A 71,859-nucleotide genomic window follows, 5' to 3' on the forward strand; every position below is an offset into this window, starting at 1 on the left:
AGCTAGGACCTAAGAGGGACTTGCCCATGAGCCTGTAGAGGCCCAAAAAAGCCTCAAGCTCCGTGGGCTGGGTGGGGACCTGCGTCCCTTGCTCCTTGCTCCTGGGGGCAGGGGGCGGGGAGAGGTCTCCTTCCTTTGTTCCCTCTTCTGATACCAGAACTGTTAAAAGATAAACTGAAGCATATTAAATAAATAGGTTAAGAGTTTATTTGAGGAAAAATCTATTCAAATCAGGTAGTGTCAGGTCAGAAGGATTTAGCAGCACTCCATCGACCGAGCTCAGGGAGAGGCTTTCACAGAGAAAAAGGTGGAAGCAAAGCAAGGAAGTTTTTGGTGTTTGTTTGTTTTAAGATAGTTTATTTATTGATTTTTGGTAGGCCCTATGCCTGCCATGGGGCTGGAACTCGGGACTCTGATATCAAGAGTCACATGCTCTCCTTACTGAGGCAGCCAGGCGCCCCAGCAAGGAAGTTGTTGATATAGTTTAAAGCCTAGTTCCTTGTGATGAGTTGTCCTTACCATTTTAATTTGGTATCTTTGTGGCATTGACGGGGCTTAGATTTGGGTTTGCTTGCAGAAACCACCCTGGGCCTTAAAGCCACCTCTGTGTAAGGGCTTCCTTGTTGAATTAACTTAACCATAGTTCCCAAAAGGATTTTCTACTTGGTTTACTCCGATGCTTGCTTCTGAGCCTATGGTGAAAAATTCTACTTTCTGAGTCTGGATGGGTGGAGGGAGGGCCTGTGATGATGTCAAATCACAGCGTTTCCTCCACCCCTCAGGAAGTTAAAGTCCACTGGCAGGAGTGACCACATTGGCTCCAACCACACCGACTTAGAATGTTCGCTTGTGTTCACAGTGCAGCTGAATGAAATGCCTTAAAAAGAAGAGTAACTTTGTCGAAAATCCTATACTTTTTCTTCCCAGATTGCCTCATCCGTGGATTCCTTTACTGAAGACCACATCAAAGGTAAAATAAAGACGGGATGGTGTGTTGGGGTTGGTTTTCTGCAATGTTTTGAATGACCGGCATCTTCCCCCAGCCCCCCACCCCCCTCCCCTGGCCTGCTCACCTGACAGCCTGCCCTGTCCAGGAAGCAACAGCCTGCCTGCCAACCTGACGGAGGGAAATAAAGAATGCTGCATGCTTTCCTCCGGACATTTACATTTCTCTTTGCTATTTCTCTATTTTTTTTTTTTTTTTTTTTTTTTGCTGAACCACTTGTGAGAAAACAGCAGGTTCTATGATATCTCGCTCCTGAGTGCTTGCTAGCATGCAGCTCCCGAGACCAAGAACATGGTCCTAGCAGAACAAGACTACGACCACATGGTCTACTAGAAAGTCCAGAATTCAGATTTCCCCAAGTGATCTCCTAAAGTCCTTTACGACTTGTTTCCTGGTCCAGGATTCATTCGAGGAGCGGTCATGACATTTTTGTTGTCACATCTATTTAGTTAGTCCCTTAGAATATTTTCATTTTAGCAATTGCTTTGTAAAGGGAATTCCTAAACCCGAGGCTTCTCCTCCCTTCCTTGTTTCTCTAAAGTCAAGAGCTCACCCAGAGAACCAGAGGGTGATGCACAACTTCCCCTGGGATGTGGCTTGCAGACCAAGGCCACGGAGGCCAGTGCTAAGAGCGGCCACCTTACAGTGAGATCAGGCTTTGTAGTTAATTCCTTTGCAATTCCTGCCTGAAATAAACGGAATGGTCATCTTTCAGATGCCATTCAGATCTCTGTAATGGCTTTGACGTCCATCGAATCATGGCTTTTCATTAACTTTTTCTCACCTCTCCCATGGTTCTGCCTGGATTGTGATTATGGAATAAACAGGGATAGGGAGACATAGTCAGGCTGACTTTATATGTAACTATGGACATGCCCCAGGATAACTGTCAAAGCCATCTGGACTTGCCAGGGGAAGCTAGGCAGCAGGCCTCCAGAAAAATCCCCAAAGATGGTACAAAACCCTGCTTGCATTTTTGAGGTTGAGATCAGAGCCTGTAAACAATTTAGAAATGAGGAAATCATCCATTTTTAAAGGGGTGGGCTAAAAAAAATTACAAAGGGTTTTATAGCACAGAGAAAAATAAAGTTTAAAAGTTTAGATGAGTTTCTTGTCAACTGAATCAACTGTCTTGGTATTGTCACAGAGACCAACCATCATGATGCAGAGGGCAGGGAAGGCCCGACCTTACACTAAAGCCCTGGACGGAGGTTGGGGATGGATTATTGTATTTCATTTCTTCCTGGTAAGAATTTACTTTCCCCTTTTCTACTGCCCAAAAGAGGGCTCCTCTGGAGAAAGGCTCGGAGCAAAGCCAGGAACTGCCAATAGTTCCCAAAGTCAGTGGCCCACTCTGAACTCAGAAGTTGAAAATGTCCTCCTTGAGTGAAAGACAGTGTTTCCCGACAGTCCCCTCCTCGCTGCCGTCCCAAAACCTACAGAATGTTCCAGCCACCAGCAGCAGCTCCACCCTGGCTGCATGGCAATTAGGATGCATAGATAATCATACATTTAAGCACCCCAGAAGTAGCAGTGGGAGGTGCTAAAAAGTGCTGTTGGGTGGGTTCCCAGCTCAGCCCAGCATACACATGGCAGCAACCTCCCTCTCTCCTAGGGGATGGGGACATTTTCTCTCTGTCCTGCCTACTGTCCACTTCCCAACCCATCCTCACAACCGTAACTTATGCTAGAATTAGGCCCAGTGTGAATTTCTGATATGTCTGGAAAGGGAGAGAAGTATGTGGATTCTGAAACTGGAGACTGATTTTTCTCCTTCATCTGTAAGCAACTGGACTGGGCACTCCATTTCCTAATTAACTTTTCCCTCATCCTCCCAGAGGCTCTTAAGGTGGTTGTGAGACAGTGGTGAACTGAAATGTCAGCATGGCCATTCTAGAATACTGGTGAGTCCCATCCCAGCTGTGCCCCAAACAAGCCTGTAACAGTGGCACCGGCTCCCACATTCCGCATAAGTGTTCCCAGATCAGTTAACTTTGAGACGGACTCATGAAGACACCCTATCCCTCCTGTCTTCCTCCCCTGCTCCGCCCTACAGTAAGAAGCTCACAAAGACAGGACTGCGGGTATTGGTGACTACTAATAATCCTGCAGTCCACAATGTGATACAAGAGCTCCATAAACAGGACAATGGGAAAACATCATACCTCCTCCTCCCTAGTGACAGAGGACGGGAAAGTAGCGTCCCAGGTCCTCAGGCAGGATTTATGTAATACAAATCTCCTAACCGGAGGACTATTTGTTAAACATTAGCTTCCTGACCAAAGAATGTATACTCACTTTTTTTTCTCCCAGAAATGTTACTAATAAGGAAGCTAAGGATGTCCTAAGTCTGAAAGCCCTCCCCAAATCACAGGCTTTGCAGAACTAGCATCACTGGTGAGGGTCTCCAGATCTCCCACCTTTCTCCCCCGTAACGAGCCTTACTTTTTTGACATTCTCCTCTGGGGAGAGAAGTTATTTGCCAACATAGTTGCTGGTAAGAAAGACGCCTAATAACCAGATTATTAAACAATGTTCAGTGTTCCACTTTTCTGGGTTCAACAGTGCTGATGAAAGCACAAAAGAATATACTGAGTCCTCAAGTGTTAATAATTAACTCCAGCTAAGTGACTGCAGTGGTATGTGGATACTTATAGGACTATGGTTTTCTGTCTGCATGAGTTACAAGTATATTTTTCTACAATAGATGAGTTTCTAAAAAGATGAGTGAAAAATCCTGGAGCATGTGGCTAGTGCAACTGAGAAACTACATTATGGGGGGAGTGCTGAAACACTGTAATTTAGTGAAACAACTAAACAAAACAAGGTGCTGGAGTGTGCAATATATTCATACAAACACCCTCAGGGGCACATTCAAGTCAGGTGTGAACTCCGTACCCCTTTCCCTAATCCTGACCTCACACCCTGGGACCCCCGTGTCCCTCCATACACAACCATGCACACTTAATTTGAAAGGTTACTTAAAAATAAAATCTTCAAAAAGAGTAAAAGTTTATTTTTTTTTAAAAGATTTTATTTATTTGACAGAAAGAGAGAGCATAAGCAGGGGAGAGGGAGAAGGAGGCTATGGGGCTTGATCCCAGGGGCTCAATGCCAGGACCCTGGGATCATGACCTGAGCCAAAGGCAGACACTTAACTGACTGAGCCACCCAGGTGTCTCAAAAGAGTAAGTTTTTTAAAAAGGACTCATTCCAACTTACCACACTTTGTAACTATATATTTGCATGAGTTTTGTTTTTTTGTTTTTTTTTTTCCTGTATTCAGTCTCTCACTGGCGTGAGTGTCCCATGATGGCGGGTACCATGTCTCACCACCATTTGCTCACCATTGTAAGACCAGCCCCTCAGAGTAAACAGCCTGGCACATCGTAGGCACTCAATAAATACCTGTTGGTGGATGGGTAGGATGGATGGAGGGATGGATGAACTGACTGATGGACACACTTATGAATAAAGCAAGTGATTATGATGAGATTGGAGATGGGTAGGGGCCTGTTTAAAACACTGGTTCTTATCCTGAGGCTGAGGAGCTAATGAAAAAAAGCAAGCAAGGGAAAGGATGGGATCAGATGTGTATTTCAGGAAAATAGCTCTGCCTGCAGGGTGGATGATGATTGGCAGGGGATAGGCCTGGAAGCATGGAGATCCACTGGATGGGTGTTGTGATCATCCAGGTGAGCAAAAAAGGCCCTAAATTAAAGCAATAGCAGTGAGGATGGAGAAAATACAGGTCCGTGCAATAGGGAGGAGACAGACCTATAAAATTTAGACAGGAACAGAGTATCAGGATGAAAGGGAGTCAAGGAGTCCTGGGTTGTTGGCTTGGGCAACTTGGAGGATAATGCATCACTCACTGAGTTGGAGGACACAAGAAGGGAAGAACATCTGAAGATGCTTGGATGGCTTAATCCTGGGCAGGGACCGTGGGTCCTGTGATGTAAGCAGTAATGTGTTCAGCAGCCCACGCGCAGGTGGAACACGGGATCTCGTACTGAAATCTGTGCGTCATCGGCATACACTGGTTGGCTGGAACCAACAGGCTGGATGGGGAAAATCGCCAGGGAGGGGGAGAAGAGAGCAACTCAGCAGAAGCCTGGGGAAAACTGATGTTAGGGGTCGGGTGGCGAGTAGCCCACGGAGGAAACTAAGAAGCAGTGGGAGATGCGGGGATGCAGCATCACAGAAGCAAAGGCAGAAATGTCCAGGAGTTAAGGGCAATGAACAGATGCTGCCTTGAGGTGAAATGCCACAGAACTGATGACGGGGTTTGTTCAGCAACAAGGAAGCTTCTGGTAGCTTTGCTGAGCATCCCTACAGTCAATGGTGGGATGTGAGGAAGCAGAGATAACCTAACAGTCTGTTCTCTAGTTTGTGTAGTCCAGGAAGGAAGAGCTGCGGTGATAAGAGAGAGAGACCCCGAGTAGAAAGAAGTTGTTGTTAAACAATTACCCCATCATTTCTGACTAAGCCTGATGCTATCAAAAGGGGCCCCTTTGGCTGATCCAGCCCCCTTTCCCAAGACAATATTCTAATGAGTGACCTGGTGAGGGAGCTCTTACTGTGTATGAGTGTTTGTGTGTGTGTGTGTGTGTGTGTGTGTGTGTGTGTGTGTGTGTGTGTGTGTGTGTGTGTGTGTGTGTGTGTGTGTCTGGGGTGCTCTTAAAGATACTTTATACTTAGGGGTGCCTGGGTGGCTCAGTTGTTAAGCATCTGCCTTTGGCTCAGGTCATGATCCCAGGGCCCTGGGATTGAGCCCCGTATTGGGCTCCCTGCTCTGCGAGAAGCCTGCTTCTCCCTCTTCCACTCACCCTGCTTGTGTTTCTTCTCTTGCTGTCTCTGTCAAATAAATAAATAAAATCTTAAAAAAAAAAAAGTTGTCTTTAAAAAAATATATACTTAAAGATATTTAAGAAAATAAGGGGGCTGGGTCAGCCACAGGAGAACTTCTAGGGGCTTTTATTTTGGGGTGAGCCCATTTACAATGTCTGAGGTAGACTCTGGAACAGGACTGAAACCCGCCTACCTTAGTCGAAAGCCAGGATGAAGTAATGAAGTAGCAGAATGTAGATGTACCTAGTCTGCTTGGATAACTAAGGGAAAATTCAGATCTTGGGAAAAAGAGTTTTGATATCGGAGTCAAAATAGAAACAAAGTTGGAAGGTTACAAGTTAAGGGAGGGAGGCAGAGCTGATGCAAACGCTGTGTCCTTGGCTTTCTTGACACACAGTGGAAAGCACAGACCCACTTATCACAGACAAGTCCTATCCACTCACTGCTGCTATGCCCAGACATCAAGGACAGACCAAAGAGGAGAGGTCCTAAACGGGGGAGGGGGGGTGGGGAAGGACACAAGAAAGGAGAGGTCAGTCAGCACTATCTAGACACCAGCATGGAACCATGTTCACAGAAAAAAGGGAATGAAATTTTACAGAATGATGATGCCTCATTGTGGTGTCCCTTGCTCATGAGAGGCTGCAATCACCACTCTGCATTCCGAACTGAGAAAAACAAGTGGGGGCCGCCTGTGGTTTGCTATGCTCTCTAGCTTCATTTCCTGATAGAAGCAACTCTGAGGAACAGGAGGATTATAAATTGCCTGAACAAGGGCCTGATAAAATGTCTTTTTCACTTGTGAATGTAGAGCCCAGGTGTCCGTGGCATTGTTCACTCTGAATAAGGACAATTTTGTTGCTACTATCAAATCAAAATGGGAAAAGTACATTAAGGGACCCCCTTCTCACCACGCCCAACGTTTGCAACCTCGGAGCACCACTGGTTCTTAGTCCCTTACTCCAGACAAGAAATACTACTAGTTTGAAACAAGAGTCAAATGAAGGGGATTGAGGAGGAAGCTGTTGGTTACGTAGCACGCGGGGGCGGAGGGAAAGGGAGGCCTAAGGGGCAGTAGGTCTCCGACGTGCGTGAGCAAGTGGATGGTCCCAACGAACGGAGAAATGAAAAGACTAGGTGAGGGGTAAGGGAAGAAGGGTCTAATTTCGGATGGGTTGACCTGAGTTAGATACGGTGGTCACACAAACGAGTCTGAAGCTCTTGAGAAAGCAGAATGGTTACGCAAGGTAACAAAATCAGTTAACAGTTTGAGTCTTAAGGGCTATCCTTTACCTGAACTTTCTCAATCTTCAGTTCTATGAGTGTAACATTTCCTTTATCTTCACTTTACAAAAAAGAAAGCTTAACTTCTGTGAAGTGTTTGCCCAAAGTCACACCTCATAGGATGTGGAGCCAGGATTCAGGCCAAGGCAGGCTGACCGCAGAACAGCACTTGTAACCATGACATTATGAATACGTGGGTGGTAACTTAAACCTCAAGTGAATGATTGTCTACAGACCAGTTATCGAGTGAGATGAGTGAACGACAGGGGGTAATACTTACCAGGCAGACAGAGAAAGTGGAATTGGTGAAAGGAAGCCCCAGGTCTGTGGCTGGTCAGTGAAGGGTGGCCAGGTTGAAAGCAGAGAAAGTGGCCTTGGAAAGCTAAGGCCACCGAAAAAAAGAAAGGGGAAGCTTGAAAGCACCTGGAGACAGAGAGTGCACGCGGCTCCCGTGCTAAGTGCCTACAGACCCTGGCCCGGTGGCCTCCCTTCAGGTTCCCCCTGCTGACCCCTGCTCTTCACTGACCCAGGGTAATGGGAATTCTAGGAAACAAATGTTAATAGGCCACAGAAAGAAACGTGACCTCAAAAGGGATATTCCTCCTGGTGGAAGGGAGAAGGGTGGTGCTGGCAAGGAGGGTTAGTTGGGACAAAAGAAACGGATGGGGCATATAACCAACCATAAGCTGACCCTCCAGCCTGTTTACCCTTGCTGTTCTGGCATAAATTAATAGTGTTCCTTTCCGCCCTCAAGTATTTCCATTTGGACGATATATGGCCTCCCTATTCATATATCAAGTGAGGAAGGGCACTCAGTTTAAAAGCAAAGTTAAAGCAAAGCTAATCTATGATCCGATGGGAACAATTCATCTTTTGGACCAACGTGCTTCTCTCACAAGAGTTAAATGCAATTAGCTGTCTTTAAGGGATGCGATTCCAACAGAACAGTACAGTGACTGGTCTGGAGTCAGTCTATCTGGGTTCAGATCTCACCTCTGGCACCCCCATCTTGAGCGACTTTTAATCTCTCTAAACCTCACTTTCCAAAAAAAAAAAAAAAAAATTGATTCCATAGTCTTGGAATGAGGATTAAAGGAAATGCTTTTGTGTCAAGTACCTAGACACTCCAAGAGGATGGCCGCCCCACAAAATACAAAATGTATAACATGGAACCAACAAACTGGTAAATAGCGGTGACCTGGGGCCAGGGGGGTAGGGTCATAAGAACGAGCGGCTGTAACCTTCTCTGTAATGGCTCACTCACCACCCGACTTGGACTCTTTGGTCTGCTTTGATTTAGGTAAACATGTTTGTGATGGGGATGATCAAGACGTTTGCAATTTTCTTTGTGGTTTTCCAAGAAGAACTTGGAAGCACCTCAGAGCAAACTGGTTGGATTGGATCCATCATGTCATCACTTCGTTTTTCTGCAGGTATAAAGCTGGCAATAAGCTTGCTGTCCAAGGAAAAGCACCACAAAGGGCAATCCCGAGAAGATTCATCTGTCAGTCATTTAAGACTGAAGCGTTGCTAAAACTCAGATTCATTAATAGGTAAAGCTTAGAAAAGTTAGACTTGAAGTGTTTAGCCTCTACTTGATTTGACAAAATCAGAAGAAATAGGGTTCAAAAAGAGCTTAAGAATCCAACTATTTAAGTCCATGATTCAATTTCTCACGCTTTGTTTCTTTCACAGTGCCTGAACACAGGTTCAGTGAGCCAGTCTCTCTGGGAAATCAGACCACAGGGTTCTTAAGCCCAACATCTAAGCATATTCAAAACAACACAGAGAACCAATTCCTCTTCCTTTGCTTCTGTTTGGGGCTAAAACATGATAGGGTAGATTAATGATCGAAACTTGTTCTAGTCAATCTCATTTTGTGTGTGTTTTTTTTTTAAAGATTTTATTTATTTATCTGACACAGAGTGCGAGAGCAGGAACAAAAGCAGGGGGAATGGGAGAGGGAGAAGCAGGCTTCCCGCGGAGCAGAGAGCCCAATGCGGGGCTCAATCCCAGGACGCTGGAATCATGACCTGAGCCGAAGGCAGGCGCTTAACGACTGAGCCACCCAGGCGCCCCTCTGGGTTTTTTTTTTTTTTTTTTTAAGGTTTTACTTATTTAAGTAATCTGTACACCAACGTGGAGCTCGAACTCATGACCCCGAGATCGAGTCACATGTTCTTCTGACTGAGCCAGCCAGGTGCCCCTTGTTTTGTGGTTTTATCAAACCTGCTTATTTACAATTCTCTTTAAAACAAACTCTTTTTCCAAAAAGCACAATAGTGTGGGCCTGGGAATATTATGAAACCCAATACAGACACCTTTCTAAAGGATATACAATACTCCAAAGTCAAGTCCTCTTGTTTTCCTTCAGTTGCTCATTTAAATTGCACATCAGAAGATAAGAAATGCCAGAGCGTATTTACCTGTACTTGCCTTTCTTCCTTTTTCTGAGGTCCCCTGGTTGCCATTACTTGTGACATAATTGGAGAGAAGGCTGCCTCCATTCTTGGGGTTTTCCTTGTTACTGGTGGATATCTGATCAGCAGCTGGGCTACTAACATTCCCTTTCTTTGTGTGACTATGGGACTTTTACCTGGTGAGTTCATGGTAAAAATAAGACTGTAAAAGATGGAACTAGCAACCTTCCCTTTTACTGTCTTATCCATGGGCCCAAAAGGCCTACTTAAATTATCTCAGTTCCAGGAGAGTATCTCATCTGGTACCAAGTCACTTCATGTGATTCCAAGCTACTGTTTTTCTTTTTAGGTTTGGGTTCTGCTTTCTTGTACCAAACAGCTGCTGTGGTAACTACCAAATACTTCAATAAACGATTAGCTCTTTCTACAGCCATTGCCCGTTCTGGGATGGGACTGACGTTTCTGATAGCACCTTTAACAAAAGTCCTGATAGATCTATATGACTGGAAAGGTAAGTCATTCTGTGTCTGAACCATCAACTCCACAAGGTATGTTCAGCTCTTTCCCTCTAATGAGTGTTAAGTGAAGACTTTTTGAGCCAAGGAAAAGATAAGCAGGATTTCTAAAGTAGAGTAAACCTGTGCCTCCCCTTCCTTGGAGAACACACAGCAGAAGACATGTTGAACTACTTGCAGGCTTCGCCACAGACCACCCAAGCAACTCAGACTTCACATGGTTCAGGTCTGAGGGGATGGAGGCCATTCTGTGAAGCTGGCAAAACACCTTGCAGGGAAAGTGATACTCCTGAGGACACATGGATTCCCTCCTCCTCTTCTACCACTAAAGCACTCACTTTTCAAATACTCTCTTAAGAAAAAATTCCACATTAAAAAATACCTCATCCAGGGGCGCCTGGGTGGCTCAGTTGGTTAAAAAATACCTCATCCATCTGACTAAAATAGACCGAGAAAAAGAAGGGCATAAACAGAGCATTATGTTCCTTAATCTTTTATATACCATCATCTATAAATTTTTCACAAACAAATGAAAACCATTCACTCCACAATTTTCTTTGTGCCTGACCTAAAACATTCGGATTAAAATAATCTTAAATTACTGGGAAAATATACATATATGTACATGTACATATATAGGAATATATACAAACCTATTTCTACCTACAGAGCCTTTCTGTTGACGCTTTCCTTTCCCAAGTGAAAAACTACCAGTGGTTTCATGGTAAACAGAACCAGCTGGCAAATCTGTAAGACAGGACAGCAGAATCTACAGCCAATTCCATCTCTGAAAGCACCACACACAACCCACAGCTTTGGTCAGACCACGCTGAAACCAAGCAACTACTCAGCTTCCAAGGCAAGACTGGCGTCTGTCTTCTTTCAAGGAAATTAAAAATGGCATGAGATGAAAGGCTGGCCCCTCTCCTAAGGCAGTTTGCAAATGACTCTCATCATCTAACTCTAGAATTCTGTATTTTCTATCCTTAAATCTATATCCCCACTTCAGGATATCTTAAATCCCTATTTAAAACACACCGTAATTTTCTAACATTTCAAATATCCACCCCCCATGCCCCCCCCCCCAAAATTTTTTTTCCTCTCGCACAAATAACATTCTCTCCTTCCACGTCATCTCCTGGTGCAGCTTTCTGGTTTTCTATTTTCAAAGGACGCCCTGTTTTCACAAGGATCCAGTGGTGTGTAGGGCTAAAAATGAAGTCAGCAGATTTAGATACTTCAGTTAAATTTAGGGGACAAAGTAGTGTTTTCAGGAATCACTGCATTGTGACTGAATATATTTGTGGTGGGGCCCCTTCTGAGCCTAAGAACACAGAGTATTGTGAAATGAGAGGGGTCATTTTTAACCTAACTTCTCACTTTCTCTCCACCATTTAGGTGCCCTTATACTACTTGCAGGGATCACACTGAATTTGGTGCCTACTAGTATGCTCCTAAGACCCATCCATATCAAAAGTGAGAACAATTCTGATATTAAAAGTAAAGGCAGCGGCTTATCTGCAAGTAATCCAGGGGCAGTGGGTGCGACAGAAACGTCATCCTGCAATGAGACACAAGAAGCCACCATCAGGGACAGTGCTATGCAAAAGGCCGGACAACCTGGTACAAGTTTAACAGTCTCACAAAACAGAGAGTTCAACAACGAGCCTAACAGGGACAGTTATGAGAAAGAGGCTATTTCACGGAGCTGTAAACAAAAACTCTGTGACCCCTTCCTTTTAAAAAATCCTTTCTTCTACATATTTACCTGGTCTTTTCTCCTCAGTCAGTTGGCATATTTCATCCCTACTTTTCACCTGGTGGCCAGAGCCAGAACACTGGGGATTGACATCCTGGATGCCTCCTTCCTCGTTTCTGTAGCTGGTAAGAAAGCATACTTCAAACTCAAAAGGAAAGATAAATTTTACAAAAATTTATTCGATTTTATAAAAAACTAAAGAAAAACAATTTTTTAAAAAAAGGAGTTATGGGAGGGCCAGGAAAAAGGAAGTCTTTTGAGGCTGGTGGGAGCACCAGGCATGTCCCTTCACAGACCTCTGTCACTGCACCTTGCACACAGGAGCTCTGTACCAGACAGCGGCCCCTAAGCAAGTCTTGTTCATTTTCATGTCAGTGTCTGTCTGACACAGTACACATTACTTATTGCATAAATACTTGATTTTAAAAAGTTGGCAACAGCCACCTCCAGGAAGCAGGAAAATCATAGGCAGATATCGGTTCTAGAGCTTAGACTTCCTGGGTTCATGTTTTGTTCTGTATTTCCTAGCTGTAGGACCTTGGGCAAGTTACTCATGTTCTCTGTGCCTCAATTTCCTCATCTGTAATACAGGGATAATACTACCTATCCTCAAAAGGTTATCAGGATTAAATGAGCAATGCATGTGGAGTTTAGAATAGTGCCTGGCCCATCATAAGCATTCAGTAATGTTCTATTAGTATGGGTAGCTAAGTATTTTTCCCCTTGCACTCATAGTAAGACAGATAAATATGCCTGTTAAGGTCATGCACTAATGGACTGGGCATCATTTTTTTTTTAAATTAGAATATTAAGTTAAAAATGGAAACTATCATTTTAGTTGAGTATTTATAAAAATGTAAGGAAGCAAAATGCTTAATTCAAAAGAGGTGGATTCTCTCAATGGACAAAATAGCCTAAAAAAATGACATGGAATGGGACTATTCTAAATATGTGGAAATTCTATGTAGCTTGATGTTAACTTTTCTCTCCCTAATTTCTTGAAAAGACTGCTTACACAGTCCTTACAAAACTGACTATACGCCATTCCAACTGCAAAGACACCGCACTTCAGTCAACTAAAGCTTGTGTACACAAGAAAAAGATACACAGCTGAACTGCTTTTTTTATTAAAATGTCCAGTAGTCATCAATTAGATCAGATTAGGCTATGCAATGGGACCAAAGAACATAACAAAAAGTTTCCATATGTATCCTAGGAAGTAACTGTAAAAATAGAAATAGTATGCATTTTCTGCCCCCCACCCTTTTTTGTGAAGCAATTTAGGAAGAATTTACAGTACAAAGCAACTGTAGCTCATGCTACTCTTGGTGAAAATGTTCTATTATTTAACAGCTACAGTAGTTTATAATCAATAAAAAATAAGAATATTCTGTTCTCATGAAAGAAAAATATGATTCTCAAATTTTATTCAAGTTTACACCATAGCTCCAATGTTCAAAACGAGCACACATTTCCAGATTTCCTACTTATTTCCAAAAAAGGCAAAACAAAACAACAAACAAAACAGATTTCCTACCTATTTCCAAGCATAATAACCTTTAGAGGAGCACTTAATTACCAAAACCTCATGTACAACCATAAGAAAGAGTCCCAACATCTATTTTTTTTTTCAACGTAAGACTTTATTATTTATAATGTCCAGTCTTCCACCATCTTACTCCCCAGCACACTGCCCAGAGGGTCTACCAGTCTTTTACAACGCTCACTCCCTCACCTGCAGGACCTCTTTGAGGAAGGCCTCCTGAGCGCTGGGGTCTCTGTAACCAGGGATTCCGTTAGGTGGTACAAGCTTTCCAAACCCGATGAGGAAAAGAAAAACAAAACACCTGAGGGGTCTTCTACCCAACTCTGGAGGAGTCTTTTTTGACATTGTATTAGATGTATTTGGAGTCATTAAATAAATGATTGAATCTAATGACAGACAGATGAGACCATTTTTTGCTCCTATGTCCTCACCTCAGGAAGAAGTCGTATTACTCAGGAAAAGAGGTCTTATGCAGTTACACTTTCCAAAGGGGCTAGGGAAACGGAATTCGGATTTCATAAGGTCTTCTCAATCTTGTTCCAGGTATCACTGAGGCAGTTAGTCAGATAATCTCTGGATGGGTTGCTGATCAAAACTGGATCAAGAAGTATCACTACCACAAGTCTTACCTCATCCTCTGCGGCATCACTAACCTCCTTGCTCCTCTGGCGACCACATTTCCATTACTTATGACCTATACCATCTTCTTTGCCATTTTCTCTGGTGGTTACCTGGCAATGGTACTTCCTGTACTGGTGAGTAGACATACTCATTAACACTGTTAGACCATTTAGAAAAAAGCACGTATTAATAATAACCTCCCCAAAGAGATTACCTATTTTGTGTTAATTTTTATAATTAAAAAAAATCGTATGCAAGGCCTCCAAAACCCTGTAGCTGTATCCTGTCCAGTTTTCATCTTACCTTTGGGGGAGGAATGGTGAGAGAACATATATGAGACAAAAAAGAAATGAAAGCAAAAAAGGGGATCAGCAGGATTTCACTTTGTTTCTCAGTCCCCCAAAAGGTTAGGTTTGTGTTTACTTGTTTCCTTCAGCTCCAGAAATTTCTTTGGCTCCTTCTAAGACACCACCTTGAGGAGTTCCTTGAGAGAAAAAGGGACTTCCTGACCAGCGTGGCTTCTCTCTTAAGACTAGTTCTATGTACTTTTTTTTTTTTTTAAGATTTTATTTTATTATTTATTTTAGAGAGAGAGAATGAGAGATAGAGAGCACAAGAGGGAAGAGGGTCAGAGGGAGAAGCAGACTCCCCGCAGAGCAGGGAGCCTGATGTGGGACTCGATCCCGGGACTCCAGGATCATGACCTGAGCTGAAGGCAGTTGCCCAACCAACTGAGCCACCCAGGCGCCCAGTTCTATGTACTTTAATAGGGACATCGTTCATTTCCTCTCTACTTTTACCCTAAATTGACTTAAAGTCCTGGGCCCAAAGGAATGGAAATACACAAATACTTCATGGATTCTTCTGGCCTGATATCAATATTCGCGTAAGGGCTGTAGGATATTATATGCTTATGTAAAAACCAAACTTTCTAAAGCTGAAATCAACCTGGAAAAATTGACTTCTTACAACCAATGGCTGGTATTTAGCCATAGGTGGATTTGAGAATACCACTGTCAGTTCAGAATGTAAATACCATTTCCTAATAGAGAAGAGTCGTGAGGATCAGGGAAGAAAGGTACCCCTGAGTTGTCTCAAAGATTTAAAATAAGAAGCCTCATGTTCCTTACTAATAAAATGAAAACACTGCCTGCCTGGCACAATAACTCTTCCTTGTTTGCCTCAGCGCTTGTAGAATATCAAGGCAAAAGGCCAACCAAATCACCTCAGAAGTCAATCGTTCATAATATTTATCTCCTGGTAGGCACAGGTCTCTACAGAGTTTCACCTTCAATATGGCTAACACTGGATTCTAATCCCTACAGGTTGATCTGTCTGGGAATTCTAGAGTACACGGGTTCTTGGGACTTGCCGGTTTCTTTGCTGGGATGGCTGTCCTTTCTGGACCACCTATAGCAGGTAACAGCTTAGCTATATTTTGAGCAAACTTCAATAGCTAAAAGAAAATGCTGATCCTTTATGAATGGTAATATGCAATGACAGTATCAGGTTAAAAGCCTGATGAGATCTCTGCTGTTCTACGCTCACTTTGACATCCCATCACCAATGCAGGAGAATCTGAGGATTCACTGAACAGATAGTAAGAGGTTAATTAAGCAGCTTCTTAGAGTATCTTGGGAGTCTCAGAGCAGGGACTGTGTGTATATCTACTTGCCTAGGGAGACAATCCAGAGTTTTAGAAGATTCTCAAAGACTGATGATGCCTTAAACAAACCAACCACTAGCATCTTTTAGTTGAGCAGGAGTCATTACAGAGCTTGAAGGCTGCCTGACCCCTCTGCTTTTCAGATGTGCTACTACACAGCTTGTCCAGGCTTCCCAGCATCTCTGATTTTCCAAGAGGGATGATGGAGGCCCTTCATACTCTATCTGGTCCGAAGGTGGAAGGATACTTGGCCTACAGGCCAGAATCTCTGTGGAGAGGATGTGTGGGGCCCGCCACTGGTGAATATTAAATACAAGCACAGGAAAAATTGGGGGAGTTCTGATATTTAAGCTAGCTTTAAGACTAAAGCATTGTTTTGCATGCAGGTTTAACTTAAATGGACATTCCGTGCTTGCTGAACATTTAATCCAAGACTCTCAAAAGACTCTCAAAAGAAATATTTCGAGGGAACAGACTTAAACTTTAGTATTTTACACACTACAGGTTCTCAATGTTTAAATGTCTAAATTACTACAGCATTTCCAATCATCCACAAAAATGTATTCAGCCTAAAACTTCCTTTTACTTCCTTCAGTCCTGAAGTGAAACAGAAAAAATTACAATCTTGCCTATCTTTGTTTAAAAACTAAGTACTATTTAGGTTTGCACCTAAATATAAGACCTAGAAAAGGCAAACAGCAAAAGGGAAAGTATAAAATTCATAACAAAAATTATTATTGGATGGAAAAAAAACACACCATTATCTGAGGTTCAATTTAGGTGTATCACTTCTAAAGGAAAAGTTTATACAAATATACAACCAACTCCTACTTGTGTTTATGAGCCCACCTCTGCCCATGTGGTCTAGCTCAGCCTACACCTCACACCTGGAAAAGCAGGCTCAAATTTTAAAGTCAGGCCCAGACTGTGACGTAGGGGCTGGTAACAGGAGACTAACACCAGATGTGCTTAGCAGAGCAGCTCTACGGCTGGTGCCCAGGTCTGCGAGCTAGAAAAAACAGAACTCAAATATAGCTTGCCGATGCATTTTCTCAGTCTTGACCCTTCTTCAATGGCCATCCCCGTGATGCCTTGAAACTTTCCAAGCCTATTAGGCCCAAAATATAGGGAGGTAACAAATACCAGGGCACAGGGTATCTTATTCAAAAGATAAAAACGTGTAACGTTTAGAGATTTCAAGTTTTGTATGTTTTTATATATATCTTAAAATGTTATTTTAAAAATTATTTCAGAGAGAGAGAGAGAGAGAGAGCGCACGTGTGCACGAGTGAGGGCAGGAGGGGCAGAGGGAGAGGGAGAAGCAGGCTCCCCGCTGAGTGTGGAGCACTAAGCGGGGCTCAAACCCAGGACCCTGGGATCATGACCAGAGCTGAAGGCAGACCCTTAAACAGACTGAGCCATCCAGGCGCCCCTACATCTTAAAATGTTTAAAGAGTTCAATACATGAGAAGACAAGGCAAGTTTTGTGAGGACTATTACTCTAAAGGGAAGAACTACAGATGGGTGTGTGGGTATTGAATCAATTTGTTGGGTCATGATCTTTTAAATTTTTTTAATGAAAAAGAACAGATGAGGGGTGCCTGGGTAGCTCAGTCGGCTGAGTGTCCAACTCTTGGTTTCAGCTCAGGTCATGATCTCAGGGTCCTGGGATCAAGCCCCGTGTCAGGCTCCGTGCTCAGCATGGAGTCTGCTTAAGTTTCTTTTTCCTTCTGTCCCTCCCCGCTGTGCTCGATCTCTCTCTCTCTCTCTCTCTCTCAAAAATAAATAAATAAATCTTATTAGGAAAAGAAAAATAGACTACAACAGAACAGATTAAAAAACACTGTGCATCGCTTTATTTTAAATGTTTAGTTCATACATACACACACACACCCCTATGTCACATAAAATATATGTGATGTAAAACACATTTCTTATGGTCAGTGAGTCAAAAAAATTTACAAGCCTTTTATTACCCAACATCCACAATACCCTAGCACTATATGTGAGGATAAGGAGAGCTCATGAAAGAATTTTTACCTACCAATTCTGAGAATATTATCTAGGCGATCATTATTTTATAAATTCTACAAAATAGTCAAAGGAAGTGATAAGGCTGTTGCTGATAGCCTATATATAGATTTTTAGTCTAGGAGTTGCTCACGGTATCTTAAACAAGATTAAAATAATACAAAATTCAGTTAAATTTCCTTCTCTATACCTTGATCTCTCATTGACTGCAACGCTGTGCTAAGCATCTTATTAAAGGGAGAAACTTCAGTAAAGTCCTTACTCATGTAAGCCATTCCTCTGTGAAACAACAAAGAGAATTTTACAAAGGCCATTAGACTTGTTCCTAACTTTTGACTCCAGCAGCAAGGACCAAAGAAACATCAAAGATGTTGATTTACAGATTCACTCAGCTCTCAACAGGTATGGGCAGTCACTTTATCATCTTCAGTTTTAACTAAATCAAAAGGCTTACTGGTTATAAAGTATTACATTCTCAACCAAACTTAAGATTTTCCGAATGTAGGAGATGCTCATTTTGTACTTACCTAGATCTGTTATTATCAAATCGCAGAAGTTGAAATTCCTACAAAACATTACAGGCATTTTAAAATTAGGAATCTAGCAAACAGTAAAATTTTTCACAATAACCCTCAGTTAACACTAAAAAGTGTAACATCAATTACATTAACAGTATTTTTCTCCTTCCTGCATAGAAATGAAAAAGAAAAACAAGTTAGTCCTATATACAGCATGTTTTTTTAAAGACTTTCTTTATTTGACAGAGAGAGACACAGCGAGAGGGAACACAAGCAGGGGAGAGGGAGAAGCAGGCTTCCCGCCGAGCAGGGAGCCCGATGTGGGGCTCAATTCCAGGACCCTGGGACCGTAACAGGAGCCAAAGGTAGACACTTAACGATTCAGCCACCCAGGTGCTCCCCTATACAGCATATTTTAATAATTCAAGGAAAGAAAAGAAAAAAAAAAGGCATAAGAAACCCAAAGGAATCATATGATTGAGTTTTTAAAAAATAATTTTTCTTTTAAAAATTATAAATAGAGGGGCACCTGGGTGGCTCAGTCATTAGGTGTCTGCCTTCGGCTCGGGTCATGGTCCCAGGGTCCTGGGATCGAGCCCCACATCGGGCTCCCTGCTCAGCGGGGAGCCTGCTTCTCCCTCTCCCACTCCCCCCCTGCTTGTGTTCCCTCTCTCACTGTGTCTCTGTCAAAAAGATAAATAAAATCTTAAAAAAAAAAAAGGTCAATAGAGCACATGGGCAAGAAAATTATTTATACACCTTCATTAACTCTGAATATGATAAGAAACATAGTAGCAACAAAATGTATCAGATCTCGAATGAAAATGACAGGGACTGAAATGGAAAAAAGTGAAAAATTATTCCCCATACACACAGAGCTTCTTCCACCCCACAGCCCCTGCTATTCCTTTCTAACACTCCATGACAAATTCAGTGTTAGTTAATAACAGGATCTGCTTTAGATTCGGACAGTTTTTTAGGATTGTTCTAGGTTTCCTGACCTAGGGTGGTCAACAGACCTAAGTGCAGGCCAAATGTCACTGCTCATCCAAACCCAAGTGCTATTTTTTGCTGGTGGATGGCATCCAGCGCTACAAATTGGCCCAGATGGAAGCCTTAGAAGGTTGTAGAAAAATAAAAAGTACTGATATTTTAAAACCTTATATTTCTAATTAATCTCTGTTAACAAAAATGAACCTGCAAAAAGCAATATAAATACAAAATTCATGCCTTAAGCAAACAAAGCATATAATCATACTCACCAACATATAAGTAGGAATGTGAAATTTCTAATCTTGTATCCAAGGCATTTGATATGTGAGCCCAAAAATGCTAAAGGCTCAGTTTCACTTAAAAATAAAACCACCAAGGTTTTATCAGCTGCCTATAAAATAAAACTGAATATGCAGTTCCCCTCTTTTCCACATACCCTACCCATTGCCAACTGATGAATGCCTATATTATGTGAATACATATATTTTATACATATTTAAACCAATTACAAGTATAATCTGAAAACTCTCTTAAACCACCCTCAATAATTATTTGATAACTCGGAATTCATTCAATAATTATCAAGCAACTTATTAGCATAGCACTCACCCAGCTGCTATGGGGAACACAGAAAAGACAAGTTATTCTCTCATATTCTCTTAGAGTTCTTCCATAGAACCTTGGGTCATGGCACAGCACTGTCATACACTGCCGGAAATTAATACCAAGGACAATAGTCTAGAACCTGTAAATTTAGAATTATTAGAATGTACATTCTTTCTCTACTTCATTAATTGAAAATTTGGTTAAGTCACTATAACTTGGTTATTGTGAAAACTGGTTAACTCTGTTTTACCTTTTTTTTTTAGTTTAATTTAAATTCAATTAATTAACATATAGTATGTTATTAGTTTCAGAGATAGAGTTCAGTGATTTATCACCCAATGCTCATTACATCACATGCCCTTCTTAATGCCCATCACCCCTTTACCCCACCCCCCATCACCCCTTCCCCTCCAGCAACTCTCAGTTTGCTCCCTATGGTTAAGAGTCTCTTATGGTTTGTCTCCTTCTCTGATTTCATCTTATTTTATTTTTCCCTCCCCTCTTCCCCTATGCTCCACTGTTTTATTTCTTAAATCCCACATATGAGTGAAATCATATAACTGTCTTTCTCTGATTGACTTATTTCGCTAAGCATAATACCCTCTAGTTCCATCTACGCGGTCACAAATGATAAGATTTCATTTTTTCGATGGCTAAGTAATATTCTGTTACACACACACACACACACACACACACACACACACACACACATATTCTGCTTTACCTTTAAATGAAGACATCCTGAGCTGTGGTATAGTAAAAATGACCTTAAAAAATACTGAAGCTTCACTCAATCAAGTAGTTATTTCACAAAAGTGGTTTTTTCAACAAACTCAAGGAAAGCCATTTCTAACAGTGAACAACTATAAGCTAGTTCTACTCCAGAGTAAGTTAAATAGTTCCTAAAGGAGAAGTACGTCTCTCTCTTGCTATTATTTGTCAACTTCACACCTCATCAGAAATACCATGGAAGGAAACTGGTAATTTTACACTAACTCTTCATCTGTGTTTTACAAGAGCAGACAATGGCTAAAATGGAAATTCATCCATCTAAGCTTGTATCTTTCCCATTAATCCAGATAAAGTCATCTCCTCATGAAATGGTCACTCCCTCTCTCTATTCTATCCTCATTTCAGATACAACATGAAACAGATACTCCACCTGTTCCTCACTCCATCTTTTAGCAACCATGCCCTCTACAGTTTTATCATCTTGGCCAATCGGCTGAAAACTTCTCTATGACCTGAAATTTTATTTGGAAAACAAATCAAACAACTCAACCTTTTGATTTGCGATAAACCCACTTTGGAGGCTGGGGTGGGCAGAGATAAGTCAGAAGGCAGAGTAGAGTTCTCTGTCCTCTAAATCCTGAGGAATATATTATACCCTAAAGAATCAAAGGAAAATAATGCAGATCATTAATTACTCCGTGATTATTTTCCCCATAAACAATAAAGCCCCCAAGAACTGTAATTTATTCAGTATTCCTAAGACTGATGAATCCCTATAAAAACATCAAAAATAAAATCCAAATAGCTCTCGACTGTGGTTAAAAAGAGGGCAGGGGTGGAATAGTCTTTTCTTCACAAAGCCAAAAAAAAATCAAGCTTCAAAATCCTAATACACAGCACAATACTTTTTTTTTTTTTTTTTAAGATTTTATTTATTTTTTCACAGAGAGAGAGAGACAGTGAGAGAGGGAACACAAGCAGGGGGAGTGGGAGAGGGAGAAGCACGCTTCCCCGCGGAGCAGGGAGCCCGATGCGGGGCTTGATCCCAGGACCCTGGGATGACCTGAGCCAAAGGCAGATGCTTAATGACTGAGCCACCCAGGCGCCCCCAGAGCACAATCCTTTTAATGAAACTCATAGCATAAAGCAAATACTTAAAGCCCTCATGGTAAATCTTACTTACATAGTGACTTGAGAGAGCACCTGTCTTAAAAGGCAATGAGGCTTGGGGCGCCTGGGTGGCTCAGTCGTTTGAGCAGCTGACTCCTGGTTTTGGCTCGGGTAGTGGTCTCGGGATGGTGGGATCAAGCTCCGCATGGGGTTCTGCGCTCAGAATCTGCTTGTCCCTCTCCCTGCTCCTCCCCCTGCTCTCTAATAAATTTTTTAAAAAACCTAAGAAAAAAAAGGCAATGAAGTTTAAATTTGCTAAACCATGTTTCCCAAGATTTTTCCCACCATAGCACATATAAAAAAAGTTTATAGAGCACACCAGAAGTAAAATGAAAAGGCTGCTAATAGCCAGCCGGTGGTTCCAGTGACTCCAGGGATGACAAAAGATCATTGTCTCTGCATACCTTGGAAGTCTGCCCAACAGCTGGAAGTTCTGGTTCAACACCCGCTAGTCAATTACAGAATTTTCAACCACTAATTTGAATTAGCATCAAGGAACTTGGGAATTAAGGGCCTTATGGGTATATTTCAAGTTTTAACAGGATGACCAATAATATACTTACAGTAGTAATCCTAATAAAAAGGATTCCTGGGACAGCTGGGTGGCTCAGTCAGTTAAGCATCCGACTCTTGATTTCGGCTCAGGTGATTATCTTGGGGTCATGGGATCAAACCCTGCGTCAGGCTTCATATTCAGCATGGAGTCTGCTTGAGTTTCTCTCCCTCTGGCCCTCCCCCTGCTCAAGTGTCCTCTCTCTTAAAATAAATAAATTAATGAAAAAAGAAAAAGGATTCATAACTCAGCTCAACAATCTAGTTCTGAGATATCAGGGGTACTATTTAATTATTTATTAAGGATTTTTATTTATTTATTTGACACACAGAGAGAGAGTGAACACGAGCAGGGGGAGCAGCAGGTAGATGGAGAGGGAGAAGCAGGCTCCCCACTGAGCAGGGAGCCCGATGTGGGGCTGGATCCCAGGACCGTGGGATCATCACCTGAGCCGATGGCAGATGCTTAACCAACTGAGCCACCCAGGTGCCCCAGAGGTACTTTTCAGACAGGATGTTACACTCATTTTTAAATATATATGCCTTTGCCCAAAAAATGATGCAGAAGAGTTTAAAAGTGTTGACATCTAAAAAAATTTAGAACCCTATATTAAATATCGAGTTTGACAGACTATAAAAAAAACTCATTTGCAAAACTGTTTATGGAAGCTGAGCCCTACCTTCTTAGTTGTTTTAAATTATCAAAGGAAATATTATTAGACATTCCTGCTTAAAATAAGGGTTACAGCCATAGACACAGGAAAATAATTTGGACTGCAATTTTATTGTAAGACTTGATTGGGTCACGCTATGATGAGTTATGCTTAAGGGAAGCCAATGAATCTGCACGATGAACATGCATCTCAGATGAATCTGGGGTAGGTAGTCTGTAAGCACTGAGGAAATGCTTACAGGGCACTTGAGCTTAGGCAGTCTGTACCAGCTGCCAGTGTACTACTCCTCAGACTGTGGGCTACATACAGTAACACTCAGCATGGAGTGGACACTTAGATGGATGCACACGCTTCTGGATTATGGCTGGTATATTATCTTGTCTTTCTCTGTCATTCACAACGCTTTTGCTATGACCACAAAGGAACACTGTCTTTTGAATGTCAACTTAGCTGTTTACATTTAAAGTCGTTAGAATATGATAGGTTCTCAACTACCAACCATCATTTCTTTTAAAAATATACATGCAGGAGCCTTAAACTGTTTAGGGTTGAAAGTGCATTTGTAAACAGATTTTCCATACTGTTACCAAAAAAGCACAGAGATCTAATAAAATCAGACCAAATATACAGTCTTTTACGGTGGTGGAAAAAGGCTGATTATTCTAACCAAATACAGTAGATGTTTCAATACTAATGAAGCTCTGAATTTAACTTACTTAGTAGCCACGTAAATTTAAAGCTTATGACAGCTAATACTTTCACAAAACAGTCAATAATATGAAATAGCCCTACATCCTACATTTCACTCACATTTGCGAATTTTATAAATATAAAACTAAATACTCAACTACACATGATTAACCTACTGAATGGCAACTGGATCTTAGAAATAGAATTTTTAAAATTTACTAATATCTCAGTTATCAAGTATGAATAAGAGGAACAAATGTTTTATTTAAACAAAATTTTTTTTTTATTTTTATTTACTTGAGAGAGAAGCATGAGCAGGGAGCCCGATGCGGGGCTTGATCCCAGGACCTAGAGATCATGACCTGAGCTGGAAGCAGATGCCCAAGTGACTGAGCCACCTACATGCCCCAAGAGAAACAGATTTAAAACTAATTATTTCATTAAATGTTGTATGGAAATACATGGAGAGTTCTAAAATATGCTAGATAATTACCTGCCCTGGCAAGAAAATATATTAAATATATTTTAATCTTTCAGAAACATTTTGACTTTAAAATGTGTATGTGATGGGGCGCCTGGGTGGCTCAGAAGGTTAAACGTATGCCTTCGGCTCAGGTCATGATCTCAGGGTCCTGGGATTGAGCCCCGCATCGGGCTCCCTGCTTGGCAGAGAGCCTGCTTCCCCCTCTCCCTCTACTGTTCCCCCTGCTTGTGCTCTCTCGCTCTGTCAAATAAATACATAAAATCTTAAAAAAAAAATGTGTATGTGAAATCAAAGGCTTATTACCAGTTTTCTAGGATTTATAGAGATCACCACCACCCATTTCCACTATTTTTACCTACACCCTCCTGGGTTTTTGGCAGCACAATCTACTTCCTTATCTAAAAATTACTAGTCTTTTCCTGAGCATTACTTCTAATATCTCTATCTTACAATTCGATACATCTCCTGTACTGGTGGGACTAAAGCAAGAATGACAAGGGACAGGAAAGGGTGCTGGTGCTTTCTATACTTCCTCCTTTCTAGAAATTTGAGACTGTCACCTACCTACCTCTTTGATATCTAAAGGGCAATCACAATCAACATAATACAAAGACTTGTCCTGGTCAGTTTCTCTCCACTTTTTTGCTTAACTCCAAGAAACATTTGAGGTCATTGATCCAACAAGGAGTTAACAGGTAAAAAGCAAGTTAAAGTCAGCTGAATTTAAGAGGCTATATTCATTCATTCCATCAAGAACAGGAAACATAAAGCTAATGAAGCAAACAAAAAAACTGAATGTCTATATCAGAACCAAATAAAAAAAAAACAAAGGACAGGAGATAAAGACATACACAATCAGACCAAAAAGAGAAGAGGGTATATGCTACCCATTCATTCAGTGAGAAATCATGTTCCAAAATATAAATGAAAAGATACAACATAAGCTCCATGAGGGCAAATATTTCCATCTGTTTCATTCACAGATATACCCCCAGTACCTAGAAGTGTGTTGGCAGATAGGACCAAAACTTCTTTGAATAAACGATCAGAAGAACAGCTTTAACTTTTTAAGGTATTTTAGGATTAAAAACCAATTTGCATCTACAAACATAATATGCATATAATACTTTAGAAAAGAGGTTCTTAAGAGTGTGGTCAGTGGATGCCTGGAAGTCCTAAGACCTTTTTACAAAGCCTCAGAGGTCAAAACTATCACAATAATACTAAGACGTTATTTGCCATTTCACAAGGCTAACTTGTACAACTACGTTTAAGCCAATTCCTTGCACAAATATTCTTTGCCACCATACACTCACAGGTTTTTAAGAAAAGTGTTTCATTTAAAAAGTTCTGGTATGTGCCAGTAGCCAAATGATTCTGTGGACCCACTCATTCTTGCTTTAAAAGTTTAAAATTTTTTTAAAATTTTAAAATTTTTTAAAACTTTAAAATTTTCATTTCAGGGGGACTTATAATCATCATTTAACCGATCTAAGTAGTCACTTTTTTTTTTCCTTAAAGATTTCATGTATTCATTTGTCCAAGAGAGAGGGAGAGGGAGAGAACATAAGCAGGGAGAGTGGCAGGCAGAGGGAGAAGCAGGCTCCCTGCTGAACAAGGAGCCCCACGTGGGACTTGATCCCAGGACCCTGGGATCATGACCTGAGCCGAAGGCAGACACAACCGACTGAGCCACCCAGGCATCCCAAGTAGTCACTTCCTTTTCACATGCTCTCACAGCCTCCTGAAACTTCCCTTCATAGCCCTTATGACATATGTAAGTCATGTAGTTAATACCCAACTCCCCATGAAACTGCACAGTCTGTGAGGGCAGGGAGCACATCTGTTTTGGCTCATTACCATTCTCTCCTCCAACAACTAGCACACTGTTGGGAACGTAATAAGTACCGAAACTGTTCAGTGAGGGGGAAAAAAGATAATCAATACTCTTTTTTCTTTGGAAAATAGTAGTAATTCACAATTATTTTTTTTGTAAGAACAGTGGCTTTCTAATAAGATTCATCGTAAAATCAGGGGCACTGATTATACGTCCCTAATTTTCCCCAATTTCCACTGTAAGACTGCAGATGAGTTCTGAGTCTATGATGACTTTTTCCCCCCACAGGGTCAAGTCCTTAACTCAGGTGCAAGAGATTTAACTTCATCAATAGAAAATAAGGCAAGCAGCTAGACTAACTTCCTAATGGGTCACAATACATACTAGTAAGTACAGGAGGCTCCTCCCCTCGATGCAGTTGATGGCTGAGAATTACTACCTGAAAGGTCTGCTTCACTAACACAGACCACTCCTTCCTTCCAGGCTGGTTATATGATCACACCCGGACATACACCGGCTCCTTCTACTTCTCTGGCATATGCTTTCTCCTCTCTTCAGTTTCCCTGTTCTTTGTACCGCTGGCTGAGAGATGGAAAAACAGAGCCTGACCAGAAAGGAAAAGGACTGCAATCAAGCAAGAGCTTAACAAAACACAATCTAAACTAAGAAGTCACTGGAAACAAAAGCTTGGAAGAAACCAGTTTCCTCATTTGTAAAATGAGAAGGCAAACCAGATAATTTTTAAGGTTCTTTTTTGCTTTTGCGTTCTGAGGAATGTCTAATTAATAGTGAGAGAAGAGTAATAGCCACTTAAACTAAGCCATTTGTTAGTATTTAATCAGAGGCTAAAATCTTCTTCAGTCAAAACAACTACCTTAAGTATTAAGTAAAAATCCGAGTAATAAATTATTACTTAATAATAAATTGACCAAACTCTCAACTGTGCCTTGGTAATTCAGCCACTAAAATATGTGGAGATGAAAAACCATTCTCATTAGCTTAAAGAAGTATTAAACGTAGCCACTGGCTGAGTAGGACTCTGAAATCTGAGTGAGTATTAAAGGCTTGTTGAGTGACTAGAATGGTATACATCCTCCAGAAAGTTATCTTTCCTTATTAGAAGTAATTAGAAGTAATCTGTTTTCATTATTTTGTTTCCTAAATTTTCTATGCTAAATGTGTATTGCTATGTAATAAAAAACAAGAATTGCCCACAAAAGGGGGGGGCACCTGGGTGGCACAGTTGGTTAAGTGCCCGACTCTTGGTTTCAGCTCAGGTCATGAGCTCAGGGTCATGAGACTGAGCCCTGTGTAGGGGTCCACGCTCAGTACAGAGTCTGCTTGACTTTCTCTGTCCCTCTCCCACTCCCGCTTGTGTGTGTGCTCTAAAATAAATAAATAAATCTTTTAAAAAAATTAGAAAAGGGGACATCTGGGTGGCTCAGTTGGTTGGGTGTCTGCCTTCGGCTCAGGTCATGCCTGGGATCGAGTCCCACCTCAGGCTCACTGCTTGGAGGGAGCCTGCCTCTCCCTCTGCCTGCCGCTCCCCCTGCGTATGTACTCACTCACTCACTCTCTCTCTGACAAATAAATAAATATTAAAAAAAAAAAAACTGCTAAAAAAAACACCTTTATTTCAAGATCATTTGAATAGTATTCCTGCCCATCCAAACAATATTATATTACTTTTCACTACATCTAATTATCTAAAATAGTGAAGCTAGGGGCGCCTGGGTGGCTCAGTCAGTTAAGCAACTGCCTTTGGCTCGGGTTGTTATCTCAGGGTCCTGGGATCGAGCCCCGCGGCAGGCTCTCTGCTCAGCGGGGAACCTGTTTCTCCCTCTCCCTCTGCCTGCCGCTCTCCCTGCTTGTTCTCTGTCAAATAAATAAATAAAATCTTAAAAAAAAAAAAAAGAGAGAGAGAAAATATATAAAATATTCAAGCTAAATGATCTAGATGTTTAGAACTACAAGTTTTAGGGGCGCCTGGGTGACTCGGTTGGGTGTCTGACTCTTGGTTTTGGCTCAGGTCATGATCTTGGGGTCGTGGGATTAAGCCCCCTGTTGGGCTCCATGCTTGGCAGGGAATCTGCTTGGGGTTCTCTTCCTCCCCCTCTGCCCCTCACCTACGTGCTCATGCTCTGTCTCAAATGGATAATAAATCTTAAAAAAAAAAAAAAACTACAAGTTTTATATGAAGGTTGAAAAAGTAGCTTTTAATGGAAGATAACACTTAAACTGTTTTGGTTTTTCTTGAAGATTTTATTTATTTATTTGACAAAGAGAGCACAAGCAGGGGGAGGCAAGCAGAGGGAGAGGGAGAAGCAGGCTCCCCGCTGAGCAGGAGCCCAACACGGGGCCAATCCCAGGACCCCTAGATCATGACCTGAGCCTAGGCGAGACGCTCAACCAAATGAGCCACCCAGGCAGCCCTAAACTATGTTTTTTAAATATAGAACAATCAGGTTAACTAGTTAATAATGTCACTCAGGCTAAGCAACTACATGTGACTAAAGAGCCCTTCATTTCATTATTTGGTGATTTTAAGAGGAAAGAAAATACCTAGAGTTCTCTGTAACACCAAGCTTCCTTACAATCTCTTTCAGAAGACTCTTTCAAACCACTGTTATTAAAATTAAATAATTAAAATAAATCATTTAAAATTAAACTAATCAAAAAATTAAAATTTATTATCATTATTCTATCCTTCCATTCCTCTCTGCTTTAAAATATCGACTGATTCACTACAGAGAATAAGACTAAACTGAAAGCCTGGCTTTGGCTCCAAAATACCATACCCGCTCACTCCCTGTGTATGTCTCTGTGCAAGGTTTGCCACCACTTACAGTCCCAAAGCTTGCCTTTCTCCCCTGGGCAGTCTCACCCTTCACAAGCTGACTCACTCAAAGGCTACCTCTTCTGGAGACCTCCCCCAGCAGGAAGTCACTCTCTGTTCAGAACCCCATCTACCTTTTAAAAGAGTACTACATGAGCTCATATTGTTACTTTTCCATTAGTCTGCAAGATCAGCAAGTTGGATGTGTTCTCCTCATCTTTTTATTCCTCAGCATAAACTGTGGAACCAAATTAATCTGGATTCTAATCTCAGTGATCTTAAAAACAGTAGTTGGTCCTATTTTAACACAGATTTTTCATTTAGAAATAAATGTCTAACATTCTTTTTGTCTTTTAGATGTAAGACAATATAAAAAAAAAGCAAACACCACTCCTCTTACACATACATACAGCAAAAACAGTTGATAATAAGTTCCATTCTGCCACTTGTTACCCTCTGACCTCATCAAAGTCATTCAGTCTGAGCCCCAGTTTTCTCCTCTGTACATGGGGATAACTGTACCAGCCTACCTCACAGATACAGTGTGAGGACTAAATGAAAATACTCCTGTACTAAGCAAAATAACCCTCAGACACAGCAGCTGCTAATTTCCCTTCTTCTGCTTTCTACATCCGTTCTATGTCAAAACAGAAGACAAAAAAAAAATCAATGATTTACTAGAAACCACTCTCATCTATCCCCCCTTCTCTTGTGAGCAATACTTTTCTCAAAAGAGACTTTACCTAGAACAATGAGATTCTTTCCTAAGAAAGCAGACCGTACATTTTAAGTAGGACCAACTGAAGAACTCCAAGTTAAATTCTGATTTGGACAGGCTTTGTGAATCTTATGCAACAGAGCAACTCTTCATCTGCTCAATGGCAAAAGCCCTCTGAACCTGGGTGGTGTGGATTAAGAAAGTCTGATTCCCTAGGCTGCAAGAACTTAAAAAATAGCTATAACTAATGTATTCCTTGTAATAACAACTATTCATCTATTACTTTTCTTGGACAATTATTATAAGATGTAAACACATTTTTAGGAATCCATAATCTAGAAATACTATCTCAGATATATACTCAGTTTCAAGAAAATCAAAACATTTCATTGATTTTCTTTCCCCTCCCCCCTCAAAAGATTCCTAGGGACAAAGAGGAAAACAAATACTAAATTTAGGATACACAACCATGTGTGTCTGGAGTGGTAGGGTAGTGAACAACTTTATTTCAACATCTAATATATACCCGTCACCGAGGGAGGCATAGTTTATATATTATCTTATTTAATTTTCACAACCGTTAGAAACATACTATGATGCCATCTTACGATGAATAAGCTTAAAGTCAAAGAAATTAAACATCCAGTAAACAGAGAAGTCACAATTCATACAGACTGACAGGAAACCCTACACTGTCCCCTCTAGATCACTCTGACTTCTTGGCAGTACCACAAGATTATGAAGCTGATTTAATTGAAAGCAGTTATAAATTTGTTCTAACTCAAATTGGCATAAAATTTTATAAAATCTAGATTGAAATGAAAAGGAGAATGCAAAGTACCTAAAAGCCAAAACAAACAAATTAAAATTAAAGCCACAAAAGACATCTGCTACAGTGTAGTCACAATGCAGTTGTAACGATAATTAACTTTTTTAGGTCTTTCAATATTCACTGAATCTTACCAAAGAAGGTAATGCTTGAGCATAGGCCACTTGTAATTAATTCCTCAGTACTAAAATATTAGTTGGAATGTTTATAAATTTTAAGCCTTGAAATATACATAAATGTTTTTTTTATTTATTTATGATAATTTGAACATAAAAATTCAGTATACTTTCTTCTCAACTACTTATTGGCTTATATTTAAAACTGTTGGGTGCTTGGATGGCTCAGTTGCCTGAGCAACTGCCTTCGGCTCAGGTCATGACCCTGGGGTCCCAGGATCGAGCCCCACATCGGGCTCACCCTGCTCTGTGGGGAGCCTGCTTCTCCCTCTCCCTCTGCCTGCCACTCCCCCTGCTTGTGCTCTGTCAAATAAGTGGAATCTTAAATAAATAAATAAATAAATAAATAAATAAATAAATAAATAAAACTGTTAAGATACCATTTCTTGCAGCTATAACTCTAAGAGGTGCCATACAATCATCACAAAAGATGGAATTTTCTACATATGTTGTTCATTAAGTACTATTTCTGATACTAAAACTCTACCTTTACAGTACCTTTAACTTTTGAAAGTTCTTTCCTACCCATTATCTCATTATCATCATGTCAAGCCTGTAAGGAAGTTGAAGAGGTATTATTATTCCTATTTTATACTTACGGAACAAAAGCAGATTAAGACCGTTATTTGCCTAAAGTTACAAAGCTAGTCTTTCACAGAGCCAATTCTGAAACCTAACTACCAGTGTTGATTAGATCACAGCCCCTGGCTTTCCCTTATTGATTGTCTAGAAGGTTAAAATTTAATGAAAGCCACAGCTACACTTAAATGAACTGAGGTGATAATTTTGTGATATTTTCCAAATAATCTAGACATATTAATATATAGGATGCTGTTTGTTTACAAATAATAAGCTTAGCTAATAAACTTGTCCAAACGTAAAATCAGCTTTTTCCATGAGAAGAAACACACCATATTAGTATTTTAGTTATTTTTATGCAAGACAATACAAAACATGGACCGAAGTTTCTCTAAAGACTTCAATAAAAAAAAAGCCCAACTTTTTAAAATCCTTAAGTGTTTCTCTTAACCCAAAACCAACTTGTAGGCTTTATGTACACAGATTTACCTCATTTCCCACAAATATCTACCCAACTGGTCTCAGATTTATACCTAAGGTATTAACATATACACAAACGAAAAATAACAAAAGTGGCTGGAATCAATTTTAAATAAATTAGTTAAAATTCAGGTTTCATTTCTGAGAGGAAGCTGGTATTACCTCTGGTCACTGACTCAAACGACAATCATTTCTAAAACAAAAAGAAAGAAAGAGGGGCGCCTGGGTGGCTCAGTCGGCCAAGCGTCTGCCTTCGGTTCAGGTCGGAGCCTCACAGCACAGGGCTCCCTGCTCAGCGGAGAGGCTGCTTCTCTCTCTGCCCCTCCCTCTGCTCGTGCTCCCTCTCTCCCTCTCTCTTAAATAAATAAAATCTTTTAAAAAAAATTTTTTTTAATTAAAAAAAAAGAAAGAGAAAAAGAAAAAGAACCTAATCTCCGGTAACATTCCAAGAGAAGCTGGTATATTCTGAAATCTCCTACTATACAAAACAATGATCGATAGTAAGTTAGTGAAGCTTTTTTTAGGGATACAGAGAATAAACTAAGATAGGATAACCAACTGTCTGGGTTTGGCTGGAAACAAGAGAGTTCCTGGGACACAGGACTTTCAGTTTTAAAGCCAAGATGAGTTGGCCACCCTTACTAACGAGTAGAGAATGTCTAGATATTTGACAGCACACAGCTAAAACCTAAAAAGTTTTCTTCTAGCCAGCCCCCCCCAAAAAAGAAAATCACAAATTCAATTCAATTTTTACCTCATTCAAGCCCCAGCAAACAAATAGAAACAGGATACGTATTAGTAGTTAAGGAAGGGAGGCATACATTTTTAATGAGAATCCACTTTCAGGCATTAACTGACCGGGGACTTGGAAGTAATGGAAGACTTCCAGCTTTCACTCTACTATTTTTACAGAAGTGACGATTTGAGCTGAAATAAAGCCAGGATGTCCCACTCTTTGGTTCATGTCAACCAACATTAATGTTTTAGTAGGGAAGAGAAGTTTGTCAGGACGAAGGAAATGAGAAAGCTAAGTGTTAAAAAGCAAGGGCCAAATTGTCTTCCCTCCAATTATCTCAAAACTAGTCAGAGTTTAGCATAAATTATTTGCATACACCAACATGTAGACTGGAGTTTATCACACTTGATTAAACAATTTCAAGCCTAAATGCCCCAGCTGTGTAGCATAGCCCTCTGAAGCCATAGCAGTAAGATGACTCACCAACTGGCAGGTGTCTTAGGGTCTACGAATAATGGATGTCTGCCTGGATGAAAACAAATGTATGTGCCCAACAGACGACCTCATCCTGCTTGGCAAAGAGAGGAGAGAAACTAAAAAAACTGGTCAGTAGTACAGTACTTGTTTTATAATGGAAAAAATCAGACTTAGCGCAAAAGAAGAGACTTGTAATTCATGCAGACTTTTAAAATGTCCTCTGCACATATTTTATCTTCCAATTTTCACTTACCAGAAAGGTTCAATAGAATAAGATCTAAGAGGATAAAAATCAATTTTATAACCCCCAAATCAGAAATAACTGAAAAGTGAGAATTGTCATACTGAGTTCAATTGTTTCAAGAAATGTGAAGTCAGAGTCACAAGAAAAATAAATCCATATTTAAACCCTCCTATTATATTTAATGACTTGATGTCAGTTTCCACTTTAATGAAAATTAGTAGTTCATGTTTGAGTTCTAGTTCACTGATGTATTGAAAACTGACACCATGCCACAGTTAATAAGATACGGGTTTATAAATATGGAGTTTAAAAGAAACTTACCCTTTCCCTTTGTGCAGCTCTGACTTCCAACCCAGTTTTTATAGAAACAGGAGGACAAGTGCCAGTGCCAGAAGTCTGCCAATTAGAACTCATCTTTTAGTTGCTGAATAATAAAGTCATATCCCAAAGTCGGCTATAGGTTTTTGATTGTCAGGAGTTCCTAAAAAGAAACCCAGGAGGAAAAAAAGATGTTTAACCAGTTATTATACTTAAATACGCTCCCTCCTTTAAACTTGGCTATTAAAAAAAGTGGAGGAGGTTGATCCAATACCATACATGTTAAAAACATTTTATTAGAGCTTTAGATATCTCTAAACTTAAGGAGCAGCAAATTGAAGAAAAGGTGTCTTTGAAGGTTCAAAATACCTTTATACCCACACACTGAAGAGAAAAACCACTCATGTATCACAGAAATAAAGTATCGTCAACCACCAAACCTTAAAAGTTGGATGAATTCATTCTTTTTTTGTGAAATATATTTTCAGTAAGATTATAACATCACAGAAGGTAAACTTCACAAATGAAGTTTGTCAGGAGAGATAAATGATGATATAGGTGGTAAGTCTCCACTAAAAACAAACATCTCAGGTCTCAGGAGAAATCTATAATTCAGAAATGAACCCTAGAAAAGTTTTCTGGAGAAGCTGACATTGCTGTGCTAGATGAAAAATGCCTCCAAAGCATATATGCCAATTTAAAAATTAAAACATTGTGGAATGTGAATAATCTTGCTGCATTTCTTCATTTGAGATCAACAGGATTGCTTGGTGAATGTTTTTTAGAATCATTTATCATAAAAATTTACACAGTAAAAATGATTCCTGTATCTAAATTGATATACTGCAATTTAGAGTATTCCCTGAACATTCATACCAGACCATTCCCTTTAATATATGAAATCTTAATATTTATTATGTTATTTGTCACTGATTAATATGAATTAGATTCTTGATTCTTGTTGCTATGTGAGGAAAATCAGTTTATTTATGAAGTTACTATCATATTACAATTAAAAATCAAAGCAATTCAAATCTACTCCTCAATCCTGTCTATATCCATCCCCGTAGAGAGATCTAAACCTACCTCTACCAAATTTTCTAAAGTATGGGGCAGCTATCAGCAAATAGTGTCTCAACCATCCTCACCCACATCTGTAAAAAATAACATGTTTTATCTCACAAGGAAAAGAGTGGACCAGAAGAGAACAGGAAGGAGAGAAAAAAAGACAGAAGCATAACAAAATAAGCAAGAACCAACCAAGACAGGCAACAGCAATCCCTCCCCCTGTCTTGGTGACAGAGACCTCTAGTAATTTTCTGGTCACCAGAAGCTCACTACCTAAGAACTCTTTGTTCCTATTTTTCTTGATGAAAATATTTTCTAAATGCTTTAAAGTAAATGTCACATACTAATGAACAAATCGGAAAATCTTACCCATGAGGAATAAGATTCTAATTATCCCATTTTTAGCACAGAGAATATTTATGTATCTACATCTTAAGCATTGCTTCCTAAACTTTAAAGTACATACAAATTCCCTGGGGATCTCATTCCACACAATGGGTCAGGGTGAGACCCTGTAATTCTATACTTCTAACAAGTTTTCAAATGATGGTAATGCTGCCGGTCTGAGGTCCACACTTTAAAGGGTTAAGGCTTCTGGAAGACTAAGCAACATATATACTGTACTCTGAAAGTTTTTGGTTTTGATTTTCAAACAGTGCTTAAGAGGTTGATTCTGTGTGTTTGTGAGTCTAAGGTCTGTTTCTAGAGCAATGGTCCTCAACCCTGGCTACACATTAGAATCATCTGGGGCACTTAAAACAAAAAAATAATACCGGGGCCTTGGCAAAGTCCCACTCCACCTAGATCAATTTAAATGAATCTGAGAGAGTGATTTCCAGGTACTGGCACCAAAATGTTCCTCAGGTGATGCTAACATAGAAGCTAATGTAGCAGAAACTGTATATGACTATAGTGGAAGCTCTCCTGACCGTGGGCTGAAAACAGAATAAGAAACGACATGTTGGGCGCCTGGGTGGCTCAGTTGGTTAAGCGGACTGCCTTCGGCTCAGGTCATGATCCAGGAGTCCCGGGATCGAGTCCCGCATCGGGCTCCCTGCTCGGCAGGGTATCTGCTTCTCCCTCTGACCCTTCCTCCTCTCATGTGCTCTCTGTCCATTCTCACTCTCTCCAATAAATAAATAAAATCTTTAAAAAAAAAAAAAATGAGAAAAAATAAAAAAAAAAAAAAAAAAGAAAGAAACGACATGTTGAGGAAATAGGGATATACTAGGAGGAAGACTGCTTTGAAATCTCAGGGTGGCCAGCAACTTTGAGCCTGAAGAAGAAATACAATCTTTACTATGGTTATTTAAATTAAAGAACTCCGTTGATCTCTGGACAAGAACATTTTCAGCCTTGCAGTGAATCTGAAATGCTAACATATCTTTGGAGGAAATACTATCTTTGACTTGTCAACAGCTGAAAGATTTCCTATTTTGAATTACTTATATTGTGTCTGTCTTCAATTAGTGTAGCTAATTAATTCTTCAAATATTTGGGTACCTATTATATGCCAGGCATTATTCTAGATCCCGGGAATAGCTGAAGGAAATTTGTGTTACTTTCCAGAAACAGGTAGTCAAATCTTGATCAAATCACATCACTCCACCTCCTTAAAACTTTCAATGGCTTTCTATTGCATTCAGCATTTGTCCTTGGCAACTGGCCCTTACAGTTCACTATCTCCCTTCTTCCACCAGAATGTCAGCTCCATGAGAAAAGAGAAATTTGTTTTCTTCACCAATATACTCCCAAGATCCAGAATAATTCCTGGTACATACAGATATCTAAATATTTGAAGAATGGGGGCACCTGGGTGGCTTAGTCGTTAAGCGTCTGCCTTCCGCTCAGGTCATGATCCCAGGGTCCTGGGATCGAGCCCTGCATCGGGCTCCAGCCCCGCATCGGGCTCCCTGCTCCATGGGAAGCCTGCTTCTCCCTCTCCCACTCCCCCTGCTTGTGTTCCCTCTCTCGCTGTGTCTCTCTCTGTCAAATAAATAAAATCTTTAAAAATAAATAAATATTTGAAGAATGAATTAATTCTACACTAATTGAAGACAAACCCAGGTTAGATAATCCAAAACAAGAAATCCTTCAACCATTTAGAAGTCAAAGATACACTCATCTTTATAATTCCATTCTGCCTCAATCCTATCAGTAACCTGCTTAAGAGGTAGTATATATAGGTGCCGGTTCATTCACAGAAAACAACTTGCCCATGTACATAATCCTAGAATAATCATAATCCTAGAATCACTTTCATTTTAATTTAAAATAGACTACAGTCACATTATTTTTAGATTAACATCTGAAACCTCAAGGATATCCCAATCAGTTCCTGGCTGTATATCCCCCAGCCAAACTCACAAAACTTTTCTGGTATCCCTTTAGCATTTTATAAATTTTTTAAAGAGGGGCCCTTCTTACAGACTGTTATAAGGCAAAAATCACATACTAAGCTAGACTGAATTCCCTGGAAAAATAATTATACGACTATAACGCAGTTACTTAACTGACGATTTTAAGTGATAAGTTCCATGGCATTTGTAGTTTCATTCTGCTTGTCTCTGTAACAGCTTTGAATTTATCTTCTGGAAATACCTCCTCTCAGCCTCAGAGACAGAACACTACTACTCTGGCTCTTCTCCTTGGGATTCTTTTCCACACCATCTCCCCTTCCCATGCCGTATATATGACATAACCCCAAGTTTATACTTCAGCACTCTACTCTCTGTGGGCCAGTGATGCTCAACATGTGGCCAGTCACCACAAACTACATCAGAATTACCGGGGGAGCTCGTAGAAGAACAAAGACTCCTGGGCCATGCCAGCCCTAACAAATCCCAGAATGCGTGGGGTGGGAGCCAAAGGCCTGCGTGTTTCCCAAAAACCACAAATGGTGATACACTCTATAGTTTGAAACCCACTGCCCAGACATTTTCTCAGGTTTGCAGCTTTATCCCATCCCAGCCTCCAGAAAAAAGTAGTGAGTTAGGACAGTATAGCAACCAAGAACTCTAGCTGGAACAAAGGCCTGGCTAGAACCCTGGCTCTATCAATTCTAGCTGTCAGATTATGGTCTGCAGTGAAACCTATCTGAGACAATGTGTGCACAGGCCCTGGCAGAATGCTTGGCCTAAAATGGGTATTTTTAATAAATGATTGCTATTATTAGTACTGTGGCTTTCTATCAACCTGCCTCAAACTGATTATGCATCCTCACTTCCCACCTTCCTCAAACCGCCTTGCCTTTCAGGATTCCCTCCCTATTTCTGTTGAACTGATCATTTTACCAGTTTTTCAGGCTTCAGCCTGCTCCAACTTTTCCACTGATCAACAAGCTGTTTTATTATTCATGCTTGCCTGCCCAACATCTCAATCCCAATCTCCCTCATCATTCCACATCCTTCTCCACCTAACAAATTATTTTGTAGTCTTGACTGTTCCAGCCTAAGTGAACCTTTAAGCTCCTATACTCACAGACCCATATCATCTGTAAAAATTCATTAGCAATTAATCAAAAAACTGGCCTATGACATCCCTCTTATAATTGTCTTAAACTGTGAACTTTTCCCCTGATATTTAACCATTTACTTGTTTATATCTAATTTCCCCAATTACAGTCTAAGTTGCTCAGATGTGTAGAGACTGATACTTTCATCTATAAGCTCAGCACCTTACTTCTTAAGATACAGTCAGCATTCAAATGATTATACAGAAACTCTACCTGAAAGCTTAATGTTAACAGCATTTGGGTAGAAGCATGTTAAGTAATTTGACCTCAAGGTCAAAATCTCTTCTTGGCTGCTAAGGACAATCTTGTGTGAGGTTTGAAGGAATTTTGCCATTCAATAAATTGCTTAGGGAATCGGAGGAAGATGGAAGTGGTGGTCAGATAAGCCATAATCAGATAACCCATTGTAAAAAAAAAAAAAATAGATGCTGCAACCAGCCATAAGCATTAAATTTACAGCCTCAGATAAACAGCTTGTAAACAACGTGACTTAAGCTACAGAAGTGGCAATTTATAAAATCTAAGTTGTATTACTAAAATCAGGGTACTCCCTATTTTCAATTTTAATACCCACAGCCAGGCTTTTCAAAATGAGCACAAGTCAATTCAGAGGAGTTCTTGGAATAATTTCCTTTATAGCAGAATCCTAAATTTAGACCATACGAAAGATACCGAGAAACCAAACAAAGAATTCAAAAAGGCAGGTCCCAATTTATAAAACCAGAAGTCTAGATCAAACACTCAACCCAATTAAGAATTTTTCCTTCATGGTGTAGCTAGAAATAAAATGATTTCATGAGTAGTTTCAAAAGATTGTCATGCTGCATACCCTTCCATTTTGCATGATACGGTTTCATATACAAATAAATAAATGTTCTATTCGCAACCTTTTCTTCTTGTTCTTGAGATGAAACCCGAGACCTTAGAAAGATACCAAACGTGGAAATATGCAGAGTGTCACATAATCATTATAGTGACTTAAAATACTTGCTTACTAGTTGGAAAAACGACTTAATGGGCTTTCAGTGTGGACTAGCCAGAGAAAGAAAATACATTGGGAACTGACATTCCCAACAGGTATAAAACGTTTGTGAAGAAATGTAGGTGAGATCATCTAGCAGTTTTAGATGACAGCCAACTCATAAGCAGACCTTTTAAAAACTTAAAACAAAAACCACTGCACTTCAATTTTCCCCTTTCAAAAGAGATGAAAAACCAGAATTTTGTGAAAAAGAAAAATTCAACATTTCAACCCCACTTAAAATAAAGGAAGCCTAGTCGTATCATACAGTAAAAAAGCCGAGCTTACGTTAAGTTGCCAAAGCCTCACACATGATTAATTTGGGGGCGGAGGGAGGGATTGGAAGGGCTCAGAAGGCTGGTAGGACTAAATGGACAATGAAAATGGTAAGAGCAGACAAAAACTAGATTTCTCGTAACATTGCCTATTCACTTCCCTAAAATGATAGTTGCCTATTTTGATAATTCAGTCTCTTTGTAAGCCAAGAAGAAAACTAACCATTTTGGCTAAATTATCTATCCTTCCCAGTCTGACGGTACTTTTCTTTTTGTGCTATATACTAACCCAGAGGTTTCGAATCAGCGTTTGTAATGGCAACATTTTACACTAGTAAGTTCTTCCAGTACCATTAAATCACCACAGAGGGTGAAGGCCACGGTTAATGGAAAACGTCAAAACTTTAAAGGATATCAGGCTGTAAATCCCAAACCCATAACCAGGATTTTAATACTTTTGGCTCCGACAATAAAAAAATTTTTCCGCGACTTAAACTAAACTAAAAATATATATATATACATATAAACACCAAGTACAACAGAAGTTCTGGCCTAGAATTTCACAAACACACCACTTTAGGGCGAGAGGAAGCTGGTCACGGCAGCAGAGCGCCCGAAGACTTCCAATCAGAGAAACAATACCCCAACCAGTAATAGCCCTCACCCTGTTAATCAAATGCAGTTTTGACCTCTGAAAACCCTCTTACCTGTTTACAAGAGTTTATACAGCTGTTTGCCACTGGAACACCACCTTGCAGAGCATAACCGTGGCATCCTCGGTTGATAATCACCTGTTGCCTAAGTAAGCATCATCCCGCATGGAGACAGACAGCACTAGGGCTCTTCCATCCGAGGTTAAAATTCAAAACAAGCCCAACAAGCCTGCATTTCAAGGTGGTCTTCGTCTGCAACTAGTTAAGTTTAAAACTGGCAAACGACAACGGTGTCTGAAGCCACTGGTGCAGCACTGCTGGCTTCCTCTTGAACTGCAGCGTTGTCACTGTGCACCGAAGTCTCCTGCTGCAAACAGGGGAGTTGTTCTCCTGTACTGGGAACAGCTTCCAAAGCTCAGGAGCCCCTGTACAGGATAACGCAGGAACTAAAGGCAAACACTTTCTCCTCTTTAAGGATGCCTCCATTTTTTCCTCACAATCTGTACTACCAACCGAAGTGACTGGGCCTGAGTGTGCGTTCGTACCTATGAAACCGTCACGGTGCATGCACATCCAAGGCATGTGGAACCACAGGTCAAATAAGGCACAGATACCGAGTAACGGTTCTAATTACAAACGCTAGCTCTCAGGAACTCTTCATCCATTCAGAACTAAACCCATCACTGCATAACTCTGGTAAGAAGCCCCTGGAGATGGAGGAGCTCCTCAAATGTGTCAGGAAAGGCTTTATTAACATCATCATTAACATTTAAAAAGCAAACGGAGCATTTCTCCTTCTTTTGGCAATTTGGTGCAAATGTTAAGTGCAAGATAAAGCAATTTCAAACTTTTCTTCAAATTAAAAATGAAACTAAGGCCAAACGTGATGGGTGAACAAAATAAATCAAAACTTAAATTTCAGCAACTCCGGCTCTTCAAACCAGCAAAGCCCCCGACTCGTGCACTGTGGTGAGGCTTACGGTGCTTGCCCCGGCTTCTTGCGTGCCAGCAAACAGCACCATTTCCTCATCAAGTTGAGGACTGAGAAGCAAAGGATCCCCTTCGCTGCAAACAAAGGGGGTCACAGTAACACTAGTGATCCTTCAGAATTGACACACCGTGATAGTCAAAATGATGGTCTCCCTGCTTCTTGCTCAAGACATACAAGATCTGAGCAGCAGCAAGTACCCCCTCGGCTGCAAACAAAGGGGTCAAAGGTTTGCCGTCAATTCACTTCCAGGCAGAAAAACATTTTCCTCAAAAGAAACAATTTATTTAGAATAAAACAAAAGCAGCTCAACTGTGAGCGCACGTTTGAGTGACAGCTACTTTTAAGCTGTGTGAGCCATAAAAAGGGTTTTTCTTTACTTTTCCAGAAATCTTGTGTACACAGCACAAAGCAAGAGGTCATTTTTTTTCCACTTAAAACACCGGCATTGGCATCACAATAGCAGATACACAACTTTAAGCTGCCATTTTAGTAAAATGCACAAATACTAAACAGATTAGCTTTCTTCCATCAAGAGGCCCATGTAAACTCCACATAAGCCACAACTTCTCTTCAAAAAGGTCCATTAGAGCTTTGAATTCCATATCTTCAATCCGCAGTTCACCAGTTTTGCTTGCGGGGGGGGAAAAAAAGGTTATTCAGTACAAATGTTTACAATATTAAAAATATATATATTTCCCCTATGCCATTATAGATGAACATAACATTAACAAGACCTTCCTGGATAGTCCAGCTTGACTTCAAAAAGCACCAATAATACCCACTGGCACATACCTCGAATGAATTTACTGTATGAATAGACAAATAACAAGTAGAACAACAGGGTGGATTTTTTTTAAGGACTGCAATTAAGCAAAGATTATAGAACTGAAAATACCCTTTATACTCATGTAACTGAGTAAAACATGTCAAAAAAATTCAGAAAAAAGTTTATAATCAATTTATGATCAATATATTCTAAATATAACTTAAAAAAATGAAACTAAAAAAAGGTGGAGTTTAGTTAAACTTTTACCCTCTCTGGTCTCATTCCATAATTTATATGGAACAATCCAGAACTATTCCGTTGTAGAAAGGGGTCAAGATACGAAGCCATTTAAAAATCCACCTTCATCTGTGTTACCAAAGACAGCAGCTGTTCTTTTAAGAAAACTCATTAAGAACAATCGCTAAACGGCCAAAGAACATTTTAGGACTTTTACTTTTCAACTGTTTAAATCAAACATAGAAACCTTTTTATTTAGCTAGACAGTTCGCTGTGGTTACCTGAAATCATTTTCTCCCTTTAGGGACATCATTATAACCAGAATGTTAACAGGGTCAGCTCCACTTCTCTTCTTGTTCTCACCCCTAACTGCCATCTCAAAACCAAACACCGTAGCAGAGACAGAAAAAAAGTCCCAAAATTCTCTCCAAAATTTTTCACATAAAAGGTCATTAAGGCCCTCTTCTCAAGAGGATTTCCTAATTCTGTTACCACAGAGTTTTTGGTGAATGGTTCCTACATGAACCCAAACTGAAGTTCAAGCTGTACCTGCGTAACGAGCAATTTCATGGTCTAAAGAACGTGGATTTCAAATTTTAAAAAACAAATACTGTCAGTGAAAACCTGCTCATAAAATTTTTAAATAAACCTAAACAGTGTTTGACTCTGAAAGCAACACACACACACACACACCTCACTTTTCCTACTGTATCTCAAATGATCTAAATGAATTAAGGGCCAGAGTATGTTACCTTCAAAATGTGACAAAAAGTTTATGCCAGCCAGAGGATGGACATTTTAAGATGTAATCCTTAAAGGGAAAATTCTAGCTACAGAGTCCAAGTATACATGTTAAACCAGGAATTTAAATTTTTGTGTGGGAAAACTCTTTACAGGAATCCCGGTTACAACCAACAAAATAATATTTAAAAAATTGGCTAGAAGCCGAATGATTGCTTAACTTTCCATAAGCTCTGAAGTTGTGATCTAAGTCTTAACTAGCTTGATGTTTTTCACCAGTAATACTTAATAAGTCATTAAATGATATATTGAAGAAATTTTCTTTGCATTCATTTCAACAGTTCCAGAAAAATCAATTTAGCTAAACGAGTATTTTTTTTTTTAAGTAAAAGAAACAAGTGGTTGTTACAAAGAACATCCAATATTGAAATTATGAAATTCTGGCTAATGAGAATTAGAACCAGACAGCTTTAGACTCTTGCTTTCATTCCATCCTGAAGGCTTAAGTAGATAGTTTAACAGTATTATGAACCTGCACAACAGAATGGGCAACACAAATAAGAGATTCATCTGAATGATGGCACTCTGTAGGTAAGCACCAAACTAAACATAATTAGTTATTTCTAATACATACATTTAAAAATGGTATCAAGCCATTGTTTCAGAAACACGGAAGCACAAACTGTGCAGATCTAACAAAAGCCGCCATGTCAGATAAAGAGTCAAACAAACAAACACGGAGCAAAAACCACAGTACTCTTCGGTAAGTTGTCACATCAACTTAAAAAAAAAAAAAAAGAAAAAGAAAACAAAAAAAAGGAAAATGGGAAAAACCACACTTCGGATTAGAGTAAAATTAAATGTTGTGGACTTCACTCTCTAGAAGAGCAAAATCATTTGTCCAGCCTTATCAAAAGATATTCAAAAGTTAATGGTTAGTGAGATTTAAACTGGAAAAATGTATCTAGCCAAACTGTACTTTGACCCCATGTATACACAGACTGCAAACCTGCATTACTTTCTGAACAGTGTCTCCTCCATATTAGTGTGCCAAGTAAAGCTTTTTAAAAGCAAAAGCACCAAGTCTTACTTGTAGGATTTCAGATATTCTCCCTACAGGCACACCAAGGACTTTGGGCTCACAGCCTAGTACCTTCCTTCTGTTAAAATAGCTAGTTTTTCCAGTTTAAAAAACAAACAAAAAACCCACAAAGACCTTCCAACTTAAAAAGAAAATTTATAAATGCATGGTGAAAACGAAAAAGGATGACACAGCAGTGATGAGGATTTCATGCTGACATGCATTAGACACCTGTCATAACGGAAAATAAAAAAATTACATGACATTTCCCTGGGTTATTATTGGTGCTATTTCAAAACTACCAGCTTTGATAACAGAAAGAAAACAGTTGAGTTCTGCCAGGCTTTCTATAAGTCACTTTCACAGAATAGAAACATGACCATGATCCAAAAGGTCCTAGAGTTTCTAATCATAATTAAACATCAAGGGCCTTAGCTAAAGTCCTCAGCGTTTAAATCAAAGGGGGAAATATACTTAACTAATGACCTGAGAAACTAGGGGTGAGGACAGAGGGACAGATCAAAGAAACAAGACAAAAAAGAAAATCATCCATTACTGTTTTGCAGCAAAAGCCCTTGTTAAGAACCAGGAATTGATATAACCTTCAGCTTTGAAAAAAACTGTGACAGTGGGTTAAATTATTCTGTATTAATTCCAGGTGTTTAGGAAATAAAACAATAAAAAGAGGTTTTCCTACACTGACATTTCAGTTCTCTGTGGTTGGACACCAGTGAATATATTAAACACAAAATTTCAAAGATATTCAACATTTTCAATAATGTAATGTCATCGCTACTGTTTATATATGAAAATAAAAATACAGGCAAAATTTAAATAGAGCATGTCAAAGGCATTTCACGATGACTTTAAAATTTTCTGCAATCCAGATATGGCTGATTAATGCCCACTAAAACAAAAGCTGACTTATGAGCCTGCAGACAACTCTTCTTTCTATTATTGAAATCAGAAATTTGCATGGATACAAAAAAACTCATCTTTGATGAAAAACACTTAAGTTTTGAAATATGCACAATTAAATTAGACCTGTACCTGCTATACCTCTCTGAAAGTCAGTAAAAACACCACCACACACCAATAACTAACCAAAGAATTCTGATTTTAAAAACACCTACTCACTTCTTGCATACTAGCATAAGACATATATGGTTTGTAACCTACTCTTCAATTTTTACTGAACAGTTACAGCTACAAACCAAAAGTGCATATACGGGATACAGAACTTAAGAACTAATGATAAAAAATGTGCATGTTAAAGCAAACTCTCCGGGAATAAACCATGTATTTTAAGAGAAATACTCAAATACCTGATTAAAATAATTATATTGCTATACAATTTACCAGCTTGTACTTTTAAGATTCCTGATCAAATTTCAGCCACACAAATAACATTTCTGGTACAGGAATTATTTACCTACATACCAATCAAGCCATTTTTAGGTGTATATTATCAACTTTATAAAGTCAGTGGGCTCTTCTCCAAATCCCGACTTTTCCAAAATTTTGGGTTTGTAACTCTGAGGATTTTTTTTTTAAGCTCAAGGTTAAAAAAGGGGAAAAAAAATAAAACTGAAGAAAAAAAGGAAAAAAGTTACTCATAAGAGTAGGACCTCCTAATTAAAATAAATCCATCCGCCTGCTACCTTCAGGGCATCCCTTTCACTTAAAATAATAGCTAAACTGTCCTGACTTCTATTTTAAAGGTTTATAAAAATATAAAAAAGAAAAAAGCTAGAACTAAACAAACTAATTCAAAAGAAAATTTCATCTGATGCTGTATCCCATTACACATCACAAAACAGGAACCATGTCAAAGTAGTAAATACAAGTTACACATGGACTTTAGGACGCACCACGGACAATGATCATGACCAGGTAATCTTCTTCAGATTTGGCCAGTGCCTTGGCAGGGGAATCCAGGAACTGCTGGGAGAACTCACAGGGTGGGAAAGCATGTAGGACCCCGGTGTTTTCCTTGTCTTTGTTGCCCCCCACAGGGAGGCTTATCACCCCAGCGGCTTGCTTTTGCTTTAAATAGGACACAAGGTTCCTAAGTGGCCTCTGAGTAGAGGTGGCAGTGTCTGACGTGGCTGAAGAAGAGGAGGACCTGCTGTCAGAACTTCCAGGCACAGCCAGAAGAATGGCATAACCATTGGGCCCTGCCACTTTGATGCGTCGAGTTACTTCATCCAACTTGGGCTGGTCCAAACGAAGACGCTGAGTGATCTTGAGCTGGGCTACTTTGCCTCCAGTTGAGCCCTCCACAAGAAGACTACTAGCCACTTGGAGGTCACCCTGCAACAGATGCATGTTGGAAGGAAAGTTGCTGTTCTTCAAAAGAAGCATGCCCTGCCAGGCCAAACAGAGTTTGGGAGAGGCTGCAGCTGTGGGTGCTGTCCCACCATCCTGTTTCTGGGAAGGGGACTTTAGCTTCGAGGAAACAGTGCTGGTGCTGGGTGCACTCCCATCAGACCGGTCTTCTTTTTTCAGAGGGCTTTTTCCCTCAGTGGGAGCAGCTGTCCGGTGCTTCCTATCCCGTTCAGCTGATGCAGAGTTTTTACGGTCTCGCTTGTCACCCTGGCTCTTCTCCAAACTACCTCGTCTGTCTCTGACTGGAGAGGGCCTTTCCAAGATAAGAAGACGGGAAGATCGATCATTGTCACTGTTGTAGCGATCCCGGCTACTGGTCAATTCTGGGCTGCGGTCGGGAGAAGGAGCACAGTGACGTTTTCGGGGACGGTCACTCTCAGGGGACCTATCCAGGTGCCGGCCCCCACTTTCCTCAGGCGGTCTTCGCTTCCTAGGCTGGTCTCTGCTGCTGGGCAGATCTCGCTCGCCTCTGTCCCGGTCCAAGGACCAGCCATCTCGCCTGCGATCCAGGCTATCCAGTGGCTCATAAGCAGGCACAGCAGTAGCTGCAGTCCGAGTGCTGCGTTCACGGACTGGGGGTGGGGGTGGCACCCAGTCAGAGTCAGGATAAAGGTCTCTGTCACGATCTCTGTACAGTAAGGGTGGTGTCCTATCCCGAGCACCCCTCAAAGGGTCAGGTGCTCGATGTCCAAAAGCATCTGTCACCAACTCATAATGAGTTAAGGGCAGAGGCTGCAGATATTGCTGCTGGTAACGATGTTCTGTATCTGCAAAGTCTACTCTAAGGCGACGATCTGGGCCACCAAGTGGAAAGCCACGCATATGGGTCCAGGCAGCATGAGCCGCATCGAGGCTTTCATATTGGATATATGCCCAACTATCACCTTTGCGGTAGTCTATAGTGCGAATGGTGCCAAATCGGTCAAACTCTCGGGCCAGGGCAGCAAGAGGCACCCAAGGTCCCAGACCACCTACCCAGAGGCGGGTGGTGGGTGTAGCTTTACCATAACCAATTTTGATAGGATTCCGAATGATAATTTTGCCAGACATTGCTAGTTTGGCCCGGTGAGACATGTCTAGGTTCTCAAATTTGAGAAAGCCATAGGTACTGGTCTGGCCCCGAGAAGGCCTCTTGATGTCTACCTCGGTGATGACTCCAAAGCGGTCAAAAGCCCTTCTGAGATCACTCTCTGTCACAGTGATGTCTAGGTTGCCCAAGAAAAGCGTCCGGTTAGCTCGCTGATCATCCTCGGGTGAGATCTCATCCACTTCTCGGAAAGGAGCAGCACCTGCCCCAGCTCCCACCCTTGGCTCAAGACTGTATGCTGGGCGCACTCTCTCATAGAACGGGTAGTCTCGCTCTCTCTCCAGCTCACGGGGCAATGGTGGCGGAGGTGGAGGGGGCAGGCGGCCAAGAGCCAACTGCTGCAACCGGTAGTCTCTGTATCCCAAGGCTGCGCCACCAGGGGAAAGCGATCTCTGGCCTCCACCTCCTCCAGGGGGGTGCCGGTGCCCACCTACAGACGCCCCGACCACACTGGCTGACGGAGGATAAGTATCTTTGTCTAATGGGGAGCGGCTGCGGCGCCGGCTCACATACACAGCTTCTATCTTCAGGGGCCGGTCATAGAGCACTAGGCGGCCTCGGGCATGCTTGGCCGCCCGCGCGTCCTCTGGCCGCCGGAAGTTCACAAAGGCTACTCGCTCATCCCCGCTGCCAGAACCCGAGAGATGACTGATTTTGACACTTACATCACCGAAACGTTTGAACTCGTGAAACAGTCCGTCCTCCACCGCTTCGTCACTCAGCTGGGACCCCAACTCGCTTATCTTCAGTGTCTTGTATTCCCCGCCGTCCCCGCCGCCAGGAGCTGAGGAGGCGGCCCCAGAGGAACGTGACTCCCCGCCTCCACCCCGGGAGCTGCTGCGCGACTCGCCCCCGCCCGAGGAATTTTTGGTGCTTGGGGAGCTGTAACTATGCAAGCGGCTACTGGAGCTGCCCCCACCAGTGTCATACTCGCGGCTGCCACCTCGGCTGCTGGACTTGTCCAGATGAAGGCTGCGCCGCGACCCGCCGCCGCTGTCGGTCTTTCCGCTGCTACTCCCATTGCTGCCACCAGAGCCCCCTAACTTCTTGCTCCGCTCCCCGCGGGAAGTCGAGTCCTCACCTCCACGGGAGCGTTTGGGCTTGACTGGAGAGCGCTCTTTTCCCTTCATTGTTGCGGGTCGTCGGAGGTCGTCTCCGAGGAGATGATTAACCCGCCGCCCCGCGCTCGTTTCACACAGCGGAACCGCACGCCGCCATCTTGGACTCCGCCGCGGTAAAGGATCCCGCCCCGTAGTCCTCATTGGTCAATTAGCTCGTCTCTTCTACAGTCTCATTGGGAAAACGATTTGTCTGTCTTTACATCTCCCCGCGCTCCGGAAAGGCGCCCGCCCAACCACTGTTATTGGGTTCCCAACGCCCTAGTCTGAGGACCTCATTGGTTATATTTGTTGTCCATCTTAACGGTTCCTCGCGCCAGGCTGTGGCTCCGCCCGTCGCACTCTAGGGTCACCTGACCCAAACTCTGGAGGCGTTGATTGGACAAAAAGTCTGCCCTGTAACGGTACTTCTAGCGCGGTAAAAGCAGTGATCCCACCTCCTCATTCCTTTCATTGGTTTGTGACTCCGTCCTTTAACTCACTATTTGGGAAGTCGGGCCATCCGTTCTGGCGTTTTTTCTGAGAGGCCCGCTTACAGCGTTCTCGCGAGAGAGAAAGCGCTCCCTTTTTCGACCTCTTTTTCCAACTCCTCCGGCGGCTCAAAGAAGTTTAAATTTGATTGGATGTTGACAAGGAAGTTGATAGGCTGAAATAACTGTCCATCACTCGCTTAAAGGGGTAGGCTCGTATACGGAGAAGGCTGACTGAAGGTGAAAGAGTAGAACACGCGCTTGCTGTGCGACGTCACTAAGACGTCGCGAGATGGTGACCCAGCGCTAGCTCCGCCTCCTCGCGCTTTCGGCGTTCTCTCCTCATACATGTATGTGGTCCTGCGGCGTACTTGGGAGTGCCTCGGCCCCTGGAGCCCGAAATTTCTGGGCCGCCCACTTAGTACTTGTCTGGGACAAGGGGCTGTCGGGGCGAATTCCTCAGGAAGGCGGCCCGGGGCTCTCAGCGGACACCATCTTAGTCCCTCTGGCCTCAGAACAGCCTGTAAAAGCTGGGGTCCGCGAGGCAGGCTGGCCGCGGGTTCCCAGTTAGCCGAGTGCCGGTCCCACTAACACCTGGGGCTCTCGGGGGCCCGCGGCCGGGAGGCAGCGCAGTCGAGCTTCAGCCTTCGCCCGGGGCCTGGCTCTCCTTGGCGGTCCCCGCTCCAGCCCAAGTACCCCGCGTAACGGGAGGGGGCGGGTACCCGGCGCCCGGGCCCCGCCGCCCGCGCGCCTGCCTCTGCGCTCCCAGTTTTCTGTTGCGAAGTCGCGTGCGTTTTGGATTTTGTACAAGATCTGGCGATCTAGGTCCGTTGGTTTTGTATATGTAATGCCCCTCTGCGTTAAATAATCGAGTCAAATTGACGCCCCATAGCAGACGTGTCGCGTTTTTTCTGCGGCTTCTCGTACCCTCGGCATCAGGTTAGTATAAGAACCCAGTAGCACAGCCTTGCCGACTCTCCAGAGGAACCTTTTTGCCTCCTTCAGGCATCATCTGCATCAAAACCCAACTTTCATTAAGGTAAATAAAGCACCTGTGGCAGGTGCTGCTCTTTGGCAGGTGAAGGAAGTGCTGAGTTCATCACAGCGGTCAGGCTTTTTGCCGTCCTCCCAGGTCTCTTGGCAGAGGTTATGAGAGTTCTTGTGTTGATCCTCTCTCTCACTTCTTTCAAGTCCAGTATGTAGGAGAGAATGAGATTTTAACATTACCTTTTCAAGGTAATGCGAATGTCCCCAAAACTGAAACCTAAACTTGAAAGCTCTGTTATGATTAGGACTGCAACATGTTTAGCCCTGCCTTAGCCATCCTTCTCTTTCTAGATAATCTTGAGGAAGGTGAATATGAATTTTATCTCTTGATTTGATCAAAGCTTGAAAGAAGCCTAATATGTAAAAGTATGAAAATCCGCGGCATTGTAGTATGTAGACTTACTCGCTGTATTAAGACTAGCTATTAAAACTTCATGAGGCATAGAACAGTGTGTGTAACATGCTACCACTTGTGGTTTTAAAAAATAATATATATGTGTAGGTGCACGTGTTTTTGTTAATACATTCATAGAAGCTTCATTGAGAGTACTTCGATAATGGTTACTAAGATAACCCTGAGAGGCGCGTGGGGGGTCTGGGTGGGAGAGAAACTCAACCTTCCATTATATATCTTAATGCATTATTAAAAGGAAACTTGTTTCACCATGTGCATGCTATTACTGTTTCATTTTTTTAATTAGCAGTCCTTAAAACTAACAACAACAAAAACACGCAAAAGTAGAATACTATAAAGAACTCCGGTGTACCCAACCCCCAATTTCAACAATTACCAACTCCTGTCAGTCTTGTTTCCTATACACTCTCTTCCCACTGTTCCCCCTTTGTTATTTTGTTCCAGGCTTATCTGGTACATTTCCTGCCCCAGACAAGAAATCAGCCAGTTTCTCCAAGGAGATCTGGTTCCTTTTAGTGAGAAATGATATAAAAATCTGGATGTTAGGAGATAAAGACAACAACAACCAACACATTATTTGTAAAAGCGTAAAACAAAAGGCTTTACATTGTTAGGGATTTTAATCTGTTTCAAGGTTATATTAAATACAACACAAAATTGAAGTTAAGCCATTATCTGATTACTTAATGTAATAGCCAATCCAAATAAACCAGGCTCCAGAATGACTATTTTTGGCCTAAACTGACCTGCATAGGTGACTGAATGATCAGAGAAAAAGTAATGACCAAATCAGCATAGGTTCTTACACATGACAGGGGTTGAGGGAGCACAAGAATGGAGGGAAAGAATTCAAGGAGCAGGTACCAGTATGTGCAGCAGTGCCTGAGGCTCTGCTAGGCTTAGTGGCTTAGCATTGGAAATAACCAGGGAGCTTGATGGAAGCTACAGCACACAGCTCTCGGCAGCAGGAGAGCTTGCCTAAGAGGATTGATGGCCAAGGACTGTTAAGTCGAATGGGTAGACAGAAAAGCCCTGGATTCTGTTATTAGTAACAGAGCCAAAATATAACCCTGATGTGTGTGTATGTGTGTATGTCCACAACAGAATTGGATAATGACATAATATGGCCATGCTGTAGTCAAAATGAGTGTTCTCATTTCCGTTGTGTTCTTTACAGTATGAAGGTGCTTGGTGTGATCGTATCAGCCTATGTTTGCACATGTGTTTTAAAAGAGAGCTGAAAGAGGATAAAAGTGACCCATGGTTTAGAAGGCCAGGACTTTAAACCCTTTTTCTGGCATTGGTGATGGAGTTGTTGAGGTCCAGTTCAAGGTTTCATCTGGCCTTGTGAATACCTTGTCAAAAACCAAGACAGAGAGTTGAGGAAAAGCTGCCATAGCCCATTCTGGTGTCAGCGTTGGTCCTTTGAAGCTTTGACTCAAAGGCCCGCAAGGACACAGCCCAGCAGGAAAGTGGCCACAACTATAGCTTTCTCTAGGAAGTGCCTTTTCCATATCCTTTAAAATCAGTTTTAGATTTAAGAGGAAAAAGCAAAATAAAAGTTATGGAAGAAACTGCATAATTAAAAGGTATCAGTATGTCTTCAAAGAAACATCTTTCCACCCTCTTCCTAGGTTTTATTGTTTGTGTATCCTCAGTACACAGACAATTATGATTGCAATATGAAATTGATCTTGAGAGCTGAGAGCTGTTTGATTCCCTGGTAGATGCAAAAGGCCTGAAGCTGGGAATTGAAATTATTTTCCCACCCACAAGAGTGGATTAAAATTTTCTATTTCATCTTCCTTCATAAACGTGAGTGGTCTCCTGACAGTGAGGTTTGTTTTGTTGGTCTGCAGAAAAAGCATGTATTTTACCCATAGGCATATATTAAATCCTAAAATAGCAAACAATCATTTAGGACCCAGTTTGCATTATTAAAGTCACTTATTTGTGGTTTGTGGCCTTTATTTTTAACAGCTTTATTAGGATATACTTTACATATCATAAATTTCACCCATTTAAGGTATAGAACTCAGTGGTTTTTAGTATACATACAGAGCTCTGTATGTGGTTCATCCTTTTAACATTGTTACAGAAAGCACTCTCATGTAACTTCTCCTGCATGACTAAGCCCTAATATGATTATCTCTTTCATTTATTTAGACATCTTACAGGGCAGTGGCTAAAAGCATGGATGCTGGAATCAGCCAGTGTGGATTAAATCCCAGCTCTGCTGTGGGCAGAAGAGTTACTGTTAATCTCTCAGGGCCTCGATTTTCTCATGCATGAAATGGGAATAATCCTAGGATCTTCACTGGGAGGACTAAATGGGTTAAGACATATAAAGATCTTAGAACAGTGCCAGGTACATGGTAAGCACTATAAACATGCTTGCTATTACTAATATATTTTCTTTCTGAACTTGGGTACATAGAATTGGATTAATCATAATCCTTAGTTCATGACACATGATCATCAATGGCCCATCCATGGGCCTTTAAATTTTTCATTTCTTTATCAACAACCTAGTGAATACCCATGAAACGGCCACTTGATCCAAGAAATAGAATGTTACTGATAATTTACATCTACCTAAATACCTTATCCTTATTCCTTATCCACTGCCTACTCTCATAGGTAACTACAATCCTGAATCTGGTGTTTAATAATTTCTTGTTTTGGTTGGTTTTAGGAACTTTAAAGAAATTTTTATTCTTTTTTTTTTTTAAGATTCATTTATTTATTCTAGAGAGAGAGAGAATATAGGCAGGAGGGGCAGAGAGAGAGAGAATCCCAAGCAGACTCCCCACTGAGCATGGAGCCCAACGTGGGGATTAGTCTCATAACCCTGAGATCACAACCTGAGCCAAAACCAAGAGTTGGATGCTCAACCAACTGCACCACCCAGGCACCCCAAGAACTTTAAAGAATTTTTTAAAGGAATTTTTTAAAAGTGTGTGTGTGTATGTGTGTGTGCATGCATGCATGGGCATGCATGTTCATGCACCTTAATAGTATTTCGTTTTTCCTTATTTTTTAACTTTAGACAATATAATATTTGTAATCTTCTGAGACTTGCATTTTTCATTCCTAATATTACTATGATTCTTTCATGTTATCATATGTAGTTATAGTTTATTTATTTCCATTACTGTAAAATATTCCATTGTATTGAATATACCACCACTTATATATCCCTTCTTCCTCTGATGGGCATATGGGCCTTTTTCTGTTTTTGTGCTCTTAGGAAGGTTCTTATTCATGTGTCTTGAGGCACACATGCAAAAATTTCTCTGGGATCGGCTAGGGAGATGGTGGGTTGGGACTACCTGGAAAGGGAACTACCAGATGAAAAGGAATATTTAATGGTCAGTTTTACAAGAGAATGCCAAATTGTTTTCCAAAGTGTTCTCTTTATCAATTTATATCCTTGCCAGCAATGTATAAGAGGTCTTACTAATCCGTGTCATCGGCATGGATTATAGCCTTTTTTTCCCCCAGACAAATGGGTGTCGAATAATATCCCTCTGTGGTTTTGATGTTTTATTTCTTCAATTACAGTGAGGTTGTGAATGTCTTTTTAAGTTTCCTGGCCATATGTTTCTTCATCTATGAAATATCTGATCATGTTTTCTGCTCATCTACTGAGTTAGATCTTTCTTATATGTGTAGGAGTTTTTCATATATTCTTGATTCTACTATTCTGTAGAATAGATACATGGCAAACATCTTTTTCTAGTTTGCAACTTATCTTTTCATTAATTTGTTGCTAGCACTTTTTGTATCTTGCCTAAAAAATCCTCTTCAGTTCCTCCAACCTTGCTGCCAATATTTTCACCTCTGTTAAAATTTTGTTCTGTCTTACACATTTTAGGGTCAATTCATCAAGTTCCATGAACATCTGTCTATGATTGGCGTTTCATTAAATCTATGGATTAATTTAGGGAAAGGTAACATCGTTACGAAATTAAGTCTTGGGGCACCTGGGTGGCTCAGTCATTGGACGTCTGCCTTCGGCTAGGGTCATGGTCCCGGTGTCCTGGGATCGAGCCCCACGTCAGTCCATCGGGCTCCCTGCTCCGCGGAAAGCCTGCCTCTCCCTCCCCCATTCCACCCCTGCTTGTGTTCCCTCCCTCGCTGTCTCTCTCAATGTCAGATAAATAAATAAAATCTTTAAAAAAATTAAGTATTCTTTCAGTGAACTGAGATGTCCTCTCATTTAATTAGAGCCTATTTAATTTCCATCAGCAAAATTTTTGTAGTTTTATAAGTACCCTTGCATTTTTTTTTGCCATGGTTTGTCGCTATTGTTAATAGCGTCATTTTTAGAGTTATACTTCTATTTGTCATCAGTGACTTGAATTGCAGCCACTTGCTAAGCTGTCCCATTTATATTAATTTAGTATGTAGATCACTGAGTTTTCTATGCAATCATGTTGTCTGCAGATAATAAGAGTATTTCTTCCTTCCTAATCCTTACAATTTTAAGTTTTTCTGGTCTTACTTTGCTAACTAGAATCTTTGACACACTGTTGAATAGAATGATAGTGGGCACTCCTATGTTATTCCTGATTTTAAAGGGAATGCTTCTAATGTTTCTCCATTTAGTATGATGTTTATTACATGTTTTGTCTGCTTGCTTTTTGTTATCCTAGTTTGCTAAAAATTTTTAATCATGAATAGATGTTGAATTTCTTCCAAAATAAAGGAAGCTCAAGAACAGTGACAATAGGGCGCCTGGGTGGCTCAGTTGGTTAAGCGACTGCCTTCGGCTCAGGTCATGATCCTGGAGTCCCGGGATCGAGTCCCGCATCGGGCTCCCTGCTCAGCGGGGAGTCTGCTTCTCCCTCTGACCCTCTTCCCTCTCATGTGCTCTCTCTCTCTCTCATTCTTTCTCTCTCAAATAAATAAAATCTTTAAAAAAAAAAAGAACAGTGACAATAAAATCAGTGCATGATGCCGCATTATATCCTAGGTGGGGCAGAAGCCGTAATGGAGAATACTAGGACAAGTAATAAAATCTGAATATGTATTGCGAATTAGCTAATAATAATGTATCGGTGTTAAATTTCCTGAGTCTGATCATTATGCTGTGGTTATCAAGGTAATGCCTTTGATCTCAGCAGCACATGCTGAAATAGTTAGGGTTGGAAAGGGACATGATAATAACTCCAGCTCATTCTAAGTGCTTCAGAAAACTTTCAAGAAATGGATCATTTTCTTCTATTTTATTCCCCTTATACTGCCTCATGATCTGATATAGCTTTGCAAGTTCCAGCCATCAGATAAACATTCCAGTCAACCAGAAGGGAAGAAGGAGGGAGGAACAACAGCATGTCCTCCTCCTTGTAAGACACTACCTGGAAATAACTCACTAAAATTCCACTTCTCTCTCATTGGCCAGGACATAGACATATGGCCACACTTAGCAGCAAGGAAGGCTGGGAAGTGTATTCTCTATTTAGTGTAGCCAAGCTAAAAATCAGGGCTCTTATTGCTAAGGAAAAGGGGGAGAGTAGACATTGGAGTCAACCAGCAGTGTCTTCTACTGCTACCTTGTGGGTGAATTCCATGACATGATGCATGCAAAGCTTGTGCTTAGTAGGATTCAATTAAAACATGTCATTTCACGATTTCACTTGCATTATCCAATTTGATCCTCATAGTAATCATATAAGTTAGGACAAATATGATTGTAATTGTAGATTAGGAAACCAAGACTCAGGCTAATTATAGTTGTTGCTGCTGGTGGTAGTTTTTGTTCGATTTGTTTTAAAGAAGGAGGCAGTAGAATCAAAGCATTTACCTTTCCCTAAATTAATCCATAGATTTAATGAAACGCCGATCATAGACAGATGTTCATGGAACTTGATGAATTGACTCTAAAATGTATAAGACAGAACAAAATTTTAACAGAGGTAAAAATATTGGCAGCAGGGTTGGAGGAACTGAAGAGGATTTTTTAGGCAAGATACAAAAAGTGCTAGCAACACATTAATGAAAAGAAAAGTTGCAAACTAGAAGAAGACTAGCTCCTCTAGACAGAATCTACCTCCCACAAAGTCCTGCAATTCTTTGTTCTGTGACATTCTCAATAGTCTGGCACATAAATTGGCAGAGTATGGGACAGAAGCAGGTCCACTGATGGCCACTGTGGGGCGCTTTCCACTGTATCCCATAGGGACTAGGTTGCTGGAAATGACACAGACCTCCAGCAGCCTCCTCTCCTTCCCAAAAGTAGAAATCCAAACAAGTCCTATTACATAACCCATTCACAGATAATAAAAACCAAAGCCAGCTGTTATTGAGTGCATACTACATTACCAGGCACTCTGCTAAAACCTCCCTCACATTAGCTCATGTCACCCTTACAATAGCCCCAGAAGATAGGTAGGCTTATACTCCTCTTTCTCAGGTAAGGAAACAGTTTTAGAGACCCAATATATTTTTTAAATATTTAAGAAGAATAATATGTGTACACTGGAAGAGTTGTGTTTCTCCTGGTCTGTGAAAAGCATTTGATCTGAAGTCATGCTTACATATTATGGGTAACACTCCTGATTGCCTAACTGATAGCCATTGCTCCCCTCCTTTGTGGGGACAGGTAAAATCCTTTGACTGGCAAAATTCTGTAACAAGTGGTATAGACAATTCCATAGGTCAGTACTGTAATGGAAAAATGTATCGTAACTATGTTATTATCTGCTAACTTTAAGAATGGTGCTTTAAACTCTGTAGTTCATAGCAACCGGAAGAGAGCATTTCATTTGATTGTAGGCAGTGTAAAGACAAAAATTATATGTCTTGCAAAGGATATGGGGATTCGGGGACTCTCAATTACTCTCAATTACTGTACAAAGCTTCCAAAGTCACAGGCAGTTAAAGCTTGATTTGCTGCCCCTTGTTGGATATGAGGCAAAATCCTCATGGTGCTGCCTGTGTCAGGTTAAGATTCCACTCTAGAGCTCTTGATAGTCTATTTCATATAGTCTTCTATCTCTTGCACGTCCTATCAACCCACCTATAAAGACCAGTGTGGTTACAAAGCCAATGGAACGTGGGACGCCTGGGTGGCTCAGGTCATGATCCCAGGATCCTGGGATCAAGTCCCGCATCAGGCTCCTTTGTTCAGCGGGGAGCCTGCTTCTCCCTCTGCCTGCCGCTCCCCCTGCTTGTGCTTTCTCTCCCTCTCTGACAAATAAATAAATAAAATCTTAAAAGAAAAAAAGCCAATGGAACATGAGTCGTTTTGTCACCAATGGTGTTTCAGCTGGACAAAAAGATTCAGATGTGTCCTGATGTGTTTAGTACATAACGTTTCTCGCACAAATGCAGTTAGCGCCTGAGATCTCATAGGCCATCTCTATGAGCCCACTGTTAGTGAGAGGAGACCAACTTTGGGGAGAAACCCAGCCCCTCGACACAGCCATAAATCATCTAGTGGAAACAATGGGCTTCAGCAAATCTTTGTGTGTACATAGCATGAGCATAAACAGTGTTTCTATGACTTTTTGAAAATTATGAGGCCTTTTAATCACTCAGTCCATTTTTTAAAAGCATGTTCCTTGTGCCTAGCACAGTGAAAATACGGGGAGAATTGTATGACACAGCAGAATTGCTTGGATGGGGACAAAAATCAGGTACTCTTAAAACTAATCTGTGAATTATTAAAATGTAAAATTTAAAGAGTTAAGTATAAAAGTTTCATGATGGGAGTGCTCAGTGCGGACTCAGGGAAGCTATATGTGTTCATTGTAAAATTCCAGGCATTGCAGAGTGCACAGTGTAAAATTCTGATTAAGTTCCAAGCAATGTTTTGTAAAGGGCGCCAACCCTACATTTCCCTACTTTGTAAGCTTGGACATGTTACTTAACCTCTCTGTCAATTGAAACTGTTGTGAGGAAATGAGGTAGTATGTGCATTATGAGGATGTGAGGAATTATTCTGGGTGGTTGTGAGATGGTATTTAGACTTCTAAAGACCCCAGAGGTTGGGGGGCAGGATGAGAAAGCTATTATCTGTGATCTTAATCATTAGTATAATTGGGGGTACAATGAATTTACTTTTGTTTGAATTAGCTTCAGTTATGTAGGAGGAATCCTTGCAACAGGTAAGGATGAAATGATCCATGGGATCCATGATCCCTCCCAGCTTTGAAATTTCCAGATATCTGGAATCAAACCTGTAGTCACATAGGGTAAAGGACAGGCCCAAAAGAACATGGTTATAAGTGGGGGCTAGACTGGAAAGAGGACCTTGGGGCTCTCTTTGGATCCCAGTGACAGATGCTGCCGAGTGCATCTCTATTCCTAAGACGAATGTTTCCATACAGTGCTTTGCTGGAATGAATTGAGGTGAGGGCAGACCTCCCCCTTCCTCAGTCCAATCCCTGAGGTTCAGAGAGGAGATTTCTGGTGAAGTGGTTGGCTCTCTGTGTGTTTTGGAAAGCCAGCTCTGTGGGTTCAAGCTGCTTTGTAGGAGAAGGGAGACTTGATCCAGACCTGAGAAAATGAATTCTTTTCAGCATCTCTTCCACCATCATCTGGGACCACTTCAGTAGCCTTCTAAACTGTCCATCTAGATCCACTCTGGCCCACTGCCTATCAACTCTCCACTCAGCAGCTTGAAACACAAATCTTCCTCTTCTTCTTCTTCTTTTTTAAGGATTTTATTTATTTATTTGTCAGAGAGAGAGGGCACAAGCAGGGGGAGCAGCAGGCAGAGGGAGAGGGAGAAGTAGGCTCCCCACTGAGCAGGGAGCCCGACGTGGGACTCGATCCCAGGACTCTGGGATCCTGACCTGAGCTGAAGGCAGACAACTGACTGAGCCACCTGGGCATCCCTTGAAACACAAATCTGATAGCTTCCATTGCTCTTCAGATAAAGACAAAAATTCCTAACATGGCCTAGAAGACCCTGTTTGGTTTGGCCTTTTCTACATTTTAGACTCATCCCCTACTGGCCTTTTGTCCCACACACTTACTGAATGCTTACCATCCCAGAGCATATGCTCCTCTCCATTCTCATCACTATGTGAACTCCTACTCATACTTCAGGTACCAGTCCCAGGTCACCTCCTCAGGGAAGCCTTCCCTAACCAAACAGATTCTCTACTCTAGGCTGTCGTGTTGATGCAGGCAGGATGGGTCTGAGGACCAAGAGAGTCCTGAGCTTCACGCAGGGTGGAAATCAAACAAGAGCTGAGAGGAAGTGAGAGCAGAGAGTCTCTGCTCTCTGGGAGCAGTGTTTGGGAGACTTGGAAAGGAAAATCCCGAGTCTTGTCTTTGCTTGGGGGTCTGGAGTTTTTAATTGAGGGAGGTGGTCTGGTGTATGTGTCTCTCAGGCATCCAGGAACTGATCGAACAAGGGCGAGTGCTCAGGTGTTCTCCATAAGTCATTTATGCCTTGGAGTCAGGGGTCTTAGCATCAAGGTGTTTGGAGTCAGTGGTCTTGGAGAACGTTCATGAAGAAAGTTCAGTGCCCAGAACTTAGGCACTCCTTAGATGCTATCTATCTATTCTGCTGGAAGTCTCCAAAGACATCATTAACTCCTTGATCTTTACAAGGTGGACATTCATTAAGGCTTGTGTAAGGTAGGGGTGCAGGTTCTAGCAAGAATAGAAGCAGGGAAAGAAGCGAAGGAAAAAAAAAAAAACAGCTTTTTCTTTCATAGGGTCCCTTCGGTTTCCTCTCCCAATCTGGCCATGTGATGTGCATCTCCTTCATTGCACCTGTCACATTTACAATTTTACATCTGTTGTGATTATTTGATTTGAAATTCAGTGCCTTTGACTCATGTCTATCTCCCCCCAAGTCTTCATAAGGACAGGCCTGTGTGTCCGGTTACTTACCGTTTTATGTCCAGTTCTCAGCACATCGCCAGGCACCTAACTAGCACACAAACACACAGTTTTTTGTTGAGTGAATGAATGAACATAATCTATGCAAGTATTGCCCAAAATCCCATAAAATGGTCCTAAGGAAAAAAAAGTGAAATGAGTTTAGTAAATGCTTTATGCCGTATTATCCAAGCCTCTACCCCTACCCCATGTGTCTTTGCATATAAAAGACTCTGGAAGGTCCTACAGTCAAGAAGCCCTCAAACTCGATTTGAGCACAGAATGTAAGCCAGGGTCCTCTAGGACAGACTCTGGGCACCGTTTCTACTCAAGGGAGAGCCCTTGGATGCCTCCGTGAGTGCTGTTTCTGGAGCCAGCAAACGACAGGAAGAGTTCTAAATGGTTCCTAAGGGGAATTTCCCAGGAGTGAAGCTGCCCTGGCAAGTATAGAATTTAAGATTTTAAAAATAAAGCCACAAGCACAGTCTCTATGAATAGAAGCTGCATCATTAGCTGAAGAATGGACTCTACTCAGCAGAATTTGTACTACAATAAGTACTCGTTCAAGAGAGAAAGTCTCTGGAGTGACCACAGGTCAGCTAGTGGGCCCATCTTTTAATAGAGAGGATAATCATATGATTAAACTTAAAACTCAGCCGTGAACGAAAGATTTTAAGCTTTGCTAGCTAATGGATGGCTACTTTTGCTTATTGAAATATAGTCGATACACGATGTTACATTAGTTTTAGGTGTAGGGCATCAAAATATATGGGTATTTTAACTAGCTAGTTAGCGGAAGACGGTGGCATCATAAACCACAGAGGTCAAGGGATATTACCCAGTAGTAACTGGATTTAAAGAGATACCACTAACACTCTGAGGGTAAATAAATACTGATCTTCCCTTGTTGGTTTTGTGATAAACATTTTGTCTACTGCTATTTATTCTAGGATTTAACATTAACTTCCTTTTTGTCAAATCCAATGTTTTCATTTTTTCCACCAGTGTTCGCCCTCCTCGATCTTTTGGTATCTTTTTGACAGTGCTCCACAAGCCTCCTTCTTGAAAATCTCCTCTGCCCTTGTTTCTGTGGCCTGCACTTTTAATTCAATTGCATTTTAACCAATATTTATTGATCATCTGCGATGTGCCAGACGCTGGGCTATCATCATTCATTTATTAACTAATTCATCAACATTAATTGAGTTCCTACTGGATACCGGGCACCATGCCAGTGACTGAGATAAAAAAATGAACAAGATACAGTCTTGATCTAAGGAGCTGCAAAGTCCAGTGAAGGAGAGGCTAGGGGATCATGGAATGGCAAGGCTACAATAGAAGTACAAACTCGGGGACTGTGGCCCCAGAGAAAGAATCAGCTGTGGGAGGGGAATGTGGTGCATTACACAGTGAATGGCACATGCTAAATCTTTAATAGATATTGTCAGGGGAACACAAAACCTTTCAGACAGAGCAACTTGTATGAATAGGGGGTCTTCAGGAAGCCCTACTGGCTAAAGTAGTAATTTTCAACTCAGTGGGGCAAAATATCAGATTCTCTGGGGGCAGGGAGAGGGTGGTGACGGGGATGATATTTACCTGAAAGAGATCTTTTTTCCTACTGTTATTATTTAACTGATAAATTTTATGCACATGCATATTTAAAACCACATTATATAAATTATTAATTTACATGTTCAATTTTATACACTTACATCTCAACAACAAGAACAAAATGATTGTTTTTATAATACAAATTACAGAAATTGAAGCTCAAACTAGCAAAGCCGGTAGAGAAATATAGAAGATACAGGAGTTCTGCAACAAAGTCACTGTCCTCTTGAGGGTCTGGTGAGATTTTTCTGTTTAACAAAAGGGGGAGCAGAATATTGGGTTGCCAAGGACTTTTTCCTTGTAGGCGAGGCTTTGTCAACCAGAGTCAGAATCAAAATTGCCTGGGGGAAGGGTGTCTCTCTTTTTTTTTTAAGATTTTATTTATTTATTTATTTAACCCTATGACCCAGCAATTGCACTACTGGGTATTTACCCCAAAGACACAGATGTAGTGAAAAGAAGGGCCATATGCACCCCAGTGTTCATGGCAGCAATGTCCGCAATAGCCAAACTGTGGAAAGAGCCGAGATGCCCTTCAACAGATGAATGGCTAAAGAAGATGTGGTCCATATATACAATGGACTATTACTCAGCCATCAGAAAGGATGAATACCCAACTTTTAAATCAACATGGACGGGACTGGAGGAGATTATGCTAAGTGAAATACGTCAAGCAGAGAAAGACAATTATATGGTTTCACTCATATGTAGAACATAAGGAACAGCATGGAGGACATTAGGAGAAGGAAGGGAAAAATGAAGAGGGGGAAATCGGAGGGAGAGATGAACCATGAGAGATGATGGACTCTGAGAAACAAACTGAGGGTTCTAGAGGGGAGGGGGTGAGGGGATGGGTTAGCCCGGTGATGGGTATTAAAGAGGGCACATACCGCATGGAGCACTGGGTGTTATACGCAAACAATGAATCATGGATCACCACATCAAAAATTAATGATGTATTGTATGGTTACTAACATAATAATAAAAAAAGATTTTATTTATTTATTTATTTATTTTGCGAGAGAGAGTGAGAGTAAGGGGAGGAGCAGAGGAAGAGGGACAAGCCGACTCCTTGCTGGGCAGCGAGCCCTACCAGGGCTTAATCCCAGGACCTGAGATCATGACCTGACCCTGAGATCATGACCTGAGCGGAAATCAAGAGTCTGTAGCCCAACCCACTGAGCCACCCAGCACCCCTGGGGGGGTTGGGTCTCATTTAAAAAAGCACATTCCTGGGCCCTACCTATTTTAGTCAGGCTTCTCCAGAGAAACAGAGCCACCAGGATATAGATAGAGACATAAGTATAGACAAGCCCAAGATCAGCATTCAGCAAGCTGGAGACCCCAAGAGCCGACTTTTCAGTTTGAGTCAGAAGGCAGGAAAAGACCAATGTTCCAATTCAATGAACCAGGCAGGAGTTGCTGCTTTTTACTCAGCCTTTTTATTCTATCCAGATCTTGAACTGATCGAATAAGGGCCACTCACATTAGGGGGAGGCAATCTGCTTTACTCAGTGTACTGATTTAAAAGTTAATCTCCTCCAGAAACACCCTCACAGACACACCCAGAATAATGTTTAACCACGGGTCCTGTGCGCCCTATGGTCATTACAATTAACCACCACACCACCGGATATTTGAGTGCATCCTGAAATTTGAGACCTTTGCAGGCCATTTGGAACCCTGGAAGATTTTATTTATTTATTTGACAGAGACACAGCAAGAGAGGGAACACAAGCAGGGGGAGTGGGAGAGGGAGAAGCAGGCTTCCCCCCAAGCAGGGAGCCCGATGCGGGGCTCCATCCCAGGACCCTCGGATCATGACCTGAGCCACCCAGGCCATCTGGTGGAAGGTGAATGGTGGTAGGGTAGGGAAGGTGAGACAGGATGCAGATTGGGGTAGAACCAGATTGGAGGACAGGAACTTATTTTGCAAGACACAGTGATGTGAGCCTCTTCTCCCCAGTGCTGATGACTCCTGTACCCCTCCCTGTCGCTACATTACAAATGACCCCAGGCGCTTAGCAGCTTAAAACAAGAGCGGATCAGGAATTTGAGAAGGGCAATCCTGGGCAGTTGAAGCTTGAAATTTCCTATGTTGTTGCCGTCAGATGTTGGCTGAGGCTTGAGTCGCCTCCTCGGGACCGGGTACCCACGGTGGGTCATTGACACGGTTGGCATTCGGCATTGGCTGTCATCCGCTACACACCACCTCTGCAGCAGAGCAGTCTGAGGGCAGTCTGACTTCTTCCATGGCTCAGGCTTCATTGCAAGAGAAACAGGCAGAAGGCACATGGTCTTTCTGACCCATGCCCAGAAGTCACACAGCATCACTTCTACCTTCTTTCTCTTAGTCAAGCAGTCAAGAGCCTGCCCAGATTCAAGGGGAGGGGAAATAGTCTCTCCACCTCTTGATGGGGGCAGTGGCCAGGTCCCAGTATAGAAGAGCATGTGGGATGGGAGGTATCTTGACCGTCTCTGGAAGCTACAGTCTGACATAGCTCCCAGGCCCACCTCTTCTGTCCTGATATGCTTACTCCTGTTTTGCTTTATTTTGTTTTATTTTATAGATTTTATTTATTTATTTGAGAGAGTGACAGAGAGATTGAGAGAGAGCACAAGCAGGGGGAGAGGCAGGCAGAAAGAGAAGGAGACTCTCCGTTGAGCAGGAAGCCTGACGCGGGACTCGATCCCAGGACCCTGGGATCATGACCTGAGCCGAAGGCAGACCTTTAGTCGACTGAGGCACCCAGGGGCCCCTTCTGCCTGTTTTATATACGAAATGGCGCACAAGATACCTTCACTCGAGTCTTGTGTCAACTCAAACTCAAGCCTAAGAATTTATCACAAAACCATCTCAATAATCTTATTATTTTGTGAATGTGGTAACCTAAAAAAAAACCACATAGACTAAACCTTTTCTCTTTGCCTTTTCTTTCTCTAAAAATAACTTGCTACCACTCCTGTCTTTTCTTCCTTCTTCACGCTGGCTCTCAGGTTCTCTTCACCCCCTGCCATCAGCCCGTCTAGCTCCTCCTCACCTCTTGGCCTCTGCGGCTCTCTTCATCCCCACTGCTGCCCTTGCTCCTCTACCCATTTACCTGCCCCAGCCGGGTTAGTCTTGCCCAGACCCCACACACTACTTTCCTCCTCCACATTCTGAAGTCGCCTCTGATGGCAGTCCACTCATCTCACTTGCTGCCAGCGGGTCCCGTGGAAACCGAACTCTGAGGCAGAATAATTTAGCATGCAGGGTGTTTCTCCAGGAGTGACTTTGAGAGGGATACCTGACGAAGGGCCGGGAAGGAACAAGGCCTGGGAAGAAGAAGAGGTGGAGCTGAGAACAGACCCAGCAGTAGCCGTGGCCGGCCCCACGGGGAGCTCTGGAGTTAACATGTCACCCTAGTTAGTGGCCTTCAGAGTTGTCCCAAGATGGGCTGAGAGGCTGGGCCTGGACATTTCTGCACTGTTCTGTCATTAGATAGGCCACAGTGGGCAGGAGCATCACCTTGGGCAAGGCAGCTCTCTGCACTTGGGGGACCCTCTACAGTGGCTGACAGCGGCAGGTGTCCTCCCCCAGCACTCCTGGGAGCTGGAGCAATAAGTCCTTCTGGCTCCAGACTGCCCGCTCCCCAACCAGTACCCTTGCCTCTTCAATCACATCCCCGGTGCACACCCTCCTGGTGCTTCCAAGTTCAACCTCAACTCCTTCTTTCATTTGACCTTCAGCCAACTCCATTCCATAGCACTCTCTCCACTTTGGCTTACTTTCTGATTGCTTTGTGTACCCAGTCCAGCTAGGTTATGGACTCGGGGAGGGAAGGAGTGGAGGCATGCCTCTCTTCCAGGATGTTCAGCACAGAGAAAAGTACGTATCCATTTATAGTCAAAGCTCAAGAGATGCTTGGCGACCTGTTGACCAGAGCCTCTGATGAATGTAGAGATTGCTCAGAGCATACTGATTCCGATTTCCATTACCATAGCAGAAGGAAAACACCACCTCATTGTCTTCCTGGGGGGAGTAGGGGAGAGGAAAGGTAAAACCCATGCTGGCCTCCCAGAGCTTGCTGTGCCCGGTCTGGAGGGGGACCAGGGCCTGGATACCAACCTCACTCTGCCTTGAACGATAGTCTGAGGTCCTCCTTCCCATCCCTTTGTTCCTGCACACAAAGCAGAGCCTGAGGTCTTTCTCGGTCTCACAGGGTGCTGAGTACATTTAACTAATTAATGGCTATAAAGTGTGGCCCAAATGCCAAGTGTAATTATGGGGACCAATTATTTTTGCCTGGAGAGGCATCATTCCAGCCATTGTAGAGGGAGGGAGATAAAAGATAGGGTGTTTTCTGGGAGCCCGGGAGAACAAGGGCTGTTTTTCTGCCCTCAGGTGGTGGATGGGGAACCTGGATATGGCTTTCTTATGCCCTGGGCATACTGAGCCAGGAACCCCCCATAGGATCACTTTCTCTTTGTAGCTTCATTACTGCTTTGGGGTGAGGGAAGTATACTGCCAGAAACCACCACCGAGTTGGCTTTGATGTGTGCTGGGGCTCTGAAGACCAAGCACAGCCAACACCCCTCCCGCCGGACCCCAGAAAAGTCATGGGCAAAATTCACTTGGGGTTTCCCGGCCACATCCCCATGTCTGAAATTGAATAGCCTCTGCAACGATAGTAATAAATCAAAAATAAAGTACCTTGGAGCCCCCTAAACTGAAGTTTCCACGTGGTTTTTCTATTTAGAGTTCTGTTTCTCCCTTCGGGTAGATTTTATAAATAACCATTGGGAATGCTGAACAGAATTCAATTTCCATATTGATTCTCTTTTTCTTTTCACGTAAGAAACACCAAGTAATTTCGCATCTGTGACCTTTCTTCCTGAAGGTTTGTCGAGTTAGATAATACAAGTAGAAAAATAAATAGGAAAGGAAGAGAAGGAGGGAACAAAGGTGGGGTGACAACTTAAGCAACTTAGAAGGAAACGTAATTCCATCTTGCATCTTGAGATAAATACAGAGCCGTCCCCATAACCTCACCTTGCATAGTTGAAGTCCTAGGCTAATGTTAGTTAACACTTGCCACACTTGCCATGTGCCCAGCATGATTGGAAGGTACTTTATAGGCATTATCTCATTTACTTCTCACATTAACCCTGGAAGTAGATACTATTATTCACCCATTTTACAGAGTAGAAACTGAGGCCTATAGGAATTAAATAGTCCAAGTGTCCGTCTGACACCATAGCCCAGGCTCCTAACAATTGTCACTCTGGGGAACACCATACACATGTATGAAAATGTCATTTTTATCAAGGAAATCCAGGGCACAGTAAAGTCCTGGGATGAAGGTACTCTTATGCCAGGTCCCTCTGGACACCTGAGAAGCAGCCTATCCTACCTACCCTGTTCAACCACTCAGGGACTATGCAGTCTCAGAAGCTTTCCCGGTAATGTCTAGACCTCTAAGCTTCTTCCAGGAGATAGGAAGTACGTATTGAACCTCTTTTCTCTGAGTGAAATGTGAGTCCATGTCCATTATTTATACTCGCTCAGAAATAATCTTAGAAAAAGATGTCGTTTCATATGAAGAACTTTCATATATACACCTAGAGGTTGTGTGCCCTCTCCGCCACCAGCCTAAGGCGGTCCCTGCCCCCATGGTGGACTCTCAGAGCCTGCTGGACTTTCCCTTCAGAGTGCTTATCATGCTATGGAACCAGATAATGGCATAACTCTACGTCCAGGATCACTTTGCCTCACCAGACTGGAAATTCCATGGGGCAGCGACCGAGTCTGTGCAGCATCCCCAGGGCCTAGTACAATGCTTGGTACAGAATAGGTACCCAGAGACTTCCAGAGGAATAAAGGATGCTTATCCATGGCACAATTTGTTTCTGAGGAAGTGCTCCAAGACAAACCTGCTGTTCTGAAACCTTTAAAGTTCCAGTTAAATTTTCAGACAAAATAAAGGCATTTTTCAATACAGGATTATAATTGTTTTTGAAATGAGAGTAATGGCCGGCTTGCCACTGTGGTGAAGAATATCGGTTCCGGAAGCAGAGGGTCTGGTTCTCAGCCTCTGACTTGGATCACTACTCCCAGCATGATGATGGTCAAGTGTTTTCATTCCTCGGTGTGTCCATTTCCTCCTGGGGAAAGTGGGGCTAATGCCAAAGTCAAAGCAATGATGTAGAAGTTCAGTGAATTAACACACAGATGAGTGTTGGCAATTGCACCAGCTGCATGGGAATCCGTAAACGTCGGCGGTTACTGTCAGTGCTGTATCTTGGAACTCACGGATTTGTATGCTGCAGATTTGTATCATTCCTAAAAGTTCACAGGATCTGAAAGCAAATTGAGGCCAGGTGTAAAGGTATCTGGACCCCATGTCCCTGCTGTCAGATTGCCTTATGAGGCCGGAGAGAACCTCTCCAAACCCCAGCCTCCAAGTGTCACTTATTTTATTGCCTTTGTCCCATGGTTGCAGGAAGCAGGGAAGTCCTGGCTTTCTCAGGCCTCTGGTAGAGCCTCTGGTAGAGCCCGCTCTACCACCTGGTTGGATTAAATGGCTTCATTCAGAGAGCCTGTGACTCCAAGAAAAGAGCAGGTATCACTCAAAGTCATTCGAGTGGGACCATCATCCTCCCCTCCCCACCCATTCTGCCTTCCACTCTGCGACTCTCCCTATTCGCTTCGCTTTAATTCACCTTTCAGATTTTGCCCCCAGGCACTTCAAATGGCCAAACTTCCTGACTTAATAACAAAAATTCACTGCTTTGAGCACTTTGCAAAGTGTTAACTCAAAACCCACAGAAACGCAACGGGGTCACTGCTAGTGTTCCCTCATTTTACAGGTGATGACATGGAGGGGAAGGGAACTTGACCGACTTGTCCAAGGTCACTCCGCTGGAAAGTCGAGAGCCAGCGCTCGAACCAGCCTCTGGGCTATGCTACACCACACGGCCTCTGAAGGGGGTCTCCCCACCTTGCCCCTGGGGAGCTCTCCTTGGACGTTCTCCACCACATCTGCCGTCCTGGAAGAGAAACAAAGATGTGCGAACAAACTCAGGCAGGCAGGGAGAGGTGTGGTGGAGTGGGTAGGGGTACCAGCTGTGGACCTGGGCCGCATGGGTTACCGTGCTGGGTTTTGGACTTACAACCCTGGGAAGAGATGGGAATAATAATAGTAATAGTAATAATAATAATAATAATAATAATAATAATAATGCATATCTTATATGGTTGTACTGAGCATTAACTTCCACATTAAGCACTTAGAATAGTGTCTGGCATATAGTAAGGCCTCAGTGCCTTTTTTTTCTGCCTTTTTTTAGGGGGGGTGTCTTTACATTCTCAGGAGACAGAAGCAGCAATGAATGCTTCTGTAGAAAGAATGGTAGGCTTGGAGTCAGATCAGGTGTGGTGCCTCCTATCTCTTGCCTACTGTAAGATCACACGTGCAGCACTTTTCTTCTCTGAGGCCTCACTTTTCTCAATCCAAAATGGGTATGAAAATAATTTCACTCCACTGAGATAGCGCCTGTAAAAGAGCATCGTAAATTCTAAAGCTAAACCCCGGTGCCAACAGTGATTAAAGAATTGTCTCATTTTGTTATTACGGCTTCTCCTAGGAGAAGGCAGATTGGTGCCTTTCAGGTCTTCAGACGAAAAGCACCTCCATTTTTTAGAATTCTACCACTGGAGGTTCATTCTCCCACTGGAGAGTCTCCTGGGCTTTTTGGTTTTCAAGCCTCGCTTATTAAGGAAGTCCCAGGAAGTGGAGAGCCCAGTGTGTCTGGGGGGAGAGAAGTCTCAGGGATGAGAAGGCTGTCTTGAAGGAGTTGGCAGGCTGCCACGGTGCGAACTGGTCAGACTTCCGAGTCCCTCACCCAAGAGGCAAGAACTGGATCTCTGAGTACAAGTGACAAGGGGCAGCTTCGGTGTCAAAAAAAAAGGGCAGACTGTTATTTGAATATAGCTTTCAGAATGTGGACAAGGCTACACAGATGTGAGTGCCCTGTCAGCAGAGGTATTCAAGTAGAGAGACTTGAGACCACTCAGTGGGGAATGGGATAGAGGACCCCTGTAATGAGGTGCGTGGTGGTGGTGGTGGAGGGGGTAGGGAACCCGGTTGACCTGAGCCTGGGAATTCTAGTTCCTCCCTAGGAAGGCAGCATGTCATGGGATGGGGTATGCCCAGCCAGGGAGAAAAGGGACCGCCAAAGGGGAGGCTGATAGAGCTCAGGCCCAGCTCTGCCGAATTCACTGTTTCGCCAAGGGCAGTCCCAGTGTCTTCACTTTGGGCCCCGGAGCCTGCAACTGTACACAATCCACTCATTCATTCGGTTGCTACTGCAAACGTTCACCAGCCCGAGAGTCAAGGACCCCACAGCAACGCGCGGGGGATCACCTGCGCTGGGGAGCCTCTCGCCCGGCCACCGGCAGAGGGCAGGAGAGACACACAGGTGCCCAACTGCAGAGCCGCTAGCCAAGCTTCTCCCCTGGGGAAACTGGGTCACTCGGTCCTGCCAGGCGGCAGACATCGCAAGGGGGTGGGCATCGGCACCCTCGGGCCCCTGGCCTGGCGGAAGTAGCCCCTGCTTGCAGAAGGAAGAGTGAGGTCCATAACATGGAGGGCTCAGGCCCAGGGGGAGAAGGCTAGAGGGATCTCGTCCCGGCAAAGGGTTTCCTGGGGCTCCCACTAGAGAAGAGAAGGTGGGCGGGGGGAGGCCTGCCAAGGCAGGGAGGGGTGGGGTTTGCTTCAGAGAGAACCTGTGACTTCACTAAGGAGTTGGAAGCTCTCTTTAGGGCTGGGTTGAAACCTCCATTGGCAGGTGGGGGCAAGGGCTGACTGGCTGGCTTTGAGTCAGTGCTCAGGGGGCAGGTTTAGAGTCAGACTGGCTTGTGTCCTGGTTTTGCCACGTATATGTTGCAGGACCTTGGGCAAATTATTTTCATACCTCAGTTTCCCTTTTCATAAACTGGTGGCGCTATTATGAAGATCAAGTCAGAAGAATGACATGAGCACGCCGGAGTATTCTTCTTTCTCCCCTCCCCTGCCCCGTCCTGATGGGCATCACCTGCCCTGGGTGACAATGGAAGCAGGGACCTTCTGAGCATGGTAGCGAGGAGGGGATGCCCACGGTGCTGGCAGTCTTGGCAGGGTGTGAGCATTCTGCAGGGATGATGTCGCAGGAAGAGATGCGGGAAGGCTTCTCCCCACCCTCCTCTTCATCCCACAGCACCCCGACGACAAGGAGAGCCAAAGGCCTGGGGAAAGCGTGTCTCTGCCTCTCTCAAGCTGTGGTCTCTTGGCATCTCTGAGGCTTGAGAAATCAGGGAGGTGGGAACAGACCTGGAAGGAGAGGGGACTTGGACGATAGCATGGGGAAGGAGCCACTCCTGACACTCCAGCTCCTCCCGTGGACCCCGTGATAGTTAGGAGAGCCACTCGAACCCGAAGTCAAGGACTCATTTAGGCATTCGTTGAGACTGTGTGCTTCCTCCATTCACCTGCAGCAAGGACTGTACCGCCCTTCCTCTGCGGTAGAGGGATGGTGGGTGCTGGTGTTCTACGGTGTTTAACGCTTGCCGGGCGTTAAGGTGGAAGGAATCGTGGAGAACTAATTTGAACCCTCAGTTTTACAGATTAAAAAGAAAAGGCCAAAACACTGAGGCTGAGAACAGAGAACAGTGGGGCGGGGAAAGGTAAGTTCTTGTCCTTGTCAATTGCTTCTGGAATCTTCATCGGTCACTGTTTGAAGAAAGTGGCTGGATCTCCATAGTGAGAGTCTCTTCCTCTCCCTGAAGATTTCCCTTTGCCCACATCCTCCCTACTTCACCTCTGGCCACTTCTTACATTACCCAGCCTCAGGTGTGAGGCGGAGCGAGTTCTCCCAGCCCCAGGCTGGGGTCTAGGGCTCCAAGGAGCTGCTGGTGTTTCTTTTTCCTTCTTTCAAGATTTTATTTATTTGTTTTAGAAAGAGAGAGAGAGCGAGCAGGAGGAAGAGCAGAGGGAGAAGGAGAGAGAGAATCTCAAGCAGGCTCCACGCCAAGCACAGAACCTGGTGTGGGGCTTGATCCCAGGACCCCAAGATCATGACCCCAGTCGAAACCAAGAGTCAGACACTTAACTGACTGAGCCACCCAGGCACCCCGCAGCCGGTGGTTCTGAGGTTGAGGAGGAC

The 71,859-nt window shown here is 42.3% G+C and overlaps 2 protein-coding genes across 6 annotated transcripts; one reads left to right on the forward strand and one right to left on the reverse strand.

Annotated features, from left to right (window-relative positions):
• The first annotated feature begins 504 nt into the window (after positions 1-504).
• SLC16A4 (solute carrier family 16 member 4) lies at positions 505-26,575 on the forward strand. Of its 5 annotated transcripts, none has more exons than XM_073896175.1 (10): positions 505-608; positions 928-970; positions 2,154-2,252; positions 8,442-8,574; positions 9,597-9,740; positions 9,911-10,072; positions 11,475-11,960; positions 13,925-14,136; positions 15,328-15,421; positions 26,439-26,575. In XM_073896175.1, exons 3-10 carry the CDS (start codon positions 2,166-2,168, stop codon positions 26,561-26,563), a joined length of 1,443 nt encoding a protein of 480 aa, XP_073752276.1. In that variant the 5' UTR covers positions 505-608; positions 928-970; positions 2,154-2,165; the 3' UTR covers positions 26,564-26,575. The 5 variants fall into 5 exon arrangements, with proteins under 5 accessions (XP_073752276.1, XP_073752275.1, XP_025728161.2 ...); XM_073896174.1 differs by lacking the exon at positions 505-608 and adding an exon at positions 26,244-26,341 and having other exon boundaries at positions 824-970; positions 26,439-26,543; XM_025872376.2 differs by lacking the exon at positions 505-608 and having other exon boundaries at positions 824-970.
• Positions 26,576-27,147: 572 nt separating this feature from the next.
• On the reverse strand, positions 27,148-49,769 carry RBM15 (RNA binding motif protein 15). Its single transcript, XM_025872375.2, has 3 exons — positions 45,567-49,769; positions 39,934-41,500; positions 27,148-33,511 (listed from the first exon to the last, which is right to left on the reverse strand). Exons 1-2 carry the CDS (start codon positions 48,430-48,432, stop codon positions 41,454-41,456), a joined length of 2,913 nt encoding a protein of 970 aa, XP_025728160.1. The 5' UTR covers positions 48,433-49,769; the 3' UTR covers positions 27,148-33,511; positions 39,934-41,453.
• Positions 49,770-71,859: the final 22,090 nt, after the last annotated feature.

The sequence above is a fragment of the Callorhinus ursinus genome, unplaced genomic scaffold (assembly GCF_003265705.2).
Source record: "Callorhinus ursinus isolate GAN/ISIS: 27379988/994484 unplaced genomic scaffold, GSC_fseal_2.0 scaffold9, whole genome shotgun sequence".
NCBI lineage: Eukaryota > Metazoa > Chordata > Mammalia > Carnivora > Otariidae > Callorhinus > Callorhinus ursinus.

What these genes read in the sequence shown, in the direction of transcription:
- SLC16A4 (XM_025872376.2), top strand. Translation starts at nt 869, where the DNA reads ATGAAATGCCTTAAAAAGAAGAGTAACTTTGTCGAAAATCCTATACTT. An exon ending in ATCACTTCGTTTTTCTGCAG is followed by an intron (nt 8,575 to 9,596) that starts GTATAAAGCTGG and finishes CCTTTTTCTGAG; the next exon opens with GTCCCCTGGTTGCCATTACT. An exon ending in GACTATGGGACTTTTACCTG is followed by an intron (nt 9,741 to 9,910) that starts GTGAGTTCATGG and finishes TTTTCTTTTTAG; the next exon opens with GTTTGGGTTCTGCTTTCTTG.
- RBM15 (XM_025872375.2), bottom strand. Translation starts at nt 48,432, where the DNA reads ATGAGGACTACGGGGCGGGATCCTTTACCGCGGCGGAGTCCAAGATGG. An exon ending in GGTCATGATCATTGTCCGTG is followed by an intron (nt 41,501 to 45,566) that starts GTGCGTCCTAAA and finishes CCCCCCCGCAAG; the next exon opens with CAAAACTGGTGAACTGCGGA.